The sequence below is a fragment of the Rosa chinensis genome, chromosome 7 (genome assembly GCF_002994745.2).
Source record: "Rosa chinensis cultivar Old Blush chromosome 7, RchiOBHm-V2, whole genome shotgun sequence".
Taxonomy (NCBI): domain Eukaryota; kingdom Viridiplantae; phylum Streptophyta; class Magnoliopsida; order Rosales; family Rosaceae; genus Rosa; species Rosa chinensis.
Window position 1 is genome coordinate 20,599,158 of NC_037094.1, and position 71,278 is coordinate 20,670,435.

Below are 71,278 nucleotides of genomic sequence, written 5' to 3' on the forward strand. Positions count from 1 at the left end.
GTACGTCCCAATCGGACACCGAGCTATTTCGTGTTTACTAGTCACTTTTCGTTTTCCTCCTTTTGCACGATCCAACTGCTCTTCGAATTGGGCTGTCATCCATTCTGCATCAGTCGCGGCTGCAGAACCTATCTTTCAACTTTTATCAATCAAATAGAGAATTTTCTCTTTATCTTTGGTGGACTCCAGAAACTTTGTTTAGGTTTATTGCTGGTAAACCTAGGTTACTATTCCGACTGCGTCAGGAGTAGTGCTCTTGCGACACTCTAAGGAGTTGGAACCCTAATGGCGAGTTTGGAACTAAATGGAGAACAATTGGATTTGCTCTAGGGGTGAACATATGGCGTCCAAAGCATTATCATATATTTTCACGAGTCAAGGTGTGTCGTGAACAATATCTTTAACTAGTATTGTACGTTGGTGTTGTGAGTGAGGCTTGTATATGGACAATTCTTATGTAGCGGCGTTCAGACAAACATATGAGCATTCAAAAGCACATCTGACATGACCATATATTTCCAGTCGACCTTGTCCAAAGGTAAAGATACTAGCGAGAAAAGGGAGCTTAACACCATGCTAGTGATGACTGATGAACAAGCAAATGCGGGGCATTAGCTTTGAGCTGCTTAATTAAGCAGCATAATGGCAACCTCATTTGTCAGCTTAGCTTGAGGATTGGTTTGTGTGAGGAAAAAGTTATAAAGCTATAATGGTCATCGAGGAAAGAACAAAGAAAGTCGTGATAAAATGAGAAGGTCGTAAGGTCAAGATGGCTAATCGAGAAAGCATCATGTTGGTGTGAAAATATTCACAAGAATATCTCCTCGCCTACTTTGCTGATTGCAATAGGAGTGAAAGATTCTTGATCAGAAAGTTGCCCTTGAGAGTAGTTTGTGTGTATGATCGACCGATGTTGGTGAACCAAAATTTTTGGAGGGGGTGTAACTGCAAAAGATTCTATGATGTTTAAGTTATTGGTTGCTTAAGTTGTAACAAATGAGATTGGGGTTGATTGCTTACCTCAGTTGCTCACGCTACCAAATATTTAGAGGTGATCTTGAGTGGATATTTTGATTAGTGCGTGTAGTAGTAGTATGCAACTCCCGAAAGTCACGCTCTAGTGGATTTACGATGACACTATTAAGCCGATGTCGATATAGTGCTCCCACCCGTTGCCGGTTTCTGGGACTTATTAGTTCATCCTTGGGGTGATTGTGTTCGAGTGGTTCTATCCTCAAATATATTTCTCAACAGAGTTAGACTTTGCCTCTCCGACTTATATTGAGCTGAAATCCCTTTAAATATTTGAAATCTCTTACTCCATTTCTAGGGATTTTTTTTTTCCACTTACCCCATTAAGTTTTTTTAATTCCCCCTTATCCAAAATACTCAAAGGAAGTCTTCCCTAATACCTCATTAATTTTTTTGTTTGTTTGTTTATTTTTTAGACTATTATGCCCTCATCCATTTGTTACATAGAGAGAGAGAGAGAGAGCTTGAAAATGGAAGAGAGAAACCATAGGAGACTTTGTCGGAGCCCTGTTACCGGCCGCCGGATTCCTGTCGCCGACCTCCGGATTCCTGTCACCGGCAGCCGGATTCCAGTCATCGACCAATTTTCACCTGAATTCGGTCACCCATCGCTGGATTCCGGTCACCTGTCGCCGCCCACTAGACTTCTCTGAAAACCTCACCGGAGGTCGTCGAAGATCTCATAGGTCACCGGAGAGGTTTATTGCCCGCCAATAGAGGGGAAATAAATCTCTATTTCCCCCCAATAGACGTCTATTGGGGGGCAATATAGGTTTCATAAACCTCGCCGGAAGTCTCCAAAGAGGTTGTTGTCGATCTCATATGGGGCCGGATAGGTTTATTGCCTCCCAATAGACATCTATTGCCCCCCCCAATAGAACTTTAGGTCGTCGGAATGGGAACTAATTTCCATAAAATTAGACAAATAAAACTTTGATTTAGAGAAAAAAACGAGGAGATTATATCAATTCAAAACATTTATTGCCCCTAATAGACTTTTATTGCCCTGCAATAGACATTTAACACACCTCTATTGCACCTCCCCCCCCCCCCCCCCCCCAAAATAAACATTTTTTTTGGCTCTTTTTTCTTTATTTCTGAGCCTATGCCCCCATTTTACTATTAAAAAAAAGATTAAATTCTGCTTACTATCTTGTACTTTCAAGGGTTCATCAGTTCAGTCCCTGCACTTCTAATTTAATCAGAAAAGTCCTTGCCCTCTCCAATTTCATCAAATCGATTCAATCTGTCACTATTCCGTCAATTTTCACTGTTAAAATACTGACGTGAGACCTTCTCACAAGAAAATTTTCCAAACTACCCATCACTAGGTAGCCTGCTGATGCGTCAGTGTTGTGATTGCAGATGGGTAGTTTGGAAATTTTCCCCAAAAATTGACGGAGTGGTAATGGATTGGATCGATTTAATGAAATTGGAGAGTGCAAGGACTTTTCTGATTAAATTAGAAGTGCAAGGACTGAATTGATGAACCTTTGAAAGTAAAGGATAGTAAGCAGAATTTAGTCAAAAAAAAAAAGTGCAGATTACGTTACTAGGTGTAAAATTAGACAACAGTTCATACCCCAAGCCCCACGTAAACCTACCCAAGAGTTCCCAAATTTTCTTCCAAAGCTTAAAATGCAGTGAGTTAACTCGAGGCTATGCTACAAACTCACTGAGTCAAAGACCACAGTAAAACCAACCATACAGATCATCGCTCGTCTCTGAGTTGGTTCACCATCCACTTAATCAAACTCTAGGTTTTTTGCAGATCGGCGTGGAGGAGAGAGAGGGCATGGGGGTGAGGTAACTCCGACCGGTGAGAGAGAGAGTGTAGATGCTAGCGACGTTGGGGGGAGAGAGAGGAAAGAGAAAGTGCAGATCGGCGCGGAGGAGAGAGAGGAGAGAGAGAGAGAGGGCGCGGGGGGCAAGGTAGCTTTGACTGGTGAGAGATAGAGTGCAGATGCCGGCAACGTTGAGGAGAGAGAGAGATCGATCGATCGATATGCATAGAAAGAGGACATTGATGTAGTTTATTAATTAGCTTGAGGGTAGAATAATTATTTTACTTTAGATTGGGTTAGTAAGAATAAAAATCTGTTGCTGGAGTGAGTGAGATAATTTTTGTTCATTTTAGTTCTTTGGGTCTAAATATTTTGCACCCCCCACGATGCCCCTTTTGGCTTTGTCATACAAGTTTCGAGTACGGCAAGAAAAAGACATTACTTCTAAGCCGAGCAATTGCCCCTTCGAGTGGATTGGTAGAATTTCCCTTCACCATGAGTCCTTGAGGAGAATTGATCTTCAAAGGAAATCATATACTGAAATCTCATCCTTGATAAGGGTCACATACTGAAACTCGATCGCATGCATCCATGGAGATTCAAGTACTAGGAACTCGCCTATGAGAATATTCATTCATTCGAAACTTGTCTCCGAGGAGGGTTGGATACTAGAGAATTAGGATGAAACAACTTATAAAAGCTTTCACAGTGGAAGAATGACATATTATTCAACGATTTATTTAACATAAATAAACTAGTAGTAGCGTTTATTTAACTGAAATTAAGCAATGTGGTGCTGCTAACATCTATTACCAACCAGGAGAGAGTTATTACCAGCTTATATAGAAATTTCAAATATGTTATTAGCCAAGGAAAAAAAAAAAAAAGTCCCACTTCTATAATTCTGTTCAGGTTGACTGCTTGAGCAAGGAGCTAACCCCTCCTTACCCATCACGCAAGCAAGATTGGGCACCAAGAATCTTCTTCTCTTATATATATATATATATATTCACCCACGCATTCAATCCCATCATCTCTAAACCCTAAACCCAAAATTCCCCGGAACCCATTTTCCGAGGTGGCAATCTGCTTCAGCAATGGGGTTTGTCAGAAGCACCTTCTCGTTTCTGACCGGCACGGTGGTCGGAGTCTACGTCGCTCAGAATTACAACGTCCCCAACATCGATAAGCTCGCCAAGACCTTCCTCCTGATCGGCAAGCACCTCGAGGAGACTTACCGGAAGCCCAAGAAGAGGGACAGCGACGGGAGCGAGATCTAGATCGGGTTTTTACGGCGTCGTTTTGGCACAGGTTCCTCGTTTTTTGCAAAGAGAAACATAATGTTATGGAGGGGACTTGGTTCAGAGAATTGTAGTGGAGTAAATTCATCAATATGTGGTTGGGATTTTTTGTTTTTAGTATTAGTTTCTGATGGAAAGGATGGTTCAGGGTACAATATGGATTGTGAATTCACTCTGTTACTTGGATTCTGATTAATGGAAGTATAATTTTCGATTTGGGTATTCCATGTGTTTGGAATTATTGTGAATTGGTTTGTTTTCCAATTTGAATTTATCAGTTCAATTTTTGGTGACTGACTGAATGCCAGTAATTCAATAAGAAAAGGAAACACCTTTCCTCTATTTCGAAGTTCTTGCCCAGGTTTTGAATGGTTAAGAGGAATTTTCCATCCCAATTGAAAAATGTGTAGCACAATGCAGCTGTTACTGAATAAGCTATAGTAGTTAAAACCAGGAAGTTGAACTTTTAAAGTTGTCCTGGTCTATGTATTGGAATAGATTGCAGAGTCAATACCCTTCATATCAGAGACTGAGTGTAAGACTATAAGACACAAAAGAACTGATTTATAGACCAGACTTGAAATCTCAGAAATGAAGAGCTGATTACATTGGAGTAATAAGTAGTGTTTTCTATCAACTATGATTTATTGACCATCTTAATTGCACTGTAGTCTTGTGTATACTGTTTCCTTTTGCATTTCTGTTCTGATAGTCAAATACTTCAGGATACCAACAGAATCTCTGTTAGCCATACGTTGGTCAAACAGCCTTCAATTTATATCTAGCTTCCATCTCATTTTGATTAAATTCACTACAGATTGACCCATGTGATTCATACAATGACATGGAAGCTTTGTTTTTGTGGTTTTCACTTTTCACTTGTAGCGTGTGTTTGTGTTCAACTTGTAATCATCTGCGACATGAGGATCATTTAGCAGGTAGTTGCTATTTATACTCTAGATGCTGTCTATTGAAGCATTTAGTCCTGTTCTTGTTCAACAAGATATATCGATACCATCATTCATGAGCTGTCTTACACAGTAATCATATTGTAGAAAATTGAATGAATGAGGTTGAAAGATACTTGAACATGAAAAACACACCACGGTCTCATTTCTAATTATCACGGTTTGATACTAACATACATGAGTTTCAGTAATACCAGTAGAGGGATTTCTCGATTCTTTGAAAGATTCATGCATATCAATGGCAATTAGGAAAGAATCTTTCCTTTGGATTTTATTCCAGGCAGTTTTGTTCAAGTTTATCTTTCTTGCAATTGGATTTGGATATGATGCCATCTCAATCTTCTCTGGACATCAGATAAAGGCATGTATTCTCACATTGACGGTGAAAATAGAACCATGCACTCTCATTAAGGGATATTGGTCAACTACTCCCCTGACTCTGGTGTAATGTCGATTTCTCCACCAGTTTGTGGTAGCTAGGATAATGGCATGCTTTTAAAATTTATGTAATGGAAGGACATCCATTCTAAAAAGTTATAACTTTATAATGCAATTATCCTGCAAAACAAAACTCTATTTTACATATTCACACTGATACATATTTCCAGATAAAAGAAGCAAAACTTGAAAGTTGCTTCAGCAGTTCGTTTACAAAATTTGAATCACCATAAGCTACATCTGCTGTAAACTTCAGGCTTGCGAGTTCTAATCAATGCTCAGGTAGAAGTCATTTGAAACAGGAGAGGCTCTGTCACTCTCTGATGAAGATGAAGAAGGGAAGGCCCAAGGGTCTTCCCTTTTGAGTGACAAACGCCACTCATCAATCGATGAAATTTGGTGAGGTTCCAAACTTCGGGGAATGCTCTGGTCTAGAATATTCAGAATCTTTTCAGTTTTCCCTAGAATGTGAACTGCATGCCTCACACTTTTCGCCCTATCTTCAATGGTGCTGTTCAAACACTTTGTGCTTATAACTTGCTGCAAGTTAGTGAGACAGGCACCAAGAATGTCAGCGATCATGACTGTCAGTACTTCAAGTAGTCTTTCATCTGTTTGATCGATGCTGCCTCTATGGTTTAGCAGAATGGTTTGACATACCCTATACATGGAATTAGCAGCTAATTCCTTTACAGGCCATTTTGAAGGAGTCTCTCTGATACATGCATTTATAGCTGTTTGGCTCTTTTTAGATTCTTCGTATTTGACTTTTGCAGTTTCAGAAAGTTCTTCAAGTATTTCCTTTGAGCTTTTCCCCTGAAGTGACAGTTTACGGAGATCCACATCTAGCCATGTGTGATAGAGATCGACTCCTAGCCAGACATGGGTTGCTGCCTTCCTAATGTTGGTAAGATCTTTACTTTCCAGGTGATTTTCAATGAAATTTATGTACATGAGCCCTTCGTTTACACCATGAATTAACCCTTTTATTGAAGAACTGCTGCTGTCTGGAAGTGCAAGAGCAATACTGGCTAGTGTTGCAACTGGTAGAGCCCAGCAATTTGGAGGTTCTTCACCATCTAGAGAGGGAACTTTGTCGTTGTCAAAAGCTGCTACTCCTTTAAATCCTTGTGAAAATGTCGATTTCTCCAACAATTTGATCAGATTTTTAGGCTCACTTCTCCTTCCCCTCTGGAACCAATGATCAGTAGCATCACAATTGCTTTTCGTCATGTGCTCAACTAATGCATCCTCCCCTTCAAGATGCAAAACATAACAGGTAAGATGTTCTAAGCTTGATCTCGATTGTGATGACTCTAGGCTCGAGTCGTTAAAAACAGTGTTGCATTTGAAATTCTTCTTCCACTCCTTGCAGAAGTCGCAGCATATCAAGATCTTGCTTACAAAGAAAATGGAAATAAGCCGAATTGCTTTGCTCATTATGACATTTCCTTTCTGCATTCCAATACACAAGTCCAACAGTTTATTTTTTGTGTCATGAGCAAGTTTCCTGCAGTGCCTGCTTCTGATTCTTAAAGTTAATGGACAGTCTTTCAACTCCACCAGTCCCTGGATCCAGTACTTTTCTACTTTAAATTCTCCTTTGTAGGTGGCATTTCCTCTTTTTGCACACCTGAAGTTTATGGCGATGAACCATCTAGATGCTGGAGCAATTGTTCCTACTGCTACTGCTACTGTCTGTGTAACAAGAACCAAAGTGGTCGACCACTTGTAGTCAGACTCACCGCTACAAAATTTAAATGACCAGGGCATCAAGTAAGTTCGAAGTATGGCCTCTGCTAGAATCAGGGAACTCAAGAGACAGATTGCTCCAGAAGCTGTGCATGTCGCTGATCGACCCATAACAAACTGGGGGCTAGAGGTATGAGCCATCATCCAATATTTCATCAGATCCTCCCTAATTTTGCAAACAAGTCTTTTACCAGTTTCATTTGAGCTCTCTTTCAGAGCTAATTGATACCTCTTGTTGTACTTGTGCTCTAAGTAACGCTTACAAATCGGAACAGTTAAAGCAGAGAAACTCAGCATGATAAGCAAAACAAGCATGATGAACATAACACAAGCATGCTCCTTCCAGAAAACAAAGATTGCACCAGTAGCTAATTGGATGCAGATATTCACAATAAGGGTAACTACTAATATTCCAAAAGCAATAACATTCATGAATAGTTCTTCATTTTCCATAGCTCCAAGGGAAGGCATAGAGTTACCCATTACTGTGCAGACCAAGACCGAGCTGCTGAGCTTTGCAAGCTGATCCTGGCGGCTAGGCATAGCGGTGTTTAGATCCACTGACAATTTGATTGCCACAGCTATCAGGGTCAGAGAAGTTGCATTGATTGAGAAATACCTGCAAGGGAACCAGAGTTTCCGGTGACGAATGCCATGGATGACATCTGCAGCCATTGTAACTAGACATGCCAAGGATGCTGCTGTTACATAAATCCCAATCCAAGGCATAGGGGCACTGAACTTTCCCTGGTTGAGGTTCCCATCGACGTTGCAGCCGATTTTCATCTTCTTGGCTTCTCAGGTAATCTTCTCTTTGGCCTTAGCTTTCTGTTCTGTTTGTGGTGTTGCTCAATGATATCTGATCAAGAAGTGCCGGTCCACTTTGGTTATTATAGCTTGAATTTATTGACAGTGGTTTGAATTTTGATGATGCCTCCATTTTAATATTTGACTTGTTTTGGACTATTTTTTTTTGGTTCACTTGTTTTGGACTATTGTTCACTTTGCTAAGCTTTTCTTGTAGGATAGTACTTGGCTGACCAGGTGTGGTTAGCACCTCCTGACCAGGTTTTGAGTACTCCTCTAAGTGTCTCACACGTGTCCCTCTTTTTTTTCTTTTTCAACCTTTTTCTACATTTATCTGTTGTCCATAATTATCAAGCCTGCAATGTAAAATCCTAAAGCATAGATCTAACCTTCAACATGCCATATTTCACCTAACGACATCCTGTCTAAACGGTTACTTTCGGGGCGGAATCACTGTTGTTCTAGGCTTTTTGGATTGTCAATCTTAGCTTAAAACTAGTAAACAGATAAATTGCAGTAATCAGAACTTAAACAAATATTTTCAGACTTGCATATTGGGCTTCATATAGAACTTATTTGTCAAACATGATTACAGAAATTCAGAGCCTTATTCTTAGGTAAACAGCTAAGAAGCTGTTTAGCTATCCATAAGAATGATTACAGTTACTTACTTGTAATGAAAGCACACTTCACACTACGACAGGAAGGAAAGAGCACAATGCTATTCTGGCTTTCCTCTCTAAGATTCTTCTCAATTTCCTCTTCTAGGAATTTTTTGAATCTAGAACTGATATGGAAATTTTCGAATGCCTTCTAAGAGAAGCTAAAGCTCCTTATATAGGGAGCGGAACTCAAATTACAATTGAAAACAACAAAATGTACAGGACGACTCCGTGATCTCCTGCTTTCCTGAGTGCTCCTGCTGGTGGAGGTCGGACGGGGAAAAGCAGATTTCTTTAGGTGAAATGTTTTTCACCTGCTTTTTGAAAATTAAAAGCATCTTTTGGGAAAAGTCCAAAAGTACTTTCGGTGCTTTCTACACCTACTGCTTCACATGTTTTCGTCTGTTTCTGAGTTGTGACCGAGGACAAACGAGTCGTCATCTGCCTGGGCCATACGAGCATTTGTTGTATTATCTTCGACATCTGTATCAACATACATCTTATAGTGGTTGTCTGTTTCAAGCCTTTCAATCCACTGTAAGCATGCCAGTGTCGAATCTATCTCTTTTCTGGTGAGAGATAGGAACAGGTCACTGCTGACTACGTCAGGATGATCGTAAGCAGTGATAATAGTCTTTTCTCCTACTGCCAGGAAGGTATTATTGATATCTTCAGAGATGATCTTTTTGATATATTCCAGAGCCATGGCTTTCATCCATGGGATGCTTGAGTTCGGCTGGCCATTGTATCCAACACAGGCAGGCTGAAGATATTTTCTTTGAATTATTCTCACATAATGATATAGAGAAATATATTCAACCTCACCATTTGTCTTCTGGATCCATTCTAGAGGAGTGGATCTAAACTTCAGACAAAGCATGCAGTCATTTTTCCTAATATTTTTGACTGTGTTGACAATGATAGGGGGTAAGCCTTTGAGATCATCATTTGTTTTAGTCCACAGATTATGGACAAAACCAATTTCAACAAGCCAAAGCTTGTGTTCTTAAGGATGTTCACTCTGAACATTGACTAAGTATCTTCCAACATATGGTCCTGCAATAATAAAGAGAGTTGGAGGAATACGATCTTCAGAATTATGACTTCCTATCAGACTATGGAATTCATGCCAGTCTGATTCATTGAGTGCCATGATAGGGACCCTAGCACTTTCTGAATCTTCAAGGAAGTGATTTTTTTCTTTTCTAACAGCACTCTGCTGTGTATGAAGTTCTTCAAACTGTGGCCTAGCATTTTCATAGAGTTCTTCAGCTAGTGCAAAGAGAGCTGGGAACATCAGACCACTGCTTCTTTCCTGAAAAGCAAATAGGAGATTATCCAGAATTGCTTTCTGGTGGTAGGCTAGTCTCCTGCCAGTTCTGAACAGAGGAATATCAAAGGTTCTTAATTCATAATTAAAAACATTTATAACTCCAGTTGGAGTTGGTCTGCTTTTTGGCAAAGCAGCAGTCGTCAACGGTCTTGATGAGCCTTTACCGTCTGCAGTTTGAGACGGGCTAACCAATCCTTTACCCTGGGATTGATCAGTTGAGGCCAAGCCTTTCAGACTTATCAGGAACCTTTTGAGGATTTTTTCTTTAGGATCTTCATTAATTTCATGTTCTTTCCCAGTTCTTCTGCTTCTGGGATTGCGACCTTCGTCGTCATCTCTCTGGCTGAACATTGCCAGTTCTCTGGTTAAGGCGTCTGGAAGATAGTTCTTGTTTCCTGCAATTAATTCAACAATATAATCATATTGGTTAAGAAACATTTGCCAGTTAGCTAATCTTCCTCTATCAGCAACTTTATCAAGTTTAAAATTTTTGAAATTCTTTACTAGCAGAATCGGTGCGGACAGTAAAGGGTTTTCCAAGGAAAGCTGGAGAATTTAAAATTGTTTTCTTGACAGCCAAAATTTCTTTTTCCCCTGTGGGATAGTTTAGTTCTGCAGGGCTGAACTTGCCACTACAAAATTTACAGATCTTTTCAATGTTAGTTCCAGGCGTTTTTGCCAGAACAACACCGGACCAGTAATTATCACTCGCATCTGTTTGGAGGACAATTTCATCATTTTCCTCTGGTTGTTGTAGAGGAGGGAGGTTTTTGCAGAGATTTTTTATCTGCTTCACAATTTTTTCAACATCTGCGGTGAAGTTTCATTTTCTCTTGGAACTTGTCTTAGGAGATAACATTGCCGTTAACCCTGAGATTTTGGGAATGAAATCTCTCCCATAATTTATGACACCAAGGAATCTCTCTAGACTCTTAGCATCAGGAATTCTATCTGGGAATTTCCAGATCTTCTCAAGGATATGAGGTTGGAGTTTTATGACTCCATTCTTGATATTTATTCCTAGGAAATCAACTTCATCGAGGATAAAGAAGATTTTCTTTTCTCCTAGGATAATTCCATGCTGAACTATCAGCTTTACAACCTCATGGAGGTGTTTCATGTGTTCTTCTCTGTTTTTGGAGAAGACCAGGATGTCATCTATGTAGACGACGCAGAACTCCGCAACATGCTTGAAGATGTTGTCCATCTTTCTCTGGAAGATTGAGGGAGCTTGTTTTAGACCAAAAGGCATTACCAACCATTCGTAATGTCCTTGAGGTGTTCCAAATGCAGTGAGAGGTATACTCTCAGGATTCATCTTGACTTGCCAGAAACCCGATTTTGCATTGAATTTCGAAAAGACTTTAGCTCCTCTGAGCTGGTTGATCAGTACTCTTACTTGAGCAATTTGATAACCGTCTTTGACAGTCTTCTTGTTGACATCTCAGTAGTCAATCACCATTCTAGCTTTTCCTCTGAGGTTTTCTGCATGATTTCTCACGCATGATGAGGGCTAGTGGAAGGTTGAATTAATCTCTTGTTCAGGAGATCTTCAATGTCTTTTCTGAATTCCTTTTGATCTTCCTCTTTGTATTGAGGAATGGCTTTGACATGACAGATAGCATTCATGTCATGCAATCTTAATTCACAGACCACTGGGTCTTTTTCCCAAAACTTCTGAGGATCTATATCGATATTTTGTTCGTGTGGTTTCTTGATTTTTTCAAGTGTGGGAATTTTCTGAGACTCAAGCTTATTCTGAAAGTGCTTGAGGTTATGCTCATGGATGAAACTAGCTTCTTCTTCCTCACTAGTTTCTTCTTCTTCTTCTTCAGAAGATTCTTCAACAAGTAATTCTTCTTGTTGTTTGATTTGGAGTATGGGTTCAAATTTGGGTTTGTAAGGGGTAAGATCACCACTATTCTGTTGCGATCTCTGATACTGCGTAGTGAAACCAGGACCTACTACACTTTTTGCTTGTGTAAGTCGGTCTGCCCAGAACACCCGTTCTCCTTTTTGGAAGCCTATCGCTTCTTCATCCTGAATGAATCTCTGTTGGAGAATAAAATCATTTCCCAACAGGAAATCTGATCCTTGGCCTTCAGATTGCCAAACATTATGGATGATAAATGTTCCTCCACCAATGGTGATACGAACATTTTTTGCTACTTTATTCATGGTGAGATGACTTCCGTCAAATGTGACACCTGTAGCAGTTCTTTTCTTATCTTCTTTCCAGAGTTCTTCTAGATTGCAAATCTCTTTGCAACAGTAAATCCTGATCCATTACCACAAAGGCATGTAGATGATATTTTTTGTGGTCAGGGAATTTTAGTCCAATCTCTATGTAGTTGCTGTATCTACTGGTAGAGACGACTTTCGATTGTTGAAGCTCATTTTCTTGAGCTTGTTCTTTTGGAATGATTGGTTTACATTCTTCTGGAACAATTTCTGGTGGTTCAACCAGTTCAATACTTTCATCGATTTTCTCTTCATTGACGATCTCTTCTTTTATTTTTGAGGAAGATGGTTCCATGATTTCTTGGAACAAGGCTTCTACCTTTTTCTTTTTTTTTTTTTTTTTTCAGAGAAATATTTTTCATATTCTTGTTCTACCAATTGGCTGACAAGGCCATTCTTGGTTTTTCTTCTTGCTTCAGCTATGAAGCATTCTTTGTGATAAGTCTTTTTTGACTCTTTACAAAACATAGGGAGACCATTCTTTTCGTGACATAGGCAGTAGTCACAAACGAATGTACCAGGGTTTACCTGATAAGAAGACATTAAAGATTCTGTCTTACTTTCTTCCCAGTTTTTGATTTTTAGAACATTCATTTATCTTGATTCGAAGTACTCTACTTCAGAATCTGACTCAGATTCAGATGAATCTTCTTCTTCAGACCAGGCAGAGTAAACTGACCCGTCGTCTTCTTCATCATCAGAATAGGCTATTTCGTAGCCTTTCATGTTTGCAGATTCTACTATATGCTCATATTCTTCAAAGAGAGCTTTAGTAGATCTTTTACCCTTTTCCGGGCATTTATTGGCGTAGTGCCCTTCAGCTTTACATAACCAACATCTGCAAGCTTTCTTGCTGGGTTGTTATTGTTTATGCTGATGATTATTATTCTTTTTCTTGAAGAATTTCTTTTTTGGATCTTCATCCTGTTGTTTCTTGTAATTGGAACTTTTCTTAAATTTCCAATCTCTTTTCTTATTACTCTTTTTGAATTCAGAGTAATATTTTTCTTTTCTTTTTCTATGTAACTTGGATTCATGACATCCCCAGTTGGTTGGCATATCCAGTATTCCATAACAGAAATTTTCAACTCCTTTGAGTTGTTTCTTAGCCATCTTAGCTCTAAGATTGGCTTTGCATTGCTCTTTTAGTAATTGCCGGATTCTGTCGGCAATTCCTCCAACTGAAAATCTTTCAATTGGTTTTTCTGCTATGCTTTCTCGCACAGCTGTTCTCCATGGTTCAGGGAGTTTCCTGTGCAATAGGTTAACTAGATCAGTATTCTCTAGTTCTCCAATTGTACAGTAATATTCTTGAAATTCATTCAAGTATTCTTCAAAATATCTCATGTCACAAATTTTTAGAGCATAGATATTTGATTTGGCCGTTTCTTTAGCCTTCTCACTCAGATTTGAGAGATCTCCACAGAACTGATCATACAGGGGTACTGCAAAATCATACGGAGACTTTGAATTTTTGATTTCTTCAAGCCAGTCTTTCCCTCTGGCAGTCTCTTTGAAAGATAAATAATATTTCTTTGCTACTCCGGTGAGAGTAGTTTCATAGTACACCTGGAGATCTGGTGCTTCAAATTTTCCAAGGGTTAGAGCAGAAGCCATCATCAGGCTATCAACCCATTGGTCAAGAGTTTTTCTCTTGTCTAGAGCTTTGTCTAGATTTAGCCAAATTCCATGGGTGGAGATTGGTATTCTAGGTATATTGTCCTCTGGGACAAATCTTTGAGAATTTCTTTCTCCGTTTTTGCCCGTAGGGGCTTTCTGAAAAGGAAGTTTTATTTTTCCTTTCTCTCTCGTGATGACTGTTTTGGAATTGGAGCATTCTCCTTCTTCCATTTCAATATCCTGATAGGGAAGGAGTTTTCTTTCCTTTCCTGGTTTGAACCTTTTCATTTCTTCGATTAGTTTTTCTAATCGTTCAGGATTTTCGCAGTTTTCTGCTTCATCATATAGATCATAGAGCTTTTGTGCTATAAGCATATTGACTGGTCTGTTCAGATCAGCTTCTAAATATTCTTTAGTGATGGACTCTGATGGTTCTTCAGAGTATTTGGTACCACTAACACTAGCTTCTCTAGTGCTGTAACTTCTTCTAAGAAAGTTGTTGTTTATCTTGATATTCTCAGGACAGACGTCACTTTTTTTGTGATCTTCAAATTTTAGACTGATGTCTCCAGTCTTTCTGCTTTCATAAATTGCCGCTTTGGCATTTTCTGCTGGTTTTTTTAGACCAGACAATTTCCATTCAATAGGAAAAGTTACTTCAGTCCAAGTAACTTTGTGAATTTGTTGTGAATGGTTTTTCTGACTGGTGAGGAATCCAGTAGTGAGACCTGGAATATTTGATATTCTTGTCTTTGGTTCTACTGTGGTACTCATCAGTTTATGGTATATTCTGTATACTATTGCCAATTCTTGCATATCTTTTTTCATGGATATGCCATTTGTCTTGACTCTCAGTCTTAGACAGTGAGCTGCATCTTTCAAGCTGGTAGAGAAATTTGGGAAGCAGTTGAAATAAGCCACTTGATTGCATAGGGATGCCTCAAGGGTTCCCAACAGACTAGCTTGGAAATCTGTTAGTCTATTGTCTTGTAGGACACATAGGACTGAAGAGTTTATGCCTTCTCGAGCCAAGAGTTTTATGCCTACTTGGACTGCTCCAATATGCATAAATTGGTAATTTTTTGTTCTTGCTCGGGCAACTTCTTCAGGAGTGATCATCAGAAGATCTGTCTCTCCTGTTGTTGAGGGAGTTGTAAATTCCAATAATTTGAAGTGGTGGCTATCCAACACATCAAACTTTCCCCTTTTATAGATTTGCTTGAAATCTAATTTTGGAATTGAGGCATTTTTTACCTCTTGCTCAATTTCGTTGAATTCGAATTCTTCAGCATTGAGGAGTTGTACTCCTTTCTTTTTCCCGAAGATGCTCATCATTTTGACATCTCTTTTTTCTTTCGGGTCTTCATACTGAATACTAGTTTGACTAGTAGATGGTCCAAGAAAAATCATGTTTGGAACAGGATTCTTCTCAGGTTTTTCTAATGGTTTAAATCCATTAGCTTTCTTTGGTTTTACTGTAGGCACTTTCTTGTCCTTTAGTATATTTTTCATAGAATCCAGCGTTTTTTGCTGTTCATTGATTTTTCTACTAACACTTGTTAGCTTTTCTTCTTCCGTTTTTGGAAGTTCCTTGATATAATCTATTTTGTTTTCCAATTTTTCTAATTGGTAGATTATAGCAGTTAGTTTTTCTAGATGATCATAACATCTAGATAATTCTTTTTGCAAGTTCTGATATTTTTCATCAGAAGATTTTAATAGAAAATTCAGTCTCTCTATTATTAAATCAGACATTGTCCCCATTGGGGATTCCCCTGCTGAGCTCTTTGCAGGCTCTGATACCAGTTTCTTGCGGATCTAACCAATGCTCAAATAATCAAGAGGTTTTTGTTCCTCTTCAAGCACATACAAAAGATTATCAATATTTTGCTCAATTCTATAGATGCTTGTTTGGATTCTATAGCTGGTTTCCCAATAATTGGGAGTGTTTCTGTTGAGATTATCTCTAAAGAGTTTCAATGTTCTCAACTTTTCTCTTTCTATTTTCAATTCTTTGCTTGTATTTCTACAAATAGCAAGTAACTCTAGTCTGTCAATAATCGAAATTATAAATAGTAAATCTTAACTGCTTACCTTTGAGCATTGAGGATGAATTAACTGCAACATATTATAATAAACAAATTCAAATATGGGCCCACTATGTTTCCCTAATAATAATTATAGAGGAAGTAATCCTGCAATAGAATTGAGAGATGAGGCAAAGAAAGAAACAAAAAGGGGCCAGACAAAAAGGTCTCTTAGGTGTAAGGTTATGAGTGGTTATGGGCAGCCCTTGCTGACCAGGGCTGGTCAGCGAAGTTTTTTCCTTTCTTGTATTCTACTCATGAGAGTCAAGTGGGATGAATCTAGGCTTATTTGAATATTCAGCGGTCAGCATCTCTCATGTTGTCACATAATTTCTAGTAATTTCTAATTGCTGTATAGTAAGGATGGGTGACGTGATTGCTTTCGTTAACATGCTTGATAAGGAGCAGAAGGGGTGGGGTTATGTTTGAAGTTAAAGCTGAACAGGGTTTTGAGGAAAGAGGACTCAAAGGAAGCCAAAATTAGGGAAACTACAGATCCGTAAGCATGTAGTTACTAAACGCAAGTGTTGTTTAAGGAAAAGAGATTCAAGAGAGAATGTAGAGAGAATTGTTATCATATTATTGAGAATAAGAGCCCTATATATAGTGATTATAAAGTACATGTTCTAAAGTTACAAGGAATACTAATCCGATAAGGATTAGGAATTCTAGAACCTTCTCTCCTATTACTGCTCCTAGTTTGATTAGGCACACTAATAGCTGATTTCCTTCAACACTCCCCCTTGTGCCGCTCAAACTTGGTGGTGACGCTTCATCCGTTGCCTCGTTAAAAACCTTGCTCGAGTGAAAAACCCTGTGGGACAAAAACACTCTCGAGGAGGAGAAAAAGAGTACAACACGTCCTCTACTCTTCGAGATCGAACATGTAGACATCATAACTCCCCCTGATGTCTATATCTCCCCCTGATTGCTACAATCGTGGGAGTTCGGATAACTTTCTCAATCTGATGCTCTTCATATGTTTCTCGAAGGTGGATTTAGGTAACGACTTAGTGAATAAGTCCGCTACATTATCCTCTGATCGGATTTGATTCACTTCAATCTTTAGAAGTGATTGTTGTTGCTGATTATAGAAGACCTTAGGCGATATGTGTTTGGTGTTGTCGCCCTTGATGAAACCTAACTTCATTTGTTCAATACAAGCTACATTATCCTCATAAATGCATGTAGGTTCATCCGTGGTAGACTTCAAACCACAACTTCCTTGAATATGTCGAATTACAGACTTTAGCCATATACATTCACGAACGGTTTCATGTAGAGCAATAATCTCTGCATGATTCGAGGAAGTAGCAACAAGGGTCTGTTTCGTAGACCTCCAAGATATCGCAGTGCTTCCCATGGTATAGACATAACCTGTTTGGGAGCGACCTTTGTGAGGGTCAGAGAGGTACCCTGCATCAGCAAAACCCATCAAAACATCATTGTCATTTTGATGGAGGGGGATAGGGTGAGACCGGCCACCCATGGTGGTGGTGGCGGCGTTGGCGGCAATATGGCCGGCCAAGTTGTCATGGTGGACGGTGGCTCCAAGCCTAATGGGGTCCGATCCCATTCTTCTGTCATTCCTCTTCTCTCTGTAGGGATAAAATAGGCCCATATCAATCGTAGCTCTTAGGTATCGAAAGATTGTCTTTACACCAATCCAATGACGGCATGTTGGCGCAGAGCTATGTCGAGCTAACAAGTTCACTGCGAAGGAGATGTCTGGTCTTGTGCATTGAGCTAAGTACAATAATGCACCTATTGCACTTAAATAGGGCACTTTAGCCTCTAATGGTTCTTCGTCCTCATCCTTTGGACGAAACGGATCTTTTCTGGGCTCAAGACTACGATCTTCATTAAAGCGCCTTAGAATTTTCTGAGTATATATAGACTGATGGATCAAAATCCCATCACTACGGTGCTCGAGTTCTAAACCGAGACAAAACCGTGTTTTCCCAAGATCTTTCATCTCAAATTCGGATTTCAAGTATTTAGCAGTTTCCTTCAACTCATCTAGAGTTCCAATTAGGTTCATGTCATCGACATTGACTGCTACGATTGCAAATCCGGAACTTGTTCTTTTAATGAACACGCATGGGCATATTTCATTATTAATATATCCCTTCCCAATCAAGTAGTCACTTAGACGGTTATACCACATCCGTCCGGATTGTTTTAATCCATATAGTGAGCGTTTTAATTTTATTGAAAACGCGCTCCGTGGTTTAGAGCCACTTGATTTGGGTAATTGAAGTCCATCTGGAACCTTCATAAATATCTCTGAATCTAGATCCCCATAGAGATATGCTGTAACCACATCCATAAGCTGCATGTCAAGTTTTTCAGAAACTACCAAACTGACAAGGTAGCGGAACGTTATAACGTCCATTACGGGAGAGTATGTCTCCTCGTAGTCGATTCCAGGGCATTGTGAGAAACCTTGTGCCACAAGGCGGAATTTATATCTTACCACCTCATTTTTCTCATTTTCTAACAAAGACGCATTTATGGCCAACAGGTTTTACATCTGGGGGTGTCTGCGTTATAGGCCCAAATACCTATCTCTTTGCTAGTGAATCCAATTCAGCCTGGATCGCATCTTTCCATTTAGGCCAATCCGCTCTTCGTTGACATTCTTCGACAGAGCGAGGTTCGATATCATCATATTCTATAATTCCTTTTGCAATATGATATGAAAATGCATCATCAATCGCCATAGAATTTCTATCCATCATCTCATGTACACTAGTGTAATTCATGGAGATCTCTCTATTCTCTGTAGTTGGTTCTGACATTAGAGCGTCCCCCAATGATGTCTCTTGGACATAACCATAATCCGGAATATTCTCATGAGATGGATTATTTACATCAATGATTAATGGATTATTCTGTGCCAAACTTACTTTCTTTCTTGGGCGAGAATCCATCGAACCTATGGGCCTCCCGCGCTTCCTGGCAGGAGCCATGGGCCTAGCCACAACGTCACCATCACTGTGAGAGGGGACGTTGGCGCCATGCTCATATCCTCTAATTTTAGGGACATCAATCCTTGCAAGCACGTTTGCAGCAGGTATGTGTGATCTCGTCACTTTAGCGATATCAGAAAAGGCATCAGACATCGATTCTGCTACATTCTGAAGATCGAGAATTCTCCGCACTTCAATTTCGGACTGTGCGGTTCGGGGATCAAGATGAGACAGAGTGGGGACAGACCACGACAATTCCTGTCGTTCCTGTTGAACATTGCTATTCTTATCTCCCCCTAACAACGGGAAGACTGTCTCATCGAAGTGACAATCCGCAAATCTAGTAGTAAAGAGATCGCCTGTCAAGGGTTCTAAATAGCGGACAATAGTTGGAGAATCATATCCAACATAAAAGCCTAATCATAGTTGAGGACCCATTTTGGTGCGCTGTGGCGGCGCAATAGGCACATATATTGCACACCCAAATATGCGTAAGTGTGAGACATTAGGCTCATACCCAGTCACCATCTGGGACGCAAAAAAGGGTTGAGTGGCAGTGGGCCTCAGACGAATAAGCACAGCTGCATGCAATATTGCATAGCCCCAAGCAGAAATAGGGAGATTGGTGCGCATTACCAATGCCCTAGCGACCATTTGTAGTCGTTTAATGGCGGCTTCTGCTAGACCATTTTGGGTGTGAACATGAGGAACTGGATGTTCAACATCAATTCCAATGGACATGCAATAATCATCAAAGGTTTTTGATGTAAACTCCCCAGCGTTGTCTAATCTTATAGACTTAATAAGATGATCAGGGTGGTGAGCCCTTAACTTAATTATTTGGGCGAGGAGTTTAGCAAATGCAGCGTTCCTTGTGGACAATAGCATGACATGTGACCAGCGTGTCGATGCATCAACCAACACCATAAAATATCTAAATGGTCCGCAAGTTGGTTGGATAGGTCCACAAAATATGACCTTGGATTCTTTGCAAGAATGGTATATTTTCTTTAGTGTCCTTTGCATAGGATGGTCTCGATCCTAATTTTGCTAAAGAGCAGGCTTTGCAGAACGAATGATGGGCTTTAGAAACAACCAAAGAGGATTTTGGTTGAGCCACGAAGTCACAAGTGACTTGAGAAGTAAAACTGGGAGACAAAGGAGCCTTAGTGGCGTCAATGCCACCCTGAGGCCGCAGGGGGATGGCGGCGCCGGCCAAGGATGGCCAGATATGGGGGTGAACGGCGCCGTGAGGCGCAGGAGCTCCTTCGGTGTCCAAAAACCTAGTTTTACTTATTTTCGTTCTGAAAAATGGATGTCCGTGTGAAGTCTTTAATATACGGATCATCATATCATGACCTGGGTGTCCCAAACGGTCATGCCAAAGCCTATATGTGTCAGAATCCCATAAATCATCTCTCATAACATGATTGGATTCAATGACTCGAATAGTGGTTGCATACAACCCACTAGAGCGACACATAAGTTTCTCTAATACTCGTTTATATCCGTAGTCATTAGAGGTGATGCAAAGGAACTCTTGTCCATTCTCACAATGTGTTTCCACATGAAAACCATTAGCTCTTATATCTTTGAAGCTCAATAGGGTTCTTCCTGCCCTAGGAGCATAAAGTGCTTCGGTGACATTTAATGTTGTGCCATTTGGCAACATAAATTGGGCTGGTCCTCGACCATGAATCAATTGAGATGATCCAGCCATCGTAGTCACGGAAGATCGAGATGGTGTCATCCATAGAAATAGCTGCCTATTTCGAAGGATAGTATGTGTAGTTGCACTATCCACGAGGCATTCTTGCTCTCTGGGAAACATACTGAAAAATAATAAAGTTCGAAATTAAAACATGTCCAAGACATTGAATAAAAATAAATCGAGACTTTATTAATAATAGCCAATGATTACATCAAAGTTTCTTGACCAAAATCTAATCCAATATAAAAATCAAATCGTAGAAAAATCGTAGTCACTCTATCCGTTTGGTAACTCTAATCAAATATGACCAGGGAAGTAGAGAGAGATGTCGGTGGAGCGAGGCTCTCTTAAGTACCACTAATCTCAATTACTTTCCTAGACATCATACTTAATTCGATGCGCCACATAAGATAGAATTAATACAAAATGTCATTTATTGACTAAGGCATAATTGCCATTACATAATTCTTGGAAATATAAAGGACTACACTAATCAAAATCTGCAGCATCCTTGTGCAATTCCTTGTCAGATTTGAAGTCCGCTATGGTGAGATTGACGTTGGCATCATCACCATCTTCTTCTTCTTCTTCGGCAAAATGGGCTTCATGCTCTCTGAAGTCTCTATATGCCTTGTAATGTGCAACTAATTGTTTGCTTGCATTGCATTGCTTGAACCAATGTTCAATAGATCCACATCTATGGCATGCATCATTACAATTTCCTCCCTTGAATTGAGATGCATCTTGTGCATGAGGACGAGGTTGACATCCTTGTTGGACAATGGTGCCACCTCTATGGCCGGCGGCCTTGTGTCCCCCTCTCCCATGTTGGTGTTTGTTGCCACGTGCTCCCGCGCCATTTTGGCAGTTTCCTTCCTTTGTAGGGCGTTTATATGGACCAAAACGTCCGTTGTGCCTCTTAATTTTAGGGTTTCGCTCCTTGCGCCCACCTTTGGGTGCATTATTATAATTCGCCTCTTGAACGCTCTTAGTTCCTATAGGCCTTGAATTATAATTTTTCACGAGGATATTATCATGTTTTTCAGCTACGGACATAATATTAATTAGCTGATGAAACCTCATGAGCCGTCCAGTATTGTATTCGGTTCGATATTGCTTCGATAGCAAAATTGCTGAGACGGGAAAGGTGGAGAGAGTTTTCTCAATTAGCTCTTGCTCTGTGACAGGCTGTCCACAGAACCCCAACATAGTTTTGAGGCGTAGAACTTCTGAATTATATTCAGCTACAGACTTGAAGTAGGCGAATCGTAGACTGCTCCATTGAACTTTCAAGTCGGGGAGGAGGGTATCCTTAACATTACCAAATCGCTCTTCTAGCGCAACCCATAATTCTCTAGCATCCTTGATTGCCATGTACTCTAATCGGAGTGATTTATCCATGTGGCGCCTTATCAAGATAAGGGCGGTGGCATTATTCGTAGCCGTATGCTCGAATAGGAGATCTGGATTTGGTGCCTGAATTACGGGTAGGATCCCTTTTGAAGTGAGATGGTTCTCAACATCCGTGACCCAACTATGATATTCCGAGCCAGTTGAGTCAAGGATAGGAAAGTCAAGCCTTGACATCCTGAAATAAGAAGAAGAAATATATTAGTCCCGGAGTAAAAACTTCCACGACAACTAATAGCTAATAAGATTTCCGAGCTATGCTACCAAGAAATCTATTTCCAAGAATGATTGGATTAGACCGAAACAATGATGTTTATAAGGTCATCAATCGATGCTTGCGGACGCTCTTAGTCCGAAGTCTTACGAACTCTCTTAGTTCGTTAATTGCGTGAATCCCCACGATTCCACTTTCTCAAGAATCGAACCCACATTATAAGAAAGGTGGGATGTAGAAGAAGGGAGGTTGCAAGTCCTCGAAGAAAAGAAGGAGAAATTAAAGTACGGAAAGCGGGAACTTTAATTATAAATACTTACTTGTTTGTTTGGAGCTTGAACACGTGATTCTTGAACTTGAAGTTGATGTAGGTCGAATATAGAGGACTAGGTGGGCTCGGTGGTGATGGTAGCCGAGGACTTTGGTTGCTACCGAGTATTGCAGGAGGGTAGGTCGAAGGCTGCTGCAGAAAGTTGCAGAAAACTAGGAGTTTTGGTGGCTGTCGGATGACCGGAAGTGCTGCAGGGGCAGCGGTGGTGTGCGGCGGTCTGAGGAGGCTGCAGGGGCAGCGGAGACGCAGAAGGGAGGGAGGCTGGGCCGAGAGGGCTACAGGGGCAGCAGGATGGCGACACGGGGCTACAAGCTTCAGCTAGCACGGGCTAGGAGGCTTCGGCAGATTTTTGGTGAAAAAGGTTTTTGGGTTTTGGTTTTTGCTTTGTGGTTAGAACTCGTGCTGATAACGTGTTTAAGGAAAAGAGATTCGAGAGAGAATGTAGAGAGAATTGTTATCATATTATTGAGAATAGGAGCCCTATATATAGGGATTACAAAGTACATGTTCTAAAGTTACAAAGAATACTAATCCGATAAGGATTAGGAATTCTAGAACCTTCTCTCCTATTACTACTCCTAGTTTGATTAGGCACACTAATAGCTGATTTCCTTCAACAAATGTGATATTTTTCTTTCGCATGTAGTTACTAAATGCTTTTAAGGACCGATTTCATCCTGAAGTCAGAGAGACTAACACAATGTAGGTTTAGGCACCGGATTAGGTGCCAGACCCACTTTTATGGATCACCTCACTCTTAGAGTGGTCATAGTATTACAGGAGCGGAAACTAACACGAGTTCCATACACAACCAAATCATAACTGAACCTTGTATCACTTCATTACAAGTAAAAATCAAAAGTTCTCAAGACTCATCCCATATACAAGTACCATCGTACAGGATCACCCGTCTAACATAGGTAAATGAAAGCTTACACTAGTATAAAAATTACCAGCCCTGGATAAATGAATTTCATGATAAGATCGCCATTGGTAGGCTACAGTATTATATGGACGGAAAGGGTCCTCGATGTATGCTAGTAGTGGCCAGAGCTCTGAGTGTTATTATCTGAGAGCCAAAGAAAATAAAATAAACTGACATAAATTCTTGTCACAGACTTAACCAATAATGTATATCAAGCTAACAATTGTAATAACTTGTGATTTTGAGCTAGTAAACTACCTCTGTTTTAAAGTCCGCGTTTGTGTTAGGGAGAAATCACTTGAACCAGAAGAGGCGATCCGTCACACTCTTGAGTCTGATGGATATGAAGAGAAGGCCGAGGGGATCATCTTCCGTTTGTGTGACAAACGCCATTCATCAATGCACCCCATTTGGTGAGTATCCAAGTCCGGAGGAATTCCCTTGTTAACAATATAAAGAATCCTCTCAGTCTTACCAACAATGTGAACTGCGTGCCTCACGGTTTCTTCCCTCTTTTCAATTTTGCTGTTGAAACACTTCATCGCCACAATCTGTGTATTAGTGAGACAAGCACCAACAATGTCGGAGATCATCACCACCAGTGCTTCAAATAGTCTATAAGACACAATAGAACTGAAAAATAGACCAGACATGAAATCTCAGAAATGAAGAGCTGATTATATTCGAGTAATAAGTAGTGCTTTCTATCAAATAGGATTTATTGACCATCTTAGTTGCACTGTAGTCTTGTTTATACTACTTCCTTTTGCATTTCTGTTCTGATAGTTCAAATACTTAAGGATACCAACAGAATCTATGTTAGCCATACGTTGGTCAAATAGCGTCCGATTTATATCTAGCTTCCATCTCATTTTGATTAAATTCACTACAGATTGACCTATGTCATTCATACAATGACATGGAAGCATTGTTTTTGAGGTTTTCACTTTTCACTCGTACCGTTTGTTTGTGTTCAACTTATAATCATCTACAACATGAGGATAATTTAGCAGATAGTTGCTATTTATAGTCTAGATGCTGTCTATTGAAGCATTTAGCCCTGTTCTTGTTCAACCAGATATATCGATATCATCATTCATGAGCTGTCTTACATGGTAATCATATTGCAGAAATTGAATGAATTGTTGAAGGATGTCGACATTATGTGTGCCTCTACAAACTAGGGTTTAGAGTTGTAATAGGAATGTGTTCTAGGTATTCAATTGTAATCAGATTCTATTACCTTTTTGGGTACCTTGTAACTCCTTATTTAAAGGGCTCCTATTATCAATAATAGACACAATTCTATTCTCCTACAACACGTTATCAGCACGAGTTCTAACCCTAGCTTCAGAAAAAAAAAGAAAAAAAACCCTAGAAGAAGAAAACTTCTCTGCCGCCAACCCAAAACAAAAACAAAAAACAAAAACAAAAAATCTCCACCCCGGCCTCACCTCACCGGCCGGACCTCTCCAGCAATACCTGCAAACCCAGCAGCCCAGCCCAGCCCAGCCGGCCTCCTCCCCAGCGCCCCCGCGCCCAGACGCCGCGCACCACTGCTGCCCCGCAACACCTGCTGCCAGCAGCCCCGCGCCTTGCCAAACCCAGCAGCCCGACCTGCAGCCATCCCAGCAGCCGCGCAGACCTGCAGCCATCCCAGCAGCCGTGCTGACCTGCAGCTGAGCAGCCCAGAAGCCCCGCTGCCGAAGCTGCCTGCCTACGTCCCTGCAAAGCCCGCCTGCCTGTCTTGCGATAGAAAGAAAGAAAAACCAGAAAAACCCAGAAGAAGAAAGAAAAAAAGTGGAAGAAGAAGAAAGAGAATAAGAAAAGCAAAAGTGGGCCCCAGAAGAAAGAAAAGAAGAGAAAAAAAAAAACAAAAGAAAAGAAAGAAGAAAAAAGAAGAAAGAGAAGGACCCGGCCGGCCAGAAAAAGGAGAAAGAAAAAAAAGAAAAGAAAGAAAAAAAAAAGGAAAGAGGAAAGCCCAAAGAACAGACAGCCCAGAAAGAAAAAACACGTCTGCTCCAACACGCGCGTGTCCTCAAGCCAAGAACCATCACGTAAGTTTTTGTGAATTAAAGTTGTTGTTTTCATGTATTTTACATTCTTCTATTTTCTGCAAATATTGGAATATATGTTGCCAAATGATTTTGATATTTAACAAAGCGGAATTGTGGGGATTCACGCTTAACGAACTAAGAGTCTTCGTATGAACTAAGAGTGTTCATAATTAAACGAACTAAGAGTGTTCGTGTGAACTAAGAGCGTTCACAATGCTTGGACTAAGAGCGTCCGTAAGCATCAAATTGTGACCATATTAAAACATTATTGTTTGGTCTAATCCAAAAGAGATTCTTGGAAATTGATTTCTTGGTAGCATTGCTCGGAAATCTTATTGTTTTTAGTTTTCGTGGAAGTTTAACTCCGAAACTAATATATCTTCTCTTCTTATTTTCAGGATGTCGAATGAACCTAGACTCGACTTTCCCATGCTTGACTCAACAGGCTCGGATTACCACAGTTGGGTAACCGATGTTGAGAATCATCTCACTTCCAAGGGAATATTACCCATAATCCAGGCACCTAACCCGGATCTTGTGTTCAACCGAACATCTACAAAGCATGCTCAAGCAGTTATCTTGATGCGACGCCATATGGACAAGGCACTCAGATTGGAGTATATGTCGATCAAGAATGCAAGAGAGCTATAGGTAGCGCTAGAAGAGCGCTTTGGCAATGTCCAAGATTCCCTCCTCCCTGACTTGAAGGTTCAATGGAACAATCTGCGCTGTGCTGACTTCAAGTCTGTTGCTGAATATAATTCAGAGGCTCTTCGCTTACAATCCATGTTGAGATTCTGTGGGCAACCTGTCACAGAGCAAGAGTTAATTGAGAAAACTCTCTCCACCTTCCCCGTTTCAGCCATTGTGGTATCAAAGCAATACCGTACTGAAGTCAATGCTGGACGGATCACGAGGTTTCATCAGCTTATCAATATTATATCTGTAGCTGAGAAACATGATAACATACTCGTGAGGAATTATAATTCAAGACCCATTGGAACTAAGAGCGTTCATGAGGCGAATTATAATGCACCTAAAGGAGGGCGCAAGGAGCGGTACCCTAAAAATGGGGGACATGAGGGACGTATGGGCCCATATAACCGCCCTAACCAGGAAGGAAACTGCAAGTTTGGTGTGGATACACGTGGTGGTAATGCCACACGTGGGAGAGGGGGTCGTGGTATCCCTAGCCATAATGGTGGCACCATGGGTCGTGGTGGTGGCACCAACCCTCCTAAGGAACGCCCGCAACGTGCACAACGTGCACCTCAATTAAAGGGAGGCAACCGCAATGATGAGTGTCATCGATGTGGATCAATTGAGCATTGGTTCAAGCAATGCAAGGCAAGTGAGGAACTAGCTGCAAGATACAGGGCATATAGGGACCTGAGAGAGCAAGAAGTGTACCTTGCAGAAGAAGAAGAAGATGGTGGAGATGTCAATCTCACCATAGAGGACTTCAAAGCTGAAGATGAAGTGCACAAAGATGCAGCAGACTTTGATTAGATTAGTCCTTTTATTTTTCCAAGAACTTTTGTAATGGCAATTTGCCTTAGTCAATAAATGACAATTGTATTAACTCTTTCTTATGTGACGGACCCAATAAAATGTGATGTCTAGGAAAGTCATTGAGATTATTGGTACTTAAGAGAGCCTTGCTCCACCAACATCTCTCTCTACTTTCCTGGTCATATTTGATTGGAGTTACCAAACGGATAGAGTGACTACAATGTGTCTTACTTTGATTTTATTTTGGATTAGATTTTGAAAACTTTGATGTAATCATTAGCTATTAATAAAGTGTCAATTCTTTTACTTAATGTCTTGGACATACCTTAATTCAAACTTTATTATATAAGAGCCAATGGTTTTCATGTGGAAACACATTATGAGAATGGACAGAGTTCCTTTGCATCACCTCTAATGACTACGGACATAAACGAGTATTAGAGAAACTTATGTGTCGCTCTAGTGGGTTGTATGCAACCACTATTTGAGTTATTGAATCCAACTATGTCATGAGAGATGACTTATGGGATTTTGACACATATAGGCTTTGACATGATGATCTGTGTATTAAAGACTTTACACGGACATCCATTTTCAGAACGAAGAAAAGTAAGAACCAAGAATTGGTTCGAGGAGCTGCACATGGGCCTCATGGCGCCATGATTGTGCAAAGACCGGCCATACATGACCGGCGCCGCCTACCCCCTGCGGCAAATACATGGCATTGACGCCATAAACTCCTCTCTCTACTTCTCAAGTCTATTATGACATTATGGCTTAACCAAAAGCTTCATTGGTTGATTATAAAGCTCATGTTTCGTTCTGTAAAGCCTGTTATTTAGGATTGAGACCATTCTATGCAAAGGAGATTGAGGAAATACTTCCATTCTCACAAAGAATCTAAGGGAATTCTGTGGATTTGATCAACCAACTTGCGGACAGTATAGATGTTTTATGGTGTTGGTTGATACGCAAACACGCTGGTCATGTGTTGTGCCACTATCCACTCGTAATGCTGCTTATGCTACACTCCTAGCACATAACATATGGCTACGGGCTCACTACCCAGATCATCCCATTCAGTCAATTTGACTTGATAATGCTAGAGAGTTTACATCGACAATTTTTGATGACTATTGCATATCATTGGGTATTGATATCAAGTATCATATTCCCATGTACATACCCAATGGGTCTCGCGGAAAAGCCACCATTAAAACGACTACGATGGTAGCCCGGACATTGGTAATGCGCACCAATATTTCCGCTTGGATTATGCAATATCGCATGCAGCTTTACTAATTCGTCTATGACTCATAGCAAGCCACTCAACTTGTATTTGCGTTACAGCTAGTGACTGGGTTCGAGTCTAATATCTCGTATTTATGCATATTTGAGTGTGCGGTTCATGTGCCAATTGCACCGCCACAGCGCATCAACATGAGTCATTGCAACGAATGCATATATATATATATATATATATATATATATATATTTGTTGGACATGAGTCTCCAACTATAAGTTCGCTATGTAGAACCCTTGACAGGTGATCTCTATTTCGCTGGATTTGCGAATTGTCACTTTGATGTGACAGTCTTCCCGTCGTTAGGGGGAGATTAGAACGTCAATGTTCAACAGGAATGACAGGAATTGTCGTGGTCTGTCCCCACTATGTCTCATCTTGATCCCCTAAAAGTGACGAGATCACATATACCTGTTGCAAACATGCCTGCAAAGATTGATGTCCCCACAAGAGGACATGGTGCCACCCAGAGAAGATGGGTACTGCACCACTACCATGGATGGTAGTATGGTGACGCCACAAAGGTGGCATAATGACATCATAGGCCATGGGTTCCACTAGAGAGAGTAGGAGACCCATAGGTTCGATGGATTCTCGCCCTAAGAAGAGAGCGAGTTTGACACAACTTGATCCATTGATCATTGATACTCAAAATCCGTCTCATGAGAATATTTTGCATTGTGGTTATGTCCAAAAGACATCATTGGGGGACGCCTCAATGTTAGAACCAATTCCTGAAAATATAGAGATCTCTACGAACTACACTAGTGTACATGAGGACGTGGAATTATTGAGACCAATGACATCGAACCTTACTCCGTTGAAGAATGCCAACGTAGAGAAACTTGGCCTAAATGGAAAGATGCGATCCAGGTTGAATTGGATTCACTAACGAAGAGGAAGGATTTTGGGCCTGAGATGCCAACATCTCCTAACATAAAACCTATTGACATTAATAGGTCTTCGTTAGATAGCGTGATGAGAAAAAGAGATGGTCGTCTCGCCTTATGGCGCAAGGTTTCTCACAATGCCCTGGAATCGACTATGAGAAGACATATTCTCTCGTAATGGATGTCATTGCACTCCACTACCTTGTCAGTTTGGAAGTTTTCAAATAACTGAACATGCAGCTTACTAATGTGGTCACTACGTATCTCTATGAGGATCTAGATACAGAATATAATGAAGGTTCTTGTGGACTTTATTTACCCAAGTCAAGTGGCTCTAGACCACGGAGCGTATTTGCAACGAGGTTGAAATGCTCACTAAAATGACTACTTGATTGGGAAGGGACATGATGAACTATGCCCACGCGTTTCCATGACAAGTTCCGGATTTGCAATTGTCGCGGTTTATATTGATAAACATAATTGGAACCCTTGAGAGTTAAGGGAAACCGCTGAACACCTGAAATCCGAGTTTGAGAGGAAGGACCTTGGGAGAACACGGTTTTGTCTAGATTCAGAATTTGTATACTGTGTCAATAGATACTTAGGCATTTTGATAAAGTCAAAAATGCACTCCCATGGTCGTCTGTAGTCTTAGCCCTAAAAGGGATCCGTTTCGTCCCAGGGATGATGACGAATACGTTTTAATAGCAGAAGTGCTTACTTATGTACAATAGGCGCATTATTGTGCTTAGCACAATACAAGACCGGACACCTCAATTATTATGAACTTGTTGGCTAGATATAGCCCCGCGCCAACACAACTCCATTAGATTGGTATAAAGACAATCTTTCGATATTTGAGAGGTACAATTGATATGGGCTTGTTCTATCCCTAAAGAGAAAAGAGATGACGGAAGTGTGGGATCGGACCCCACAAGGCAAAATGCCACATTCCGTGCTCCTCCTCTCCCCCATCAAAATGACAGCAAGCACTTCTAAATATTGAAGTGAACCATATCCAATTAGAGGATAATGTAGCGGACTTATTTACTAAGTCGTTACCAAAATCCACCTTCGAGAAACATGTGAAGAGCATCGGATTGAGAAAGTTATCCGAACTCCCATGATTGTAGCAATCAGGGGGAGATATTGACATCAGGGGGAGGCATGATGTCTACATGTTCGATCTCGAAGAGTGAAGGACGTGTTATGCTCTTTTTGTCCTTCGACCAGGGTTATTTTTGTCCCACAGGGTTTTTGTTACCTGGGAAGGTTTTTAACGAGGCAACAATCAAAGTGTCATCACCAAGTTTAAGCGGCACAAGGGGGAGTGTTGAAGGATGTCGACATTATGTGTGCCTCTACAAACTAGGGTTTAGAGTTGTAATAGGAATGTGTTCTAGGTATTTAATTGTAATCAGATTCTATTACCTTTTTGGGTACCTTGTAACTCCTTATTTAAAGGGCTCCTATTATCAATAATAGACACAATTCTATTCTCCTACAACATGAATGAGGTTGAAAGATACTTGAACATGAAAAACACACCATGGTCTCATTTCTAATTATCATGGTTTGATACTAACATACATGAGTTTCAGTATTACCAGTAGCGGGATTTCACTATCCTTTGAAAGATTCATGCATATCAATGGCAATTGGGAAAGAATCTTTCCTTTGGATTTTATTCCAGGCAGTTTTGTTCGAGTTTATCTTTCCTGCAATTGGTTTTGGATATGATTTAACTGATTTGATATGATGCCATCTCAATCTTCTCTGGACATCAGATAAAGGCATGTATTCTCACATTGACGGTGAAAAATAGAACCATGCATTCTCATTGAGGGATATTGGTCAACTACTCCCCTGACTCTGGTGTAATGTCGATTTCTCCACCAGTTTGTGGTAGCTAGGATAATGGCATGCTTTTAAAATTTATGTAATGGAAGGACATCCTTTCTAAAAAGTTATAACTTTATAATGCACTTATCCTGCAAAACAAAACTCTTTCACATATTCACACTGATACATATTTCCAGATAAAGAAAAACATATATAAAGCAAAAACTTGAAAGTTGCTTTAGCAGTTCTTTTACAAAATCTGAATCACCATAAACTACATCTGTTGTAAACTTGAGGCTTGTGAGTTCTATTCAATGCTCAGGTAGAAGTCATTTGAAACAGGAGAGGCTCCGTCATTCTCTGATGAAGATGAAGAAGGGAAGGCCCAAGGGTCTTCCCTTTTGAGTGACAAACGCCACTCATCAATCGATGAAATTTGGTGAGGTTCCAAACTTCGGGGAATGCTCTGGTCTAGAATATTCAGTATCTTTTCAGTTTCCCCTAGCATGTGAACTGCATGCCTCACACTTTTTGCCCTATCTTCAATGGTGCTGTTCAAACACTTTGTGCTTATAACTTCCTGAAAGTTAGTGAGACAGGCACCAAGAATGTCAGCGATCATGACTGTCAGTACTTCAAATAGTCTTTCATCTGTTTGATCGATGCTGCCTCTATGGTTTAGCAGAATGGTTTGACATATCCTATACATGGAATTAGCAGCTAATTCCTTTACGGGCCATTTCGAAGGAGTATCTCTGATACATGCATTTATAGCTGTTTGGCTCTTTTTAGATTCTTCGAATTTGACCTTTGCAGTTTCAGAAAGTTCTTCAAGTATTTCCTCTGAGCTTTTCCCCTGAAGTGACAGTCTACGGAGATCCACATCCAGCCATGTGTGATAGAGATCGACTCCTAGCCAGACATGGGTTGCTGCCTTCCTAATGTTGGTAAGATCTTTACTTTCCAGGTGATTTTCAATGAAATTTATGTACATGAGCCCTTCGTTTACACCACGCATTAACCCTTTTATCGAAGAACTGCTGCTGTTTGGAAGTGCAAGAGCAATACTGGCTAGTGTTGCAACTGGTAGAGCCCAACAATTTGGAGGTTCTTCACCATCTAGAGAGGGAACTTTGTCGTTGTCGAAAGCTGCTACTCCTTTAAATCCTTGTGAAAATGTCGATTTCTCCAACAATTTGATCAGATGTTTAGGCTCACTTCTCCTTCCCCTCTGGAACCAATGATCAGTAGCATCACAATTGCTTTTCGTCATGTGCGCAACTAATGCATCCTCCCCTTCAAGATGCAAAACATAACAGGTAAGATGTTCTAAGCTTGAGCTCGATTGTGATGACTCTAGGCTCGAGTCGTTGAAAACAGTGTTGCATTTGAAATTCTTCTTCCACTCCTTGCAGAAGTCGCAGCATATCAAGATCTTGCTTACAAAGAAAATGGAAATAAGCCGAATTGCTTTGCTCATTATGACATTTCCTTTCTGCATTCCAATACACAAGTCCAAAAGTTTATTTTTTGTGTCATGAGCAAGTTTCCTGCAGTGCCTGCTTCTGATTCTTAAAGTTAATGGACAGTCTTTCAACTCCACTAGTCCCTGGATCCAGTACTTTTCTACTTTAAATTCTCCTTTGTAGGTTGCATTTCCTCTTTTTGCACACCTGAAGTTTATGGCGATGAACCATCTAGATGCTGGAGCAATTGTTCCTACTGCTACTGCTACTGTCTGTGTAACAAGAACCAAAGTGGTCGACCACTTGTAGTCAGACTCACCGCTACAAAATTTAAATGACCAGGGCATCAAGTAAGTTCGAAGTATGGCCTCTGCTAGAATCAGGGAACTCAAGAGACAGATTGCTCCAGAAGCTGTGCATGTCGCTGATCGACCCATAACAAACTGGGGGCTAGAGGTATGAGCCATCATCCAATATTTCATCAGATCCTCCCTAATTTTGCAAACAAGTCTTTTACCAGTTTCATTTGAGCTCTCTTTCAGAGCTAATTGATACCTCTTGCTGTACTTGTGCTCTAAGTAACGCTTACAAATCGGAACAGTTAAAGCAGAGAAACTCAGCATGATAAGCAAAACAAGCATGATGAACATAACACAAGCATGCTCCTTCCAGAAAACAAAGATTGCACCAGTAGCTAATTGGATGCAGATATTCACAATAAGGGTAACTACCAATATTCCAAAAGCCATAACATTCATGAATAGTTCTTCATTTTCCATAGCTCCAAGGGAAGGCATAGAATTACCTATTACTGTGCAGACCAAGACCGAGCTGCTGAGCTTCGCAAGCTGATCCTGGCGGCTAGGCATAGCGGTGTTTAGATCCACTGACAATTTGATTGCCACAGCTATCAGGGTCAGAGAAGTTGCATTGATTGAGAAGTACTTGCAAGGAAACCAGAGTTTCCGGTGACGAATGCCATGGATGACATCTGCAGCCATTGTAACTAGACATGCCAAGGATGCTGCTGTTACATAAATCCCAATCCAAGGCATAGGGGCACTGAACTTTCCCTGGTTGAGGTTCCCATCGACGTCGCAGCCGATTTTCATCTTCTTGGCTTCTCAGGTAATCTTCTCTTTGGCCTAAGCTTTCTGTTCTGTTTGTGGTGCTGCTCAATCATATCTGATCAAGAAGTGCCGGTCCACTTTGGTTATTATAGCTTGAATATATTGACAGTGGTTTGATGATGACTCCATTTTAATATTTGACTTGGTTTGGACTACTGTTCACGTTTAGATGGAAAAATGAGAAAGCGTGCGAGGCTTTTCTTGTTTTCTACTCATGAGAGTCAAGTGGGACGAATTTAGGCTTATTTGAATATACAGCAGTCAACATCTCTCATGTTGTCACATAATTTCTAGTAATTTCTAATGTTCTCACATAATTTCTAATTGCAGTATAGTAAGTATGGCTGACGTGATTGCTTCCGTCACCATGCTTGATTTGGAGCAGATGCCAGATGGGGTGGGTTTATGTTTGAGGTTGAAGCTGAACAGGGTCCGGAGGAAAGAGGACTCCAAGGAGGCCAAAATTAGGGAAACTACAGATTCGTAAGCATGCAGTTTTTTTTTACGATGACTTCGTAAGCATGTAGTTACTAAACGGAAGTGTGACATTTTTCTGTCGCATGTAGTTTTTTAAGGACCAATTCCATCCTGTGAGAGAACATTATAATGTGGGTTTAGGCACCGGATTAGATGCTAGACCCCACGCGCTTTGGAGAAAACTTGAGTCTCTGGTGTTCGGCGGTCCTCGTCTGGCGGCACCCTCATACTAGCGCTGGTCTTTGGCCGCGCTGGTGTGGTGTGGTTGCTGCCAGACGGGCTATGTATGTTTCCCGGTGGTCTGGAGTTTGGGTGGTTGCATTCGGTGTCTCTCTCGTCTGGGTGGCGGCGCTGATTCGTTGGTTTGGCTTCTTGCCTTGGTTACGGCCAGGATGGCAGTCATGGCTAGCTGGGCTGCACTGGGTTTTAATCAATGGTGGAGGGGATCGATCTCGGTGGCCGGATAGTTTGCTATGTGACTTGCCTCTCTGTGTGCAAGATCTAGACTGTGGCGGATTGTGGGGGATTGCGGTGGGGTTCATGGGAGCCTGGTGGTGGTTTGGCGTTTTGTGGGGGAGAGATGTTCATGGGTGGGGGCGGGTCTCCGTCCAGCAAGGGTTGATCTGTAGAGGCGAGTTCGGGTTGGGGGAGGTTTCATGCGGTGGTTGTGCTATTCAGGGCCTATCGCGGTTTAGAGTTGGTAGGGAGAAGTTAGTCACCGACCATACTATTCCGGCAACGAGGATTTCCAACTGGTCGGGGTCGTTTACTCGGCAACGGGACAGGGTTTGTGACGGTGGTCTTTTGGTTTTTAGTAGGGTTTCTTTTTTGGTTAGGTTAGTGTTAATAAGTCCCTTCTCTTTTGAGATAGGGTTGGGTTCCTACTCTTTTGAGCTAGGATTGGGTCTAGGTGTTATGCCATGTGAATGGTGTCATTCCCGAGGACGAGGACTATTTGGCTCAATTCTGGTTTACTTTTGGTGTCGAGTCGCTGACGAGCGATCCTTTACACGTGATCTGGTACTTTTGGACGCGGTGTTGAAGAGGACGCAGTCTTCTTGGCGGTTGATTACGAGGTATTACTGGAACTTTCGGGGTCATATGATCAATGTAGCCTTGGAAAGGGGCGTATTGTGGTTAGAGTTTGGGCCCATTGGCCTAATGGTATCGGTAACTGCAGTTTATTGGGGTTTTGGTTCATGTTCCCCCCCCAATGTATGGTTTTCGGTTGATTGAATGAATTTTATCTTTTTCTCAAAAAAAAAAAAAGATGCTAGACCCACTTTTATGGACCACCTCACTCTTAGAGTAGTCATAATGAAGATTGTTCTCTATTTGTAGTACGAGAGGAAACCAGCACGAATTCCATGCACGACCAAATCATGACTGAACCATATATCCTTCATTACAAGTAAAAACCAAAAGTCCTCAAGACTCACCCGTCAACATGGGTGAATAAAAGCTTACACATTAGTATAAAGATTACAAGCCCTGGATATATGAATTTCTTGATAAGAAAGCCAATGGTAGGCTACAGTATTGTACGGACAGAAAGGATCCTTGATGTATGCTAGTAGTTGCTTGAGCTCTGAGTGCTATTATCTGAAAGCCAAAGAAAATAAAATAAAATAAAATGACATACATTCTTATCACGGACTTAACCAACAATGTATATCAAGCTAACACTTGTAATAACATATGATTTTGAGCTAGTAAATTACCTCTATTTTAAACTCCACATTTGTGTTAGGGAGAAATTACTTGAACCAGAAGAGGCAATCCGTCACACTCTGAGTCTGATGGATATGAAGAGAAGGCCGCGGGGATCATCTTCCGTTTGTGTGACAAACGCCATTCATCAATGCACCCCATTTGGTGAGTATCCAAGTCCGGAGGAATTCCCTTGTTAACAATCTCAAGAATCCTCTCAGTCTTACCAACAACGTGAACTGCGTGCCTCACGGTTTCTTCCCTCTCTTCAATTTTGCTGTTGAAACACTTCATCGCCATAACATTCTGTGTATTAGTGAGACAAGCACCAACAATGTCGGAGATCATCACCACCAGTGCTTCAAATAGTCTATCGTCGCATGTCTGGCTAAGCAGAAGAGTCTGACTTATCCTATGCATGGAATTAGCAGCCAATTCCTTAACAGACCATTTTGACGGACTCGTATCCATTACACACCCAGACTTAACTCTACGCTTCCTTTTAGATTCTTCAAATATGGACTTTGCAGTTTCAGCAAGTTCTTTAAGTACTTCCCTGGGGCTCTTTCCTAGTGAGAGTTTTTTGAGATCCACATCTAGCCATGTGTGATAGAGATCGACTCGCAGCCATACAATGTTTGCTGCCTTCCTGGTGTTTGCTAAGTCACTTTTATGATCCAAGTGATTTTCAATGGCATTTATGTACATCAACCCTTGGTTTACGCCATCTACCAACTTTTCGATTGAGCAAGTGTTTATACTGGAGAGTGCAAGAGCAATACTTGTTAATGTCACAACAGGAAGAGCCCAACAATTAGGAGGTTCTTCAGAATCCAAGGAGGGAACTTGGTCACTGTCAAATTCAGCTACTCCTTTGAATCTTTGTGAGAATGTGGATCTCTGCAAGAGTTTGAGCAGATATTTGGGCTCTTCTTTCCTTCCCTTTTGAAGCCAATATCCAGTTGCATCACAATTGGATCTCATCATGTACTCAACCAATGCCTTTTCACCTTCAAGAAACAGAACATAACTACTGAAATCTGGCTTTCGGCTTTGCTCAGACTGTGGCCCGGTGTTACGTTCAAACATCTTGATCTTACACTGTTGGAAAATTTCACAGCATAGAAATATTCGGCTCACAAATAAAATGGAAATGAATCGAATTGCCTTACTCGATAAGACGATCCCTTTCTGCATTGTAATACAAATGTCCAAAAACATGCTTCTTGCTTCATGAGCAAGTTTCCTGCAGTGCCTATTTTGGATTCTGAAAGATAATGGTTGCTTTTTCAACCCCAACAGCCCCTGAATCCAGTATTTTTCAGTCTCGAATTCCATTTTGAGGCTTATGTTTCCTCTTTTTGGGCACTTGAAGTTTATGGCCATGAACCACCTGAATGCTGGAGCAATAGTACCAACTCCAACTGCAACAGCCTGTGTGAAAAGAATCAAAGTTGTTGTGAGCTTGTAGTCAGATTCTCCGCTGCAAAACCTAAACGATGAAGTCATTACATAAGTTCGAATCATGGCTTCAGCCAAAATCATGGTGCTGAGAAGACAGAAAGCTCCAGAAGCAGTGCATATCACCGAGCGGCCCATCACGAATTGGGGACTAGAAGTATGAGCCAGCACCCAATGTTTAGTCAATACCTCTCTAAGTTTCCCAGCCTCACTTATTTGGTTTGCACACTCTTTCAAAGCTAATTGGTACTTCTTATTGTACTTCTTCTCTAAGTAACTCTTTGTGGTTGGAACAGTTAGAGCAGAGAAAATCAACATGAGGAGTAGAACAAGCATGGTGAACATTATTGTAGCATGCTCCTTCCAGAACACAAAGATTGCTCCGGTAGCTAGTTGGATGCAGATATTGACAATTAGGGTGATGACTAGAATCCCCAAAGCAATCACATTCATGAACATTTCTTCATTCTCCATGGCTCCAAGGGAAGGCATGGAGTTGGACATTGCCGTGCAGATGAAGACTGAGCTGCTGAGTTTCGCAAGCTGATCATGGCTGCTCGGCATGGGAGTGTTGAGATCAACTGATAGTTTGATAGCCACGCCTAGCAAGGTAAGAGTAGTGGCATTGATGGAGAAGAATTTGGAAGGAAACCATAGTTTGTGGCATCGAAGGCCAAGGATTACATCTGCAGCCATTGCAATCAGGCAGGCAAAGGATGCTGCTGCTACATACATGCCAATCCAAGGCATTGGTGCACTGAACTTCTCCTCATGAAGGTTTCCATTGTTGTCACATCCACCCATCTTCTTGCTCGGTTTCTTTCCGGTGATGGTTTCTTTGTAATGTTGCTAGATTAAGAAGTTCTGGTGAGCTTGATTATCAGTGCTTTTATATACTGTTGATATTTGAATTCAATGTTGTAGAATGTTGGAAACATTTGAATATTTTTATTGGAATTTTCTTGTTGATAGCAGCCTGAGCAGGTTAACTATTTTTGTATTTTACTGACGGTGATCAAGTGGAGTAGTTTAGGCCTTGTTTTAGAATTAAACTGTCAATGTCTTCTCCTATTATCATAATAAGGTTTCTTGTAAAACACTCTTACGGTAGTCTATCAATTGCAATATCGGTCTTGTCGGCTTGATCTTAATATATATATCTTTGTTGTAAGTTATAGTAACCAAACCTTGAAAACCATGTCGGATGGCTCTTATTCTCTCTTATTTGTTTGTCTGAAAATTTCTTGATGGGTCTAATAACAAGCCGCCCATGACAACACCATAAATCTTTCAGGTATTCGAGTGACGAGTGAAATGAAAACAACAAATAGGTGAGAATGAATAGTTAAATTGTTCTTTAAATTCAATTTGATCTGATCCATTGTAACTTGTACTAGTTTTTGATCTCCTGACATTTGACAAATTTGGGAAGGGGTTGGCCCCTTACTCATGATTGATAACGAGGGATTAATATCACATAGTTCTCTATTTGTTCGTAAAAATAAAAAAGTAAAAAAAAATGAAAACCGACATAAGAGACTAATATTTAAATAAACCGATTGCCCAAAAAAAAAGAATAAAAAGAGTAGATTTTTTGTTGTCAATTACAAATAAGATTGAACACGCTTTTATTTGAACTATTAGATATGACATCTTCCACGCTGAGATAAAAATATGTAAACTCCTTATGCGATCTCTAGTTTAGGTCACCTCTATGTTGCATTGATCACTTCTAGTTTAGGTGACAAAATACCTGCTTCTAAAACGCCTCTAGACTGATTAAAGTTTACCACATGTACAGCATATTCTAATTCTTCATTTTCTTCAAAAAATTTGACTTTAATTTTATAAGATATGAATAGAGGATGATATAAATTTTGAGTTCATCAATGGATGGTGCAAACCCGAGCCCAACTCTACCTATTGTCCTTCCCTAGTCATGACTCTCGGTTGCTAGTCCATTGCTCATAATAGCTACAAAGACAGTTTTGTAGCTGAAAAAAGGAAAAGAAAAGAAAAGAAAAGAAAAATGAAAATAAAAAATAATTTAGTTTGGACGCGATCACGATGGGACTCGAACCCACAATCTCCCGCTCCGGAGGCGAGCGCCTTATCCATTAGGCCACGCGATCGTTTGTTGTTGTGAGTCGGTTATTTTAGATATATTAAGTCTTCACCTTTCCGACCCATGACCTTCTTCATTGAACCCATACAGTCCTCTTCTCCAATTGCAAAACACAGAGAACACCAAAATGACGACGAGGACGAATTTGTACAAGAACCCTTCCATTACGTACAAGAAGGACCTCAGTCTCTCCTCCGTTCTTCAAAACCTCCAAGGTAATCGGGTTTTCTTTCTTTTCCCACCAAAACGCACCGTTTTTCGTTTTCTCAACTCGAATTCCCTCTACTTTCAGCTTACAACATCGCCACCGGCAATGCTCCGCCTCCTGAAGAACATCCTCCGCCAGCCGCCGATGCCAAAACGGCAGGTCGTAAACGCCAGCGCGATCCAAAACCGCCGCCGCAGCATTGTGGCGGGAAGCGTGAAATTGAAGAGGGCGACGGACCTATGTCGCACCAGGATTACATAGACAAGAGAAGGCAAGACCTCCGTTATCAAAATTCGAATTTGATTTGAATGCTAAAAAATTGCAATGGCTGCTTTCGTATTGCTTATTATGTGAATTGCTTTGAGCAGAAAAGAAGCTTCTGCAACGCCAGCTTTCGAAGAATTAACTGCGGATGTTTTGGTAATTCGAGTTTTGATTTATTTGTACTTTACATTTGATTAAGGGCAGAATTTTGAGATAGGTTTTTGGACATGGCAGGGAAAGCAAGGAACTTCCAATTCATGTTTAAATTTGGTACAGTATGACAGTAAGTTGTTCTGTGATTTTGCTTGCTGCTATTACAAGTTTTTCAAGTGGCGCTATGATGTTGATATCTGTGGAGTAAATGTTTATACATTCAATTTGCAAATGTAGGTGGTGAGACTAGTTCTTCAGAATGTGAAGAGAAGCAGCATGATCCTCCAAATTCTGGTTAGTTATTCTTCTATAAAGACGTTAAAAAAGTAGACGAGTTTGCTGATAATATCTCTTATTATAGTGTTGTAATCTCTCCGGGTTACATGTATGAGCTCAAGCATAATTATTATGTATCAATTAATACATTTTGTTCTAATGAATATTTCTTTGTGATTTATCCTTGTTTGCTCTAATTGATGGAAGTACTTCTTCAGTTCACAGGAATGAATCTGATGGAGTAAAGAGCAGAAGTGAACAGCGTTTGCCTCACCCAGGCGAACCTGTTTGTGTAATGTGTGGTAAATACGGAGAATATATATGCAACGAGGTGGGTTATGACAGCGCGTGAACTGTATATTACAAAATTATAAGCTTTCACTCTCTGTCTCCCTTTCTTCCCTCCATGAAACTATCTGACTATAGTTAGTGTTTTTCTCTGTATCAATAGACGGATGACGACATCTGCAGCATGGAGTGCAAAGCTGAGTTACTGGAAGCTCTTCAAGTTGTCAAGGTATTTAGCATTACTAGTTTGTTATGTGAAATTTAGTACTTTAATTATTGCTTCCATTAGGCTGAAGCCACCCCACTTATTCATTTTTCTTAGGATCCATTAAGCAATGAAAGACCAGATGTCTCCTCATCCGGGCCCAACTATACCTTACCCATGCCTGATTTTGGTGAAGACACTTGGGATTATGAACGTCATCGCTGGTTGAAGAAGACTTCCAGTCTTTGTAGTTATGAATGGTATTTGTGTTGTTAGACAACTTCTGTGTGAATGATCTAAGTTTTGCCAGTGTATTCTCTATTCACCAGAGGGAGGGAACTACTGTTTATTTTTTGCATTCCTATTTCTTCAGATAAATTCACTTATCTAACTGTAATACGTGACCATATAATTTTTTTCCCCAAACTCTGATTGTGAATTGCTCTTTGTAGCTGGAAATGCAAGAGGCCTGGACACCTTGCTCAAGATTGTTTGGTGATGACAAATAACCAGGTTCATTATTATTACTTTTTTATTTATGGACCATATGATAAATGTGCAACTTACAACAGGTCCCGTGATTGACCTTTGGTAATGAACGAAAATGAAGGCAAATAGATGGAATATCTTATTCGAGTCTGTGTTTTTTCCAGATGACATTGGGCCAAAGCAATTCCAATTCAATATCAGCGGACCTTCTTGCGTTGTACAGAAGGTTTAGAAACTTCTCTATATATTTGGCCTAATTTGCCATTCATTTTGATTTATCTTATGCTCTAAACTAATTTCCAAAAGATGTAGGTTTAAAGATCCCCCATCTTTCTAATTATCTTTGACCTGAGCTCCTAGTCTGCTGAAGCTGTAAAAAATGTGCTGTAAAAAATGTCTGTTTAGCTGATTAGTACTCAGTACTGTAGAAAGCAAATTTTGTGACTCTTAGCATTGTATAAATCCAGCAGCTGTTGCATTATATTACCTCACTAGAAAGCCATTATGTGATGATATCACATGAGCAACTTCATTTTGATTAAACATTGGCCAGAGTATCTGTAGATAATGTGTGTAGTTTTAAGGGACTAAGTTAATTATTATTTGACATTTGGATACCTCCATTTCCTAGTTCTAGATGAATACATTACTCAATAGAATAGAATAGCAGTTGTAAAATCACTCTTTTAACATCCATAAAGGGCACTTTTGGTTGGTGATTGACTGCTTTGATTATTCTAAGATCCCAGCCCAAAATATATTAGAATGGTATCCAGTTGTATTGAATTTGTTCTGTTCTGTTAAAATTGTTTCTATGTTGTAGTGATCATATGAGATGACATGAAGATCAAAATGAACTCAGCAACCCTTTTGTGACTTTTTGTGTTTGCAGATGCCACCAGATAGGAAAAAACATGTCAGTGGCAAAGTGCAGCGAATGCTACAGCTCATTAAGTTTGGCTACATGCCTTGATTGTAGGACTGCCCTCTGTGACAAGTAAGCAGTACAATTCTGCTTTATTCTGTGATTGAAATTTTCTTTCTTGTGGAATGCTTTGTTATTGTTTTGTTTTGCATTTCTTAATCTAGAGCTTACTTGTAGCTTCTCCATTATTTATTGGTGGTGATATTAGGATTTATAATCTGTAATAAAGTAAGGATGAGTTGAGTGATTTCTACAGTTTTTCTTCTTCTTTAAACACTATTGGTGAGGCTTAAATCTTGAAGTTGAAAGACTAGTTGTCATGCTATGTTGAGAACAAGTCATCATCAATTCACCAAAATAAAAAGTATCTCATGAAATTTCATCGACAAAGTAAAAAAGGGAGTGGATAGTACTATGATGTTCTTTATTGGCTTGGAAATTAGTTATAAATATTCTCAATGAAAACATCTTGGGTTGATGTTTAAACTCCATGCACTAGAACCCCTGTAGCATTTATAGACTGATAATACTAATTTCCAGTGCAGGTCATTTGCATGAGCATATACAGAGACATACATCCCATCAACGATATTATTCTCATAAACTCTCTCGTCTGGTGGGTACTTACTTTTCCTTGCTGCTTAGCTAAGGCTTTTAGAGAAGCAAGAGATGCTGCATACCTGTTGAGGTTAATAGGTTCCAACTTGTATGACATGTGTAGTAGTTTTACATTACTGTGGACAACATACCGGATAAATAAACATGAACTTCTTTGACTCAGCTTAAGGGTTAGAATCTGGCAATTCTAATATAGCTGTTCCTTGTACCAACTTGGGGTTAGTTGGAAAGATCAGGGCCATGGTTTGCTCCCATGTGGTCTGGGGTTCAAACCCCCTATGCTGTACTAAAGTTTCCACTTTCTTAAAGAGTGTAGGACAGGCAGGAGCCCCCTGTTTGGAGCAAGAGATCATTAGATTGGGGATTTTGGATATGGAAAAAAAGAAATATATAAAAAAAAAATGAAGCTGTTCCTCCTGCTTCTTTAACCATCTTTTTGGGAAGCTTTGAGGACACCTGGTCATGCTTCATAGTTATCTCAAACACTGTATGAGCGCAGGTTGAGATGGGGATAGCTGCTTTAAACCTTACAAAAGAAGCATGTTTATTGACTTTTTGCTTCCTTGTAAAAAGAATAGAGCCACTATGTAACTAAAGATTAAAACATGATGTGCATTCCATTGACATCAGAAATCCTTGTACATGCTATGATCTATGATTTATATTGTTGACCGGCTATTTCCTATGGTGTGTAACAGTTTATATTTGGTTGGTGTAGGTGAAATGCTGTAAATCAACATGCAAGGTGACTGACATCAAGGATCTTTTGGCATGCCAGTACTGTTTTGATAAAGCTTTTGATAAGTTCTATGACATGTATACTGCATCTTGGTATGAAAATAGTTGGCTGAAATTTGTGTATCTTTTCCACTTATATTTTGGATTAATTATATTTTGCTACTCATGTTTGGGCTGTTCCATTTCTTTTACTTATTTGATTTGTTATTTCTTACTGGTGTGTCTATGAGGGTCACATGAACTTTAAATTGGCATCTTTACCTATTCACGTCTAGTGAAGGAAACACCTTTGGAGAGAATTCTTAAATAACAGCTGAAGAAAACTTTGATAATAAGCTGATCTATTGGTATCTAATAGACTAAGTGTCCACTTGCGTTGCAGGAAAGGAACTGGTCTTTCAATCATATCAGGTTCTATTTGCTGTGAAGATCACTTTGATTGGTAAAGTCTGTTAGTACTTTCACTTTCTGTGTTTTTCGAATGGCTTTGATATCAGGCCATTCATCTCTCTAATGGCTTGTTAATGCTGCAGGCATCGTATGAACTGTTTCAACGCTGGTGTGGAAGACAGTGCATATATTATCAGTAGGACACCGCTGAGAGAGAAGCATATTCAGCTTAGTGACTTCATCTTCTGAAAGTGTTACTGAGGCAGAGACAACTACACTTCGGTTGTTCATGATGGTACTGCTTCATAAACTCCTAACAATGCATATGGATTATCAAATTGTGTTTGTACAGTTATAGGTATTTCCCTTTCTTTCTTTTTTTGGTTGTAATCAAACTACAAGGTTTAAATTACTAAAACTGAAATGTGAGGGACAGAAGTGCAAAATGATTCAAACTTTTAGGAGATTCTAGCGTTGCTAATTCATATACTGACAGGTTTCAACATACTACTGAAAACCTTTACAGTCCTTGCAAAGTAAGAATATCAACTGTTCATTGCTTTGCCAACTTGGAGCTTGTGGGGACTCTACATCCATGGAAGGTTGAGATTATGCAGTTTTAATCAGGAAATTATATGGGTTATCATGTAATTATCTTGGATCAGTTTGTAAGGTGGAGGCTGGCAAGGCCGAACAGGCTGTATTCTCATCTGATTCTTATTGAATAGGTCCAGCAGTTTGTCCATTCTTAATTTTCGTTCCATGTGCATTCTACTACTACTTTCTTCTGTTTTAACTTCTTATTTATCTCTCGAGGAGATGTAGCGGTGATGAAATATAGTGGTTGTCCAGAAATTTGCTCAGGTTGCTTATTTAGTACTTAGGGCATCTCCAACAGACTAGCTATTTCAACAAAAAGTTATAAATTTGGCTAATTTGAGATAGTTTAGCACTCCAGCAGAATAGATATATGAAAGTCAAATATAGCTTTTGCTAAAATCTCTAGCTAAATTTAGCTAGGGAGAAGAGAGAAAATAATAAAAAGCTAAACACTCCACGTTCAATTTTTTTTAGTTTAGCTAACACTGCTGGAGGAAAAGCTAGAAATTTACTATCTAAATTTAACTTTTAGATGATTTAGCTAAAAAAATAATTTTTACTGTTGGAGATGCTCTTATCTTTCTTTTATTTAGCTTTGATTTCATTGAGCTAAGAAATATGAAAAAGAAAAAAAGAAGAAGCTAAAGTAGTACAAAAAATAGAAATAAATACCTCCTGTAGAGAGCCGAAGGTTTTTACTCGTGCTGGAATGTAAATGTGTCTAAAATCTTTCATCGTGGAAGGTATAACTACGGTTCAATGACTAAATACAAGTGACCCTTGTTTGTGCGTGTTGGATTTATGCTTACCCTCAGAGTAAGAACTTCACAAAAATCAACATGTTGATCGAACTTAACCACTTGAGGCAATAGAATTTCTGAACTATTTCTCATTCCTATCGATTCCAAAGTAAATGAAAGAAAAGAAATTTGATGCTGGGTGATTTGAGCAGATGGCTTTGTACATTAACATTGATAGCGCTGTCTTATTACCTCAACTGATCTACTTGCTGAGTTTCAGTCAACTTTTTGGCTACAAATTGAAAGTACGGCTTATTGGAGGGAGTATAGTCGGCTTACTAGAGCAATACAACGTTGGTGGTGAGGAAGGGGTTGGGGAATAGACAATCTAACAAGATACAACAGTTTCTACATTTCAATATTGTAAAAGTCTTGGGTTCAATTCACACTGACATATCTAAGGGTGGGGTGGGTTAAGTTTTTTTTTTTTTTTTTTTTTTTTTACAGTTTCTACATTTCATTTTTCCCTTTTTCTTTAATTCATGAAAAATATTTTAAAACTACACTGACTTCATTTTGTGTTTGATAGTGAATAGCAAGCTAAAGATTATTAAATACAAGTTTTCAAACTTTTCAGATGAGAAATAATTTAGTCATTATTATCGCATAAACCGTTTGATCTTGCTTGGTGTCATGGGCCGAACTTTTCTATGTGCAAAGAGGACTGCGTGACACTCGTCAACCTTAACCTGGCAGACAAGTAAGCCAAGTGAGTCACTTGTATAGAAAAATGAAGGCCACATGATATTAAAATGGTGCTAGTGGCAAGCAAGAATACAATTATATGAGTGTTGGGCAACCACGAATATCATATGAATAATCAAAATAAAATATCAAGAAACAATCTCACATGACACAGATGATTGAATAATTCCTCTTTTTTGATGGTAAGACGTCAAGGGAGGCAAAAGTATATGTGCTTACTTATACTAGTTCCGTAGTTCAGACTATCCTTACTACGAACCCCTCCCCAAGGAGCATAACCGACTTAACTAGTGAAGCCAGTGGGAAACATCCATTTGCTTGAGGAGAATAATGACTCATAAAATAAAATAAAATACATAAATTTCAAATTATAAAAAACACCCCTAGCACACAAGCAACCAACACCCCTAGCACACAAGCAACCAATCAAAGACTTAACTACAGACCTGGACAAGCTATATTGCACTATTGATTTTGTAGTTAGTGACTATCTCAATGATTTTGTATTTCCGTTGGTAATACTTTTTTAGAAGGGTTAGAAGTGTATAAATTGATTTGTCTCCAATCGCAAAAAGTACCCTTATTCCTAAAACTGAGCCCATTTCCCCTCATTTTGGTCTATCTGTATTACTGTATACAGTTTTCATTTTAATTTCTTCTAATATCCTAATCTTAAGTAAGATTGAAATATAAAAATTAGAATTAGAAGACTAATTCGTCAATGTAGGAGTTTCAATACAACTCGCTACTAGGCAATACACAACGGAAAAATATCAAAATGAATAAATAAAGAACACTCTTTAAACAACTCAATGAAGTTGAAGAACACATTACATGCCTATAAATAAACTTCGTGCTCATAATTGTTGCTGTTGTCAAATAAATTATACATGAATCCCAATTAAGTCACATTATCTTTGCCTAGAGATGCAAAATCCTATAGTTGATGTGAGATCTCATTCTCACACGATTCATAACCAAATGATATGTAATTATTTTTGTGTTACTCTTTTTGTTTTTCTTTAAGAGGATACTAGCAAATTAGGCCAAACAATGTTGCAGGTTTAATTTTTTCATGAATTTTGAACGTGATAGATAATAATCCTCATGTGTATTTGAACAAACTCATAAATCATAACTATATGCATAGAGTTAGACAAAGACCATTGAACATATGGTTAGTGGGGTAACATTATACATCAACTGTTTCTCTTAACAAAAAAGAAAAAGAGAAACTACAGATCAAGAAAAGAGTTCGTTGGCCATCTCAACTACAACTTCAACAAACCCGGCATCACATTTCATAAATATCATAGGACAAAATTAGGACACAACACAATTGAGAGCAGTGCTATATGCAACCGATGTTTTAAACAATCATCTATCATTCTAACCAAGAGTCAAACATAGAGAACAACCCTTCCATAAAACCTAAACTCATCACTTCTTCAGTAGTTCCTTGGTAGGGTTGGTGGCAGAAATTTTTTTGGCGTATACCACTTCAACCCAGATAGCATGAAAACGGCCCTAGAGGGCTAGAGATGACATATGTTGGTTGCTGAATCTATGTAACTGAAAGAGCAGATTGAATGTTATAATTAGCATAAATTCAAGGGCAAAATTCATATGTTGATATCGTATATTGCTAGTGCCAGTGTTCTGCTAAAGATCGATCAATGCAAATTGAAACTTTCAACATTGAATGGAAAACATGTTCTCTCGTTAGTGCCAATAGTTCTGGCACCACAGTCGAAACAAACAATGGGAATCATACTTTAGGTTTGGGTCGAGCTAATTGGGGCATTCAAATTGTGTAAACAACAAAGTGGTTTAAATTTCGGGTCGGTAAGAACTGGCCCAATATGCAAACTTCGTACTTTTGTTTTTTACATTGCAATAGTAACCTCCCTCATTTTATGTTGGTATAGATATTAATTTGTTGTGCTACTTCAACAACCATGGTGTTACATAAGAAAAGTGAGCATATCCAATATGCATTACTGTGCTTTACATCATGTTTGGTACTTTAATGCATGTATATTGAGTTGCACTCACTCACTAAAGAGATAGTTTTTAAGAGATGATAAAAGACAAGTAAATTGAAAAAATTATATTTGCATTATAAGCGATAGAAGCTCCATTTAACTTACGTTGATCAAAGCCAGAAGCAGACCTAAAATTAAAAAAAAAAAAAAAAAAAAAGTTGACCTTAAATGAAAATGAAAAAAAAAAAACTAGGTAAAATACAAAAAGAAAAGGTATAAATATATCAAAACCCGAACCCGCATGACCGATTTCCTTTTCCGACTGGCTCTTAAGAATTTTGGCGCTCGGGAACCTCTGTTCAAGTCGTTCTCTCTCAGGATCAGTAAGTCGTTATCATCTCCGTTTGAAGGTTTTGATTTCTTTATCATGTCGAATCGATTTCTGTACCCCCTTTTCTAGATGAGAAACTCTTTTCTATTCTAATAACTGATTTGCAGCTCTTCTAATTTCCAAAACCCTAATTTACATCTTTGCCCAATTCTGTTACTCTCGATTTCCCAATTCCATATGAAATTCTCGAATCCACCTCCGAATCGTTTTGCTTTCATAAAACCTAATTCAATTTGAAAACCCCCAATTCTGCGTATCTATAGCATCGGAAACCTTGAATTCGAGTTTGAAACTATAAATTTATATTCTTTTGTGCTAAATGTTGACTGAGAGTTTTACAATTGATATGCAGGTGAGGTTGTAATTTGCGATGGGTGGTCATGGAGGTCTGAATATATTGCCTCAGAAGCGGTGGAATGTGTACAACTTTGATAATAGAGAGAAGGTTCGGCTGGATGAAGAAGCCGCCGCCAAAGAAGAGCAGCTCAAGCGGGAACAGGCCAGGCGGAGAGACACCGAGTATCGAATTGAGCAGCTCCGGGTGGCCCGTGGATTGGCCCCATTGATCCAACCCAAGGAGTCTGCTGAAGAGGAATCAAAGCCGGGCCCCTCTGCTGAAGTGGAGTCGAAGCCTGGTCACATTAACCTCTTTGAAGGGATTAAGATTTTCGACCCTATCAAGGGGTTGGAGAAGGAGGGAAGTGATGGGAAAGATGGGTTTAAGAAGAATAAGAAGATGAAGAAGGAGGAGCCGCCCAGGGTTGTGACAGCAGAGGATGAGAAGTATAGGTTGGGATATGGAGTTGCTGGGAAAGGAGTTAAGTTGCCGTGGTACCTTGAGAGGCTGAATGCTGATGCAAAGGGTGAGAGCGGCGAGGATGATGAATCGTCGACAGGGGTTAAGGAAGAGAAGAACAACAAAAGTGGGAAGAAGACAATAGAAGAGCTGAGGGAAGAGCGGTTGAGAAGGGAGAAGAGAGAGAAGGAAAGGGTGCGCACTTTGATTTTGAACAAGAGCCAGAGCCAGAGCCAGAGCCAGAGCCGAAGGGATGGAGCTGATTTTAAGGATAGAAGGTTCACTAGGAGGTGAGTTTCCACAGATGTTGTTCATAACTAGAAACTGAAAATCCAAATAATAGTAGTTTTCTGCAATATGTTGTTGGTGTTTCAACGATATGAATGGTTGATGTATTCATTGATATTTGTTTTCTTCATGGTGTTGGTAAAATGATATTACACAAATGGGAGTGATGTGTTGGAAGTGACTGCAATTACCACAAAAGCATTGATCTTTCTTTTCTTTCCCCCCCCCCCCACATCCTAGTTTGGTTATAGAACTTAAATGCTTGATCTTCCATCATAGAAGGAAAACCAAATGCATGTCCTTGTATGGTCACGATCTCTTTTGAGGAAGTGTATCTTTGTGTCTGTCTTCCTGAAGTGTGCACTCTGCACAAACCAAGTATTTTCATCACATTGAGTCTTTGTCTACTGAAGACGTTAATCTTGTCTAAAACTATGGAGGAATTTTGATGAACACTCAATCTGTAGTTGAATACCAGAACATTTCGTGCATTGTTTAGAAACGGAGGATCCTTAATTTATCTTCTGGTACTATGAGGGTCTCTCACTAAGTTGAAGAGATTGAGTTCTGCCATGGATTCACATCAGCTCAATTGATTATGAGGAGTAACTTAGTTTGGAATATTGGATAGAATATGCAAGCAACCTTTCACAAATTGTTGGACGGGGTGACACACTCTTCGTCGGTATCGACTGTTTGAATTGGATTTAATTGGAAAACAATTTTTTCCAACGACATTTTAGTTAGTGGAGGTGGCGTGAATTTCTTTTAAATTAAATTGGAAAACATATGTTGCTGACGAGTTCTATGCATATATCATGCTAGTTTCTAAAAAAGTGGAAAAATAATTGTTGCCCTTTGGTTCCTGGAATTGGTTTGCTTAGGGGTTGACAGTGGGTGGTTGGCCTTGGCATCTGGTTTGAAACATCTCTATGGTAAAGGGGTTGTGAGCATCGTTTCAAGGACGGCGGCGGCGTTGGTGCCATCGAGGGATTAGAAGGCGGTTTGTTGTGCAGGGGATTTAAATCATGTGGGGTTTGGGACCGTTGCACAGGTTCGTTGTCTTTTAGGTGATGGCGTTGCGGTGGCGTGGTGGTGTTCCTTAAGTCGTGGCGGCAGTGACTGTGCTTGCGGTGGTCATGGCGAGTTGGCAACAGAGATCGCGGTGTGCGTGCGACGCTCTCGCCTGGAGAGTTAAAGGCTGAAACTGGGATGGGCTAGTCTTATTGGCCCTTAGGCTCCGCCTTTTTTGTCTTTGGGTTGCTGCTTTTGGGCCTTTTAGGCTTATAATTAGTTTGTTGTTTCTTTCTAATTCCCTACTTTTACCGGAAGATACGCACTTGTCATTTGTATTATGTCTATCATAGTTTATAGGCTTCCTTTTCTTAAGTGAGCATTGAATATTTAACGAGTAGTTTATCCATATGTATCGTGTTACCACAATAACTTCTTGTATGTTATGTAATGACCATTCTGACTTGAGTATCAATGACAGTTAGATTTGATTGTTAAAAAAAAAAAAAAATTGGAAAACAACTTTTGCCGTCATTGGAAATCAAATTTTTGTCTAATTTAAGGTTTAGTTTTGGATTAAATACTGTTGACTCTTAATTTCAATTGACAGTGTCTAATTTTTGCTGAGCCATCTAAATTAGCCGTTAAGTGATGACCTAGCAATGACCAACTGATTGAGTGGGCTCACTTAAAAGGCTAAATTTGACAATTCACACAATTTTCCTCCCAAAAAAATCGGAGGTCCGCAAATTTTGGAAAAAGATGACGACTCGTTGAAGATGGAAGAATGTTAAGAGGAAATACGGAGTCCACCGGTTTGTTTGGTCACAATGGTCGACTGCTCGGAGCTCCATTCCTCCATCTCCACCCACTCCACTCCCTGAACCCTCTTATCAACACCTTGGCCTTGCCGGACCTCTCCAAGGTCCTTCTCCTCTTACCTCGCCTCAAGCCCAATCCCGACTCCTCCTCCTCTGCTGCTGCTCCTCCCACCGGAATATTGAAGTGCGATTGGCTTCTCAAGCACGGGACCAAAGTCCCGGCCATCGTCGCCGCCCTCATCTTCTCTGATCGGGTCTCCAGTGACCCAGCCCAGTGGCTTGAGCTCTGCTCTGAAATCAACAATCTCAAGGGACTCATCTGCAACCGGAGCATCATATTTGTCCTCATCGTCGTCCACTCCAACTCCACTAGTTCGTAAAAACTCAAATCTCCCTGATTTATGCAAAGATTGCAATTTTATTGTAGATTCATTCAATTCAATTCATTGTTTGATTTGATTTATTGAGATAAGAACTTAAGTCTGACGGTCTAGTATTGAGATTAAAGACAAAAAGGAAAGTGCGAAATTGGTGTGAATCATATTTATAGTTTGATTCATTATTTCATTCATTATTGGTAGGAAGAGTAGGGAGGGAAAGGAGGAAGCTTTTCCTCTCCAAATGCAGGATTTGTTTTGGTTTGTGTTTTGAGATGGGTAAATTTCGCAAACAGTACATTAAGTAAAGGCCACTAATAATTTTTATACACAAAGTTTCAAACCAAACATTTCGGTACACAAAATCTGAAACTCGACCCACTATCAGTACACGACGTCAATTTTTGACACCAAAATGTCCATTATGCCCTCAGTTTTTTTTTTTTTAATAAATTTTTTTTCTATTATTTTTTTTTCCTTCGTTTTATCTCTTTCTTCTTCCTTCTTCCGGGCTCACTCCCTCGCTTCCAACGCCGCCTTGCTCACCTCGCATAACAGAGAAAAAAAATGACTCGAGTCATTTATAAATGAAGGAAAAAAAAATAACAGAAAAAAAAAATTATTAAAAAAAAGAACTGAGGGCATAATGGACATTTTGGTGTTAAAAATTGACCTCATGTACTGATAGTAAGTCGAGTTTCAGATTTCGTGTACCGAAATGTTTGGTTTGAAACTTTGTGTATAAGAATTATTAGTAGCCTTTACTTGGTGTACTGGTTGCGAAATTTTCCCTTTTGAGATTGAAAGCAACAAGATTCATTATTGACGGTCAATTCATTGTTGTTTGATTTTCTCATATATCTTCTCATGAATGCAGGATATATATATATATATATATATATATATATATATATATATATTGGGTTTGTGTGTTGGGATTGAAAACAATAGACTTTAGAATTTGGTTGAAATTCACAAGCTGTTTTTGGTTTTGAAAAAGAAGCTGAAAATCTGCTTGCGATGCAGAGCGACCTGGATAACCTGCAATCTGCGTCAGTTTTGCTCTTTTTGCTAGGAATTTAGCATCCCGTAAGTTTCTAATGCAAAGGGACCTAGACAAGCTCACCGCCAAGCTCGACCTAAATTACAGAGACAACATGTCGAATGGTTGATTTAGAGGGAAATGTCAAATTTAGCCCTTTACGTGGGCCACTCAATCAGTTGGTCATTGCCAGGTCATCACTTAACAACTAATTTGGACGGCTCAACAAAAATTGGACACGGTTAATTGAAATTGAGTGCAAGGGTGTTGCTGATGAAATTGAAAGGGGAGGGACTAACATGATATTGAGTGCAAAATACAAGGTGGTAAACTAAAATTTGTCCTAAAAATTATTATCAAACAACTAATCAAGATAACTAAGAAAGTTTCAAATAATGTGGAACACGAGACTATTACCCCTAATATATTCATGACGACAACGAATTTCATATGTATAAGTATAAGGTGAGTTTTATTTCTTTGCACATGCCTCTTTTATAGGGTGAGTTTTTTTTCCCGACTTACTAGAAAAAAACCTACTAACAAAATGAAAAGAAAAAAAAAAAGTGATTTGCCGACTTACTAAAGGGAGATAAAAACAAAAACAAAACAAAAATTGGGGGACTCAAACCAATGACAAGGAAGAGAAAAAACTCTGCTTCTTACCAACCGGACTACAAAGGTTCTTATGCTTATGTACGTGCAAGTAAGTATATTATCTATACTTATACTATATATGACATCTTGTTGTTGCATCGAAACATATAAATGTTGACTAATCTGACCAACATTAAACTTGGTAAAATGAGATGGTCATTTGAAACTAGGAGGCCTCCGATTTTTGGAGGCCTTATACGATCGCACCAGCCGCGCGCATCACATCCTTAGGGCCGCCCCTATGATAATGGGACGTCTTGTCAAGTTGCGTGTTAAGTATGGATATCTTGAAAACAAGCTAGGTGACTGCAAAAAGCTGTCGTCTATGAGTAATAGCCTTGACAATGGGGTCGAACAACAAAAACTTTTGTTATGCTAATTTTTTTTTTTGGAATGAAAGATGGGCAGAACCCAAACAAAGACCCAGCAAACAAGCACAGACCCAAATACAACTAAAAATGGAAGTTGACTTCCTTCTAAATCCAGAAACGGAGATAGAAACAGGAAAGCAAACCCAGAAAAGAAAGAAAAAAGAATAGTGTACATACACAGTATTTCCAGCCATAATAAGCACTTACAGAAGTCCACCTCTCATTATCGGAATGGCTAGGCAAGTGTGACCCCTGGAAACACTACAAGCCAACCTCCACCGACAAACTGGCCTCAGGCCAAAACACACTTTGACGCGCCGCTCAAAGTCGTCCTCTCAGGAATGACTAAAAGCCATCAGATTGAAGCATATTAGTCCCACATCGAAGACAAGGCTGAGATCAACCTCCACTTCACCTATAAAAGGTCCACTTCTCTCTCTTCATTCATTATGCATTTGATATCTACCTACCTTTACTCTGTCAATATAAATACATTGTCTGACTTTAGCATCGGAGGAGCGAAGACCGCTAACCGCGGTCTCCCCTCTTGACGTCGTTGTATTTCATTTGATAGGTAGAGGCATTTAGCAACTCTACAAATATATCAGACGATTGGGACCTTCGTCAACGTTATCGGAAGCCGACACCAAGTGGAGGTATTCTGAGCATTAACAAACAGTAAAAGGCCTCCGCCTAACTCATAGCGCCGCAGCATGAGGTCATGGCAGCTTGTTGTTTCTCAAAACCTGAGTCAAGGATGGTGGTGGCAGTGAAGCCCATCTCGAAGAACCCACCATTCTATTGGCAAGCGAGGCTGCACAGTGTGCGACATGATTCGCTTCACAGGGAATCTGTTCCCAATTAATCTAATCAAAGAAAGAGCAGCATTTCCTAATCAAATTGATGATCAGAAAGGTTTGCCAATTCCTACTTGTTGTAGAGCTTTCCAAATCAGTGATACTTTCTTTGGAATCTGATTCAACAATAACCCTTTTTAGATTCATGAAGATAGCTAGTTCGACTCCATTCATGATCGCTTCAACTTCCACAATGGGTACCGGGGCACAAGAGGCCAGGGAAGCCGGCCCACCCAGTACAGAGCTTGCATTATCTCAGATTATCACCCCTAATCCTGCAAAATGAGGAGCTGTCCAGGCCTCATCACAATTAACTTTCACATACGACCTAGGAGGAGCTATCCAAGCCTGTGGAGTGGGATCGATGACGGAATCCGGAGTGAGGGCGGTCAGATTAAAAGAACGAGCCTCCAAGAATTCCGATATCTGGCTAGAGGTGAAACTGACAGTGTGGAGAGGGTGAAGGGGCTTTTTTTGATATAAAAAAGCACACCTGGACTTCCAAATATTCCAATAGATGAAGCTAAATATGATAAGTAGTCATTTCTTTTCGCTTTTGCTAGTACAAGTAGTTGTTATTTGTTAAAACCATTGGTCAAAAGTCATAATATGGTGCTTAATGATTTTGATACCAAGAAAAGACCCAAGCCAGACCATATCCGCCCAAGAACATAGCAAGAGGATGTGTTCAATTGTTTCAGGGGCCTCACCATATAGGACATATACGGGTGGAAGCCGATTTTCTTTTGAACAGATTGTGCATAGTAGGATAGCTTGTAACAGTAGCCTGACCCTTGACTTGGAAAGATCTAACCATTGGATTTTTAAGAAATTTGACCACGGTTTACCTTTGATCAGAGGGGTTTAACAGAGCCGCTGCTCTTGCATAGCGCCTTCTAGTTGAAAAGGAGGGAGTGTGTACCTCAACGTTTCCTCATGAACCCATGACTTAGCTATTGAGTTCTTCACGAGAATCAAACATGGTGATGCCAGTCTTGGCGTGATTGGTGACGTAAAGAAAGCAAAAAGCTTCTTACGAATTGCAAGGGAAGAAAAAGCTGAAGGCGGTCAGTGATCAAGTTCTTTCTCTCTCTCTCTCTCTCTCTCTCTCTCTCGGTTTTTTTTCCTTTCCTCCCTTTCTAAGTTCTCCCCAATTCCTTACAAAATAGAAGAGATAAAAGGAGGAATGAGTCGGTTGCGAAAGAGACAAAGAAGTTGAGAAAATGCTGGGCTTTTCTCCAAAATTCTATACCCTTCTCGACTCTTCTCTAGAACATCCTCTGTCTCTAATCTTCTTTGTTTATTTTATTCCATTTGTCATCTACATTTGCTATATGTCAATAGGAAGAATAATAGGCTTAAAAGCCTAACCATATAGCATAGATGAAAATATAATTCAATTAGATTTCTTTGAATATATACATTGCTTCAAATCAATAGTAGTCAATTTCTTTATTTACTAAAAGTAATGAATTTAAACACGTGATTCTTTTATTCATTTTTAAATACCAGGTATTACAAACTCCTCCGTTTAAGAATTTCGTCCTCGAAATTTAAAGTAGGTCGATGGTACAGATATTCATAAGATATGAGTAATAATGCTCATGTTGTTCTTTAACGGGTAAAAACATTTGCGTTTATTTAGTATACTTGATTTGTTTTGGCATATTATACACTTTTGTCAAACTCTGGTAGCACATGCAGGTGATAATCACTTCGATATCATGAGGGGTTAAACTCTGTTAGTATGACTCATGCAGGGCAGAGAAGTTCTCTTCTACCACCATTCTTATTTATTGAATTCATGCCCAAATAATATATATATTTTTTTTGGCTGAAGAGAACTTTCATAGAAACCGAGAACCAGAGAGAACAAACAGAGGCTTCCCAGAACAAGGAAGCAAGGAGAAAACAAAAGGAAAGAAACTAAAAACAAAGAGAACAACAAAGGGAAAACTACAAAGGTTCCGCTTAAACAAGGCCTTAATGGGGACAAGGAAGGCCATCATACAGGAGAACATTTGAGAGAGAGGAAGGCGGATTTGACACCCAGTTCACAAGGCACTTCCCACTGTTAACAAGACCAGCAACAAGGTCTGTTGCACGGTTTGCTTTCTTGCTGGTCCAATGCCATCTAACATGCAGGATTTGAGTGACATACAGGGCCTGTGAGATTAGATTTGCAGCTTTCCAATCACAAAGGGAGGCATGTGAGCATAAAGAAGAGACAAGGGTTTGGGAATCAGATTCCATCATGATTGGAACATCGGGAAGCGATAGAGCAACATTCAAACCCACACTGATGGCAAGGGCCTTAGCAACCAAATGAGATAGCGCTTTGAAAAGTCGGGAAGCACCGGCCACCAGCTTACCACAATGGTCTCTAACTAATGCTGCAACACCACATGAGAGGGAAGAAGCATGCCAAGAAGCATCAGTATTTATTTTTAGAGAGAGGGGAGGTGGGGGAGACCACTGGGGAGAAATGTGGGGAGGGGATGTGTCTGAAGGGGTATGGGAAGGGGGAGGGTGGGGACTTGATCGAGCATCCAAGAACTCTTGGGCAGCAAATGCTGCCGAATGAGCCACATGAATCGGGTTTGGGGGCTGGTGTTTGAAAACAGAAAGACAATGTTGTTTCCAAATTTGCCAGAGCAGGAAAGAAATGTGAGTATAGAACTCAGAAGAAAGAGGAAGAGAGCTGAGATGAGAAAGCCATGAATCAAAAGTAGTAAGCTGGTTAAAAGGGATTTTGTAACTAAACATGTGGGCAAACCAGGAAGCTGCAGACCAAGGACATGTAAAGAGAACATGTTCAATCGTTTCTGGGAAAAGATTACAAATCGGGCATAGAGGAGATCTAGCAATATGCCGATGAAAAAGATTGGCCTTAGTGGATAGAATATTATGAGTTTCTTTCCAAAGAAACAACTTGATTTTTGGCAGAGTTTGAAGATTAGAAATCCATTTCCAAAGTAAGGGGGAAATGACATGAGAAGTCGAAGGATTGGAAGTGTGAACCTGATGAGATGATGCAAACTTGAAATGGTAATCAGATTTGACTGAAAACTTCCCGCTTGTGGTATGGGGCCATATGAGTTTGTCAGGAGTTGAAGGACCAATCAAAGGAATAGCAGAAATAGATAACTCCTGAGCAGGTGATATATGGGGTAGCACAGTGGACAGGTTCCAAGCACCCATATTCCAGTCAATAAGAGAACTGACGGTGGATGGAGGCTGCGGGGAAATGGGGATGATACATGCAGCCGACAAAGAGGGGATCCATTTGTCAGCCCATAGATCAACAGAGTGACCATTGCCAATGTTCCATAAGGCCCCTTGAAGCATCATGTCACGGCCAATCAGAATACTAGACCACAACCATAAAGGGGAGCCACCTTTTTTAGCATGAAGCAAAGAAGTTGTAGGAAAATACTTGTGCTTCAGAACCTGGGCATACAAAGAGTTTGGATTTTCATAGAGCCTCCAGGCTTGCTTGGCTAGCAAAGAGTCATTAAAATCTTGGAGGTTTCGAAAGCCGCGCCGAGCTTGAGAACTGGGAAGGGCCAAGGACTCCTAGGACTTCTAATGGATACCAGTAGAATCAGCATTACCCCACCAAAAGTTGCTAATCATAGAGTTAATTTCCTGACAAGTTGAGATTGGAAGCTTGAAGCAAGCCATTGGGTAAGCAGGTATGGCTGTGGCTACAGATTTGATGAGGGTTTCTTTCCCAACCTGACTAAGAGTGGACTGTTTCCAAGATTGCAGCTTACGGGAAATAGCTTCTTTTATGTAGCCCAAAGCTGCACGCTTCGAGCGACCCCAAATAGTTGGGAGGCCTAAGTATTTTCCGGGGTCCAACAGTACTGGCATTTGAAGAACTGAGCTTAGAAGATGCACAATTTTGACCGGGGTATTAGGGCTGAAATACAGAGATGATTTGTCCATATTAATAAGCTGTCCTGAAGCCAAGCAGTAGGACTGGAGAATGTCAGAAAGATGTTCACAATTCTGAAGGGAAGCCTGTAAGAAGAACAATGAATCATCTGCAAAGAATAGGTGACTGATTCCAATACCACCAGGAGTGAGGTGAAGCGGGTGAATGAGTTGAGCTTGAGTGGCTTTAATGATCATCTTAGACAAAACATCATTAACAAACAGGAAAAGGAAAGGTGACAAAAGATCGCCCTGTCTGAGGCCTCGAGTAGGTTTAAACCAAGTTCCAGCCTTTCCATTGAACATAACAGAATATGAAACAGATCTGACACAGCTCATGATTAGAGAAACCCAAGAAGATGCAAACCCCATCCTAAGAAGAACATTTTCAAGGAAGGACCATTCAACCTGGTCGTAAGCCTTATTCATGTCTAATTTGAGCCCAAAAGCACCAAGTGGACCAGATTTAAGGAGTTTAAGGTGGTGAAAAGCTTCATGAGATATCATTATATTGTCCTGGATTTGACGGTTGTGCACAAAGGCGGACTGGTTATCAGAGATGAGAGTTTCCATATAAGGCTGCAAACGGTTAACCAGAATCTTTGCAAGGATTTTGTAGGAGAAATTGCAAAGGGCAATAGGCCTGTAGTGACCGCAAAGAGTGGGGTTTTTTTATCTTTGCATGCCCAAATAATATGCTTATTCATCTCAAGGCAATCAAACTTGCCGAATCAGCATAGTAATACGAACTTCCTCATGGAGTTTGGTAACAAAGTTTTAGACAAAGGGAGGTTGTTGCGAATCATATATAATACCCCCATCTCTTACCTCATTAGAATTACCGCTTTGTCATTTAAGGATAATATTCTCATATTAGTTAAATAAGGTTCATGACAAGATTTTTCTGCACCTATATGCTCATACAAGTAACCGTTCCCATGATTGCACATAAACCCACAAAAGCCATCAAAGTAATCCGTGATTGTTGATTGTCCATAAAGGCAAAATCAATTTTTTTTTTTTTGAAAGAGGGCCAGAACAGCTGCCCTTAAGCCTTGATCATTAATGAAACTTCAGAATACATGGGGGGACATAATACCTGAATCCCAAATTATAATAAATATAAGGAGAACAACTCGAGATAATAACGAGAGTCTCCACTAAAGTATGTATTCTAAATAGGCAAAATCAATTATTTATGCACTGTAAAAGGATGTACCAAAGCAAGAGAACGACAATTAACGTACTTGTATTTAAGCATATGGAGTACTTGAGTAAACGTGAAATGCTTGTCAAGCTTATTTATTTACAAGCAATAGTATATGTGGGAATTCTGCCAAACCATTATTAGCATAAGCTCGCAGATATCATGAATACTCCTACCCAGCATATATTCAAGCATTATAGAACCATGAATGGTGGTTTTAGTTGGATTCCCAACCTTAACATTTCATGTCTCCCAAGAGCTACTCAATGACTTGAGCAAGCTCAAATTTATACCACAAATATTCAGTTTCATCATTCAACTTGCAGTGTATCATTTCTCCCTTTTCCTCTTTATCCCCGTTTAGGCCCTATACCTCTCGAATTAAGGCCATCGAGAACACCCCGAACAAGCGGACAACCTCAGATTAAGACGACTGAGGACACCCCGTACTAAGCAGATTTCCCGATTGGGTTTTGGGTCTTTCACCCTAGGGAGGCACAATCCCTACTTAATTATTCGCTCGAATCCACGAGCCTCAATCGGGTTTAGGGTCTTTCACCCAAGGGAACTCGATCCGTCCTTAATTATATCCTGGGCCTAAACGGATTTAAATTCATTAGCACCTTTGAACATTTATTTCCTTTGGATAACATAAAAAGTCATCCATTCTCTTTGATTTTCTTTCAATAAACCATTATGATTTGAAGTTTCCAAACTCATTTATAGAGATGAACAGGTTATATATACAAACATATACATCAATATAATGACTGATTTCACCAAGCCATGCAAATATATTTCAGCCCAAACAAGATAGCTATGTAAATAAGAATAAGCTTCAAGAATCTAAACAAAAACAAACATGTGACCGTATAACATTTCTAGGAGCTAACGAAAAAGAGTAATTTACCTGAATATATATATCTGTATTCTGGAGATTTTGGCATTCTTTAGCATCCTTTCCACGCTTCCACAGACCTAATGCATATAGTTGCTATTAATGCTCAAGGTTCGGCGGTAGCCAAATCTTCGTTTAACGCTGGTCCAATGGGCGGACCGCTACTCGGATGACTTGATGATCTTCGCTAGTTGTCAAATGAAAGACAAAGGGCGTCAGAGGGAGACCGCGTTGGGCGGTCTTCTCTTCTCCGATGCCTAAGTCAGTCAATGTATTTGCATGGACAACATAACAATAAATGAGTAGTAAATGCGTAATTAATGAGGAGAGAGGAGAGAACCTTTTATAGGTGAGGAGAGAGCTGATCTTCTCCATGTTTTCGATGTGGGACTGACATGCTTCAATTCCCAGCTTCTGGAGCTTCTGATGCTATCTTGGCGCGGCGCGTGGTGGCGTATCAGCGGTGATTTGGGGGTAAGTCGGGGCTCAGGCAGTAGCCCACTTGGCTGTGTTCCCGTAGGTCACTCCTTTGGTGGGAGTCGGCACCGCTGGAGGTACCATGAGCGTGGCTCATTATAGCTAATTATGCTTGCAAATGCTCATGTAAGTACAAGTCCCCCAAGTCCCTAGTCAAGGAGGGCAATCTTGGTTGGGGAGTTGCTCAGCGGTTTGAAGCGTTACTTTCGCTAGACTTGCAAAAGCATAATTAGCGTTAGTGCGTTGTCAACCATGGATTTACTGAGCGAACACTTTATACCCTTTCGGGTGGGCCCCTGCTAGGCCTCCCAGGGAGTCCCCCACTCCCCTGCTAAGATAGACCTCCGTTTGGTCGGTATATTGTTTGTTGAGGGGAGCTGCACGGAGCAGAGAGTGTTGGGTAGTGAGCCCAATCTTTGGTACCCAAGTGACAGGGGTCAACGTGCCTGATCAGGACCGTCGTAGATTGTTGACATCTCCCCGTGTCCCGGAGGGATGTAGTCTGACTGTAACGCCGCGTGGCGGTCGTCGTCAGAATGAGGCGTTGCCTCTAGATCCGCCGCTGGCAGAAGTCCCCTCGCTGATAGTGAGCAGGAAGCAGCGTCGCGGAGACATGCCTGGCGATATCTTAGTGAGTGGTGTTGCGCTCAGCAAAGTACGCAGCGTCTGCAAGATGGAAAGGGAGTTCTGCTAGCGGTTTTGTGCGTAGCGGAAGCTGCCTTACTTGTAAGACGAAAAGGGTGAAGTTCCGCTAGCGGAGTTTCACTTAGCAGAGACTTCGTCACTTGCAAGATGGAAAAGGAGAAGTTCCGCTAGCGGAGTTTCACTTAGGGGAGACTACCTCACTTGCAAGATGACAAGGGAGAAGTTCCGCTAGCAGAGACTTCGTCACTTGCAAGATGACAAGGGAGAAGTTCCGCTAGCGGAGTTTCGCTTAGCGGAGACTTCGTCACTTGTAAGATGGAAAGGGAGCAGTTCCACTAGCGGAGTTTCGCTTAGCGGAGACTTCATCACTTGCGAGATGGAAAGGGAGAAGTTCCACTAATGGAGACTTCGTCACTTGTAAGATGGAAAGGGAGAAGTTCCCCTAGCGGAGTTTCGCTTAGCGGAGACTTCGTCACTTGCAAGATGGAAAGGGAGAAGTTCTACTAGCGGAGTTTCGTTTAGCGGAGACTACCTCACTTGCAAGATGACAAGAGAGAAGTTCCGCTAGCGGAGTTTCGCTTAGCGGAGACTTCGTCACTTGCAAGATGGAAAGGGAGAAGTTCCGCTAGCGGACTTTCGCTTAGCGGAGACTACCTCACTTGCAAGATGACAAGGGAGAAGTTCCGCTGGCGGAGTTTCACTTAGCGGAGACTTCGTCACTTGCAAGATGGAAAGGGAGAAGTTCCGCTGGCGGAGTTTCGCTTAGCGGAGACTACCTCACTTGCAAGATGGAAAGGGAGAAGTTCCGCTAGCGGAGTTTCGCTTAGCGGAGACTCCCAGCGATTGGTGTTCTTCCCTCTTAATGGTTACTTCCATTAGACGCTTCGTCTGATGGTGGTTGACACGTGGCCAACATTTAATGGGTTAGCGTCTGGAAGCGTGTCTCTTCAGCATGCCCGTCTTCTCGCCATTAATGCTAGTAATTATGGATATTGTAACCGAGGACGGCTGGTGCGTGATGTCGTTTTTCAGCGGACCGCCTAGAATTTCCTGACGTTGACATAAAAGAGGGGGGACTTAGAGAGATTTGACACTTCTGCGAAAGCTTCAAACTTGAGTCGTCGTCTTCAAGCTTTGTTCGTCTGAGATTCGAGAAGAAGATTGCTACGATTCCGTGGAGTTATCAAACTTGGAAGGACAAAGATCTTCTACAGTGAAGAGAAGCGCCCTCGATCACACCAGAGTTTTCATCTTTGAGGTTGGTATCTTGAATCCCATCCCTGTTTTATTGGAATTTTGTGTGTTTGCTAGTTTCTGGGTTTTCGATTTGGGGTGTGATCTGTTCTCCCCCGGTGTGTTCTAAGGGTGTAAAGTGAGTTTTGGGGATGGGTTTTGGTGTTTGACAGAGAATTGGGGTTTAGGGATTTGCTAGATGGTCGAATCTGGGTTGAGTGTATGAGTGCGTTTTGTTCTTGTTTTGGCATTTTTTGGGCAAATGTTCTTGATGTTCTTAGATGCAACTGATATAGGGATAGCTTAGATCTTGTGTGAACTGACTGGTTTGGGTTTTAGGGTTTGGGATGGCTAGCGTCGTAGAGATCTCGAGCAGTGAGGACTCCGGGTCTGACGTGTCGTTCAGCGTGGCAGATAGAATATTTATTGACTCATTGCGTCCGTCTTCTCGTGTAGGAACCTCACTGTCCGAACCGCTAGAGATCGAGCCGCTACAGACCATACCCTGGGCAGTAGCAATGGGTCGTGCTCCGAGTCCAGAGAGTTCTAGGGCAGGGGAGGCTGCCGCCGCCCGCAATAGGCGTGAGGAGAGGTTAGCAAGTAATAGCGCTGCTAGCAGCTCCGCTGATGGGGGAGAGCTCGCGGGGGAGGATACTGAGTTAGCATAGGTCCTCCATGACGACAACCCTGTTGACGAGGCGGGAGGGCCGATGATAGTTGCTGCCATTAATAGGTTGAAACGGGTGTTTCGGTTGCCAGGCGTAGTGAAGCTGCGTCCGCCGATGTCGGACGAGAGAGCCTCGATTCTGCCAGCGGGGCATGTCACCGTGCACGAAGCGATCTTCCGCCAAGGAGTGACATTCCCGCTACTGCCAAATCTCCAAATCCTGGTGTGTGAGTTTGACCTCGCCTTTGGGCAGATTTGCCCCAACATGTGGCGGTTGCTGATGGCGCTCAACTCGTTATGGCGCTTGCCCGGTTGCGAGGGTCCAACCGTGGCAGAGGTGTTACACTTCTATGAGTTGGTGTACGTGAGGTGCCAAGGTTGCAGGGGGCAAGTGAACTTGAGTCACCTCCAGGGGGAGCCCAAGCTAATCGAGAACTTAAAGGATTCCATGTCTGCTTGGCGGGGTACCTTCTGTATTGCCACCGCGGGGTGGGAATACCAAGTGGGGTCCAATGATGGGGCGTCGACATTCAGGATTAAGTCGGAGTTTCAGCCTATCCGAGGTTTTCGTCGGCCTCCGCTGGCCAAAGTTGGCGGTTTGCTTGTATAACAATTCTTGTATTCTGTTCTAACGATCACCTCGTTTTTTTTTTTTTTTTGTAGGATCCTGCGCTATAACCTGACTCGCGAGGAAGAGTGCCGCGTGGCACGCATCAGAGGCTGTTGGCAGAATCGCAATCTGCTGGACCTTCGTCTTCTCACTGGTTGGGAGTTGTTGGTCGATCAGCAATTGACGTGCGCCCTTGGTAAGCAATTTCCGCTGATTTGTGCCTTGGTTGAGTTTGCTTCAGGCTAAGTCATTTTTTTTTTTTAGATTCTCCGCCGGGTAACAAAGCGAGCCGCGATGCTGTTGCTAAAGCCATGGATCGTTCCGAGATCAACAACTTTTTGGATAGCATGTACGCCTCCGGGCTGGCGGCCCAGCAGACCGTCGTTGTGGAGAGAATCTTTTATAGGTGAGGAGAGAGCTGATCTTCTCCATGTTTTCGATGTGGGACTGACATGCTTCAATTCCCAGCGTCTGGAGCTTCTGATGCTATCTTGGCGCGGCGCGTGGTGGCGCATCAGCGGTGATCTGGGGGTAAGCCGGGGCTCAGGCGGTAGCCCGCTTGGCTGTGTTCCCGTAGGTCACTCCTTTGGAGGGAGTCAGCACAGATGGCAGTACCATGAGCGTGGCTCATTATAGCTAATTATGTTTGCAAATGCTCATGTAAGTACAGTTGCATATACAAAATACATATAATACATATATAGCTAAGTAATTAAAGATCCAGAAAAGACAACTAAAACTCTTGAATGTTACAAGAAAGTAGAAACCAATACAGTTTTTTTTTCCTCTGAAAATGAGTTACTCCTGCACAACATCTCAATAAAAGAGTCAGTGATCATATTCAGGAATATTCATGCACAATTTATTGCATTCTACAAGTCCTTATATCAAACTAAGTCGATCAGACAGCAACCTCCATAGCTATCGAACTTTTCACTACTTATGATGCCTCATAAACATACAGTACCAGAAAGCACCAAATTGTCCTTTCACTAAGACCATGTGTTAATTAAGGATATCAAACTCTTCTTAACCATAGTTAGGATACTTGTACAATGTGTAGACATAAGAAACAGGTTATTGCATACAGCCAATTTATACCTACCCAAATAATGAGGCCCCAACACAGCAATATGAATGTAACCAGAAAAACATCCACTAAATCATTTGTAAAACAGCAATGAAATTGATTGATTGACTAAGAAGAATAGTTTACCTGGAATGATACCGGTCAGCAAACTAGAGGTTACTATCCTTCTATGGCCCTCAGTGACCACAATATAATTACATGTATTCATGAGTAAAATGAAAAAAAATGGTATGTGATACCAGATTGAATATCACCTTACATTTACCAACTCACACCAAAATTATAGAACTTGAATTTCCTTCACATCCAACTAAGGAATCAAATTTACCTGAAGCCCATAGGTTATTGCGTCCCTCACAACATTCAGATATCAAAGTACACAAATAAATACCCAAAATGAAAAACATCCAAAAATGAAAAACAACCCATCACCAAAAAGATATGGAGTAAGCAGAACATCCAAACAGCAAACAAAACCAGAAAATCATCATCATCTCAAGTATCATATGCAACTACATAATATCAAACAGAATAAAACCCGCCTAAAGCCGAGACCTAGACCGAATAATTCACAACAATCAGTATCAAGCTCTTAAAATTATGAATCCAAACCACAATCTCTTTTGTCCCCCACAGTTTATACCCTTTAATCATATCCCTGCTCTGATACCATTTGTAACAGCCTGACCCTTGACTTGGAAAGATCTAACCATTGGATTTTTAAGAAATTTGACCACGGTTTACCTTTGATAAGAGGGGTTTAATAGAGCCGCTGCTCTTGCATATCGCCTTCTAGTTGAAAAGGAGGGAGTGTGTACCTCAACGTTTCCTCATGAACCCATGGCTCAGCTATTGAGTTCTTCACGAGAATCAAACATGATTGGTGATGTAAAGAAAGCAAAAAGCTTCTTACGAATTGCAAGAGAAGAGAGAGCTGAAGGCGGTCAGTGATCAAGTTCTTTCTCTCTCTTTCTCGGTTTTTTTTCTTTCCTCCCTTTCTCAGTTCTCCCCAATTCCTTACAAAATAGAAGAGATAAGAGGAGGAATGAGTTGGTTGCGAAAGAGACAAAGAAGTTGAGAAAATGCTGGGCCTTTCTCCCAAATTTTATACCCTTCTCGACTCTTCTCTAGAACATCCTCTTTCTCTAATCTTCTTTGTTTATTTTATTCCATTTGTCATCTACATTTGCTATGTGTCAATAGGAAGAATAATAGGCTTAAAAGCCTAACCATATAGCATAGATGAAAATATAATTCAATTAGATTTCTTTGAATATATACATTGCTTTAAATCAATAGTAGTTCTTTATTTACTAAAAGTAATGAGTTTAAACACGTGATTCTTTTATTCATTTTTAAATACCAAGTATTACATAGCTCCATTTAGAACTCGCCATAAAAATAGCTTTACCTTAGGCAAAGTGTTGATTTTTCATAGAGTTTTCCACACCCGATGGTCAATCAAGTGGGAAGAACCAACACTAGGAGGGGGAGGACTAGAGTGCTTATGGTAGAGCCAATAGTAACCAAATTTCACCGTATAAATTCCACTTTTACTCCAAGTCCAAATGACCTTGTCACAACCATCTTCAGAACCAATAAGGATAGAAAGAATTTTATTTAACTCATTGGGCTGCAGCAGATGTAAAATTCTATTAAAGTTGTCACAATTTGGTATCCCAATTGATTAGAGAAGAAACCGATCCCGGAACATTTGCTTGGGGCAGACCATTTGTAAACAAAACACCCCCAGTTGGAGGAGGGATCCATCTGTCCTTCCAAATATCTATAGAACAGTCATTGATGACTTGCCAGTAGTATCCATTAATCATTTTATCTCTAGTCTCCAACAGACTAGACCAACCCCACGAGGCTCAATAGCCTTCAACAGCATTCAAAAAATTGCAATATGAGAAGTACCTAGCCTTGAGAGCTTGTGCCCAAAGAGAAGTAAGATCTTGCATCAATCTCCAGCATTGTTTGGCAAGTAAGGCGAGGTTGAAATGCTTTAGATCCTGAAACCCAAGCCTCCTTCAGTTCTGGAAGTTCCCAAAAAATCCTAACTTTTCCAGTGGATCTTCTGATGATCCTGATCTGAACCCCACAAGAACTTCCCCAATGCAGAATTGATCTCATCACAAACTCCTTTGGGAAATTTGAAGCATACCATAAGGTATGTAGCGGTATAGCCAGAGCAACAGCTTTTAGGAGAACTTCTTCCCTAGCCAGGGATAAGGACTTTTGTTTCAAACCATCGATCTTCCTGTTGATTTGGTCCTTCAAATAGGCTAAAGCTTCCTTCTTAGATCTACCCCCGACTGAAGGAAGCCCCAAATAAATGCCCGGGTTCTCCACTTTCACAAAATCAAGCAACTCACACATTAACAAAGCCATCTGAGTAGGGGTGTTAGGGGTGAAAAATATACTCGATTTTTCATTGTTTATCAATTGCCCCGAAGTTATACAATATTCAATGAAAATATCTTTCAGCTGTAAACAGTTGTGTAGAGTTGCCTTCATAAAGAACAAGGCATCATCTGCAAAGAAAAGGTGGGAAAGGGTTGGGAAGTACCAACTAAATTTGATTCCCATTATAGTCTCATCTCTTACAGCTTTCGTCAACCTCAGAGAAAGCGCTTCACTGACCAATACGAAGAGATAAGGGGATAGTGGATCCCTTTATCGTAGGCCTCTTCTAGGGGAAAAGAATTTACCTGGTTTCCCATTTAAAACAATTGAGAAGGAGATTGTCGTAACGCAAGCCATAATCAAGTTTACCCAACCTCTATCAAAACCAAACCGAAGCATAACAGCCTCTAGAAAGTCCCATTCCACTCGATCATAAGCTTTAATCATATCTAACTTTAAATCAAACTCACAATTGATCCTTCACTCTTCAGCTTGAGGTAGTGATAGGACTCATGAACCAGAAAAGTATTATCCTGAATTTGCCTATCAGGAACAAAAGCATTTTGGTTTTGTGTAATTAACTGAGGGAGAAAATTCTTTAGATAATTTTGCCAAAAGCTTTGATAAAATCTTGTAGGAGTTATTACAGAGACTAATAGGCCGAAAATGTGATGTGCGCTCCGGGTTTGGGATCTTGGGGATAAGGACAGTATGTATCAAGTTGAGTGTTTACACACATTTTTATGCGCATAATTACGTTCTAAACACTATAATTAAGCTAATCTCCAATGTAATTATTATGTAATTAATCTATTTTTATTTATATTGTAGTAAATAAGCGGAGTTGTGAATTTTGGAAGAAGCTAGTTGTGCGAAATTAGAGCAAAATGGAGTATCCGACAAAAGGACGCTGCTTGACCATCGGGTCAACCAAGTCAACTTGGCCCAATAGCAAGAAGTCCGAGACCCAAGACCAAAGAAGCACACAAGTGAAGGCCCAAGCCCATTTGTATTACATCTTTGTATTCAAATTTCAAATTCAAAATTGATGTAATGACAATAATAATTAGTGGACCACACACCTCACACATGTGGATGAAGATATGTATTTGTGTTCACACTAGGCTCACACTCACTTACACTTTTGCCCTCCTATTTTCTTTATATTTTCCAAAATGTTTTCTACACTTCTAATTCTCTACATTTTTATTAGGTTGTTTTAGTCTTTTCATTTTACCCATTTTCTATTTGTTTTTGAGCCATTGGATCTAGGGTACAAGTCCAATCTTGACCCTAGAACCCAAAAGGGTATTTAAACACCTTTGCACACACATTGCACAAGCTTAAGACCCATTTTTCTACACCCTAGGCCTTTTGGCAGAATTTGGGGCTTCTCTCCTCTCATCTTCCTCCATTTTCCATACTTTCTTTAGTTTATTTTAGGAATTTGAAGGATTACTCACCCAAAACTTCAAGGATTCATCAAAGGCTTCTACCTCAACAAGATTCAAGACTTGGGTAATTGTGGGAGTTGTAATTCAAGGATAGTCATGTTAGCTTTCTAGCTATTTGTGGCTACCCTTGTTTTTTCCTACACTTCTATACTCTTGTCTCTTTGAATTTTGTAATCTTGATGTCTATGATTATGGGTTGTGAGTAGTTCAATTTGAGAGTTAGGGTTGTGAAGCCCTAACTCATCTTGTATAAATATTGATGCTTCAATTTTAATAAATGCAATTTCCATTGTGTATGCTTTAAATCCGAATTTATTGGTCCTTAGAAGCATGTTTCTAGGCTTTGTCACCATTTGAAATTATGCTGTGGGCAATTGTGATGAGTAGATTGATAAATTGACAACTTATTGGTCTTGTTGCATCTAGGATTTAAGTGCGGTGACCATTAGCTAGCTTAATTGTAGCTAAGCTTACTTGGGTCTCTATTATCTTGCTCTCTAGGCCTCTAATTTTGGATATTGCGGCCTTAACCGGCGTAATGCCCAAATTAGAGAGTTGATTGTGGTCTTAACCGGCATAGTCAATACACTGAAAAGATAATTGGTTTAGTAGCCTTAACCGGTACTAGGTACGAGACTCGACACCTATAGAAAATGCATGCATTTGTGAAATTGGCATCGATGGTGACAAGATAGTTAGTGTGAATCACCCGACACTCCCATGTTTCCATTAATTTGAAAATCCAAATTTAATTTCTTGCTTGATAATTAGTTGTTTGCTTTTATTTTAGTTTGCATTTAATTTAGTTAATTCCCAATTCAAAACTCCCGAACAAAATTCTACATTCCATTATGCATAACTCATTTGGGCTACAAGTTAGTGGCTTTGATTAGGTTTAGTGTGAGCTAAGCCGAGCATTGCCAAGGCTTGGTGCCTTGTGAATATTTTATTTTATTTTAGTTTTCCTTGTTTGCTTTTAACTTGTCCTAGTGCCAATTATCTCGGTTAGGTCCAACGCCTAATCCCCGAGGTATGATAATCAAGGTTCAAATACTTCTCTTACTTGACAACGATTCGTATGCTTGAGAGAGTATATGATTCAAGTCATTGAGACCTCTCAGCCTCATAGCTCCCCTATGGAAATCCTTTGAGGTATCCCAAATCACTTGCTTTACAATAACCCAATACTTCTGATAGAATAATCCTGGAAAACCATCTGGCCCCGGAGCTTTCAGAGCTCCCAATTGATGGGCAGCATCCCTAACTTCCAGCAAAGAAACAGGGACCATGAGGGCATTATTCATCTCTTCAGTAACCATAGATGATACCCCCAAAAAGCCGCTCCCCAAGGATGAGTGCCAACAGTACTGAAAATGCGTTTGAATTAGGATTCAAATTCAAACCGGACAGACTTCTACCCAACCACCCACTCACCCCCTTCATTCTGAACTTTGAGGATTCCGTTCCTTTGTCTTCTATGTAAGGTGGATAGGTGGAAGAATCTCAAATTTGAATCGCCAGAGTTCAACCACTTTACTCTAGACCTTTGATGCTAATCTTTGTGAAGAACTAAATAAGTACCAGGGGAGGTCCAGACACAAATGGATGGTGAACTTGAGACAAAATTATTTCAACATGTCATGGGTAACTATCTCAGTTCTTACAACTGCATGTTGTTCTCCTCATGCTTACTTTTTTGTTTGTTTTCCTTTTTGAGGAGAAACCAAAACATAATTTCATTGATCATTGAAGTAAACGTTACATGAAGCCAGCCATGGATTGGAATCAAGCCCCTAAGTACTAGTAACCTTACACTTCAAAGCATAGAG

At 40.4% G+C, this 71,278-nt stretch overlaps 6 protein-coding genes and 1 non-coding gene across 12 annotated transcripts; 3 read left to right on the forward strand and 4 right to left on the reverse strand.

Moving 5' to 3' along the window:
* The first annotated feature begins 3,701 nt into the window (after positions 1-3,701).
* LOC112178749 lies at positions 3,702-4,339 on the forward strand. Its single transcript, XM_024316958.1, has one exon. The coding sequence runs from the start codon at positions 3,914-3,916 to the stop codon at positions 4,094-4,096; it is 183 nt and encodes a 60-aa protein (XP_024172726.1). The 5' UTR covers positions 3,702-3,913; the 3' UTR covers positions 4,097-4,339.
* A 1,270-nt stretch (positions 4,340-5,609) lies between these two features.
* LOC112178748 lies at positions 5,610-8,147 on the reverse strand. The gene has a single exon (XM_024316957.2). It carries the CDS (start codon positions 8,059-8,061, stop codon positions 5,791-5,793), a length of 2,271 nt encoding a protein of 756 aa, XP_024172725.1. The 5' UTR covers positions 8,062-8,147; the 3' UTR covers positions 5,610-5,790.
* A 23,200-nt stretch (positions 8,148-31,347) lies between these two features.
* On the reverse strand, positions 31,348-33,936 carry LOC112180209. The gene has a single exon (XM_024318728.2). The coding sequence runs from the start codon at positions 33,769-33,771 to the stop codon at positions 31,501-31,503; it is 2,271 nt and encodes a 756-aa protein (XP_024174496.1). The 5' UTR covers positions 33,772-33,936; the 3' UTR covers positions 31,348-31,500.
* A 1,617-nt stretch (positions 33,937-35,553) lies between these two features.
* LOC112180042 lies at positions 35,554-38,281 on the reverse strand. The gene is made up of 2 exons (XM_024318540.2): positions 35,988-38,281; positions 35,554-35,868 (listed from the first exon to the last, which is right to left on the reverse strand). The coding sequence occupies exon 1, from the start codon at positions 38,239-38,241 to the stop codon at positions 36,013-36,015; it is 2,229 nt and encodes a 742-aa protein (XP_024174308.1). The 5' UTR covers positions 38,242-38,281; the 3' UTR covers positions 35,554-35,868; positions 35,988-36,012.
* A 1,215-nt stretch (positions 38,282-39,496) lies between these two features.
* Positions 39,497-39,569, reverse strand: TRNAR-CCG. Its single transcript has one exon. It is a non-coding gene; the product is annotated as a tRNA-Arg (tRNA).
* A 76-nt stretch (positions 39,570-39,645) lies between these two features.
* Positions 39,646-44,977, forward strand: LOC112178780. 6 transcript variants are annotated; one of them, XR_002927514.2, is made up of 16 exons: positions 39,646-39,777; positions 39,855-40,041; positions 40,139-40,190; positions 40,269-40,317; positions 40,425-40,481; positions 40,682-40,794; positions 40,915-40,980; positions 41,074-41,216; positions 41,409-41,469; positions 41,610-41,671; positions 42,338-42,442; positions 42,911-42,986; positions 43,707-43,819; positions 44,109-44,168; positions 44,260-44,474; positions 44,613-44,977. XR_002927514.2 is itself a non-coding variant. In XM_024317000.2 (16 exons), exons 1-15 carry the CDS (start codon positions 39,690-39,692, stop codon positions 44,363-44,365), a joined length of 1,338 nt encoding a protein of 445 aa, XP_024172768.1. In that variant the 5' UTR covers positions 39,646-39,689; the 3' UTR covers positions 44,366-44,411; positions 44,613-44,977. The 6 variants fall into 6 exon arrangements, 3 of the variants coding, with proteins under 3 accessions (XP_024172768.1, XP_040365993.1, XP_040365994.1); XR_005802762.1 differs by having other exon boundaries at positions 44,643-44,977; XM_024317000.2 differs by having other exon boundaries at positions 44,260-44,411.
* A 3,469-nt stretch (positions 44,978-48,446) lies between these two features.
* Positions 48,447-51,162, forward strand: LOC112179695. The gene is made up of 3 exons (XM_024318159.2): positions 48,447-48,589; positions 48,950-49,683; positions 50,566-51,162. The coding sequence occupies exons 2-3, from the start codon at positions 48,968-48,970 to the stop codon at positions 50,570-50,572; spliced, it is 723 nt and encodes a 240-aa protein (XP_024173927.1). The 5' UTR covers positions 48,447-48,589; positions 48,950-48,967; the 3' UTR covers positions 50,573-51,162.
* The last annotated feature ends 20,116 nt before the right edge of the window (positions 51,163-71,278 follow it).

Bases quoted from the DNA above. Each gene is read 5' to 3' on its own strand.
- LOC112178780 (XM_024317000.2), top strand. From the start codon at position 39,690: ATGACGACGAGGACGAATTTGTACAAGAACCCTTCCATTACGTACAAG. The intron at 41,470-41,609 runs GTTCATTATTAT...TGTTTTTTCCAG, and splicing joins TGGTGATGACAAATAACCAG to ATGACATTGGGCCAAAGCAA. The intron at 42,443-42,910 runs GTAAGCAGTACA...ACTAATTTCCAG, and splicing joins AGGACTGCCCTCTGTGACAA to TGCAGGTCATTTGCATGAGC.
- LOC112179695 (XM_024318159.2), top strand. From the start codon at position 48,968: ATGGGTGGTCATGGAGGTCTGAATATATTGCCTCAGAAGCGGTGGAAT.
- LOC112178749 (XM_024316958.1), top strand. From the start codon at position 3,914: ATGGGGTTTGTCAGAAGCACCTTCTCGTTTCTGACCGGCACGGTGGTC.
- LOC112178748 (XM_024316957.2), bottom strand. From the start codon at position 8,061: ATGAAAATCGGCTGCAACGTCGATGGGAACCTCAACCAGGGAAAGTTC.
- LOC112180209 (XM_024318728.2), bottom strand. From the start codon at position 33,771: ATGAAAATCGGCTGCGACGTCGATGGGAACCTCAACCAGGGAAAGTTC.
- LOC112180042 (XM_024318540.2), bottom strand. From the start codon at position 38,241: ATGGGTGGATGTGACAACAATGGAAACCTTCATGAGGAGAAGTTCAGT.